This window comes from Protopterus annectens, chromosome 2.part2 (assembly GCF_019279795.1).
Source record: "Protopterus annectens isolate FY-2018-M chromosome 2.part2, PAN1.0, whole genome shotgun sequence".
Classification (NCBI taxonomy): domain Eukaryota; kingdom Metazoa; phylum Chordata; order Ceratodontiformes; family Protopteridae; genus Protopterus; species Protopterus annectens.
In genome coordinates this window covers 136,136,410-136,208,498 of record NC_056730.1, presented here as the reverse complement: position 1 = coordinate 136,208,498, position 72,089 = coordinate 136,136,410, and positions in this window count along the sequence as shown.

Below are 72,089 nucleotides of genomic sequence, written 5' to 3'. Positions count from 1 at the left end.
GTTCTCATTATATGTTGACTGACTCTCCAAACTACTCAACATTTGGCTGTCATTGTCTCACCCTTCCTGTATTCCTACCTAATATACATCTTACCTTTTCTTTAAATACTCATATTCAGATCAGACTAAGACGGCAAGTATGAAGGACAAAATGATGTGTCTTAGTTAGCTATACAGTGGCAGTATTTGTTTACTTGTAGGTCATACAACTTTTGTACTATTAATGCAGATATGAAAATATAAATAATATTCATAAAGGCTTTACTAAACACCTGCATCTCTGGATGCCATAACATTAATGCTTTAATGGTAGTTTTTAACTAGAAAGCCACTGCTTGCATATGCTTCGCCAATATGATGCCATCACATTCCATTTCTGCATATTTAATGTAAATATGGAAGTATGTCATATTTTCATAATTTCTGGCAAGCACTTTTTAATACGTTCAGCCTTGTACATTCCATGCTGACTATTTCACTACACATGTCTAGGAAATAATGTCAGTTTGTTGATGGTCCCTTGTTTCTCACAAACATACCATTGTTCATGAGTTACTAAGTTCCATGTTAGAAATGAGTTAATGCTAATACTGCACACATTGATCAAACATGACTGTGTTTGTTTTTGTCTTGCCTAAGTGTGTATAGTGTCATTTTTCTTCTATCATCCTCCCTTCCCTCTGTCTTTCTGCAATGTACCCAGAAATGCCATTACTTGCCTTGCTGATTCATTTGCCTAATTTCATTTCAAGTGTAGCATTTGCTGCCCTTGTCACATTTGTTGCCTTTTTGCTAGCCTGTTTGTACTGTGTCTTGTTTACCTCTTCACTGCCTCCTCTCCACACCATGATAAGCATCATCTTTTGCTCCAATCACTACCTTTATACTCCTGTATAACACTGCCTCTACTCTTTTTGATTTTGTCTCTTCTTTTTTAAACTGTTGACCACAGCCCCGAGTACCGTATTCCTGAATTATTTCCATAGCTTGTTAGCTTGTTCCCACTTTGTTCCTAGTTTCCTATCTATTGCTTATCCACCCCCACAAACATAGAATAAATCAATCAGTCTTTTAAAGTCCTATGCCATTATCTTTATGCTTTCTTTTCCTTTTATCCTCTGGCTTAGTTGAACCTACACAGTGGCATGGTCACTGTTGGCTAGTGGCACCTTAACCTGGATGTCCATGACACGTCTTGTATTGATTAGGACCACATTTAGACTTCTTTCCTTTCCTGCACAGTTCCGAAAGGTTGGCTAAACTACTCATGCCATGAGACCTCAGTCAGCTGCTTCTCCCTCGCTATCCTGGATTTCAGAATCTCCTTGTCTGTTTTAGGAAAATTGACAGCTCCTCGAATGTTACCTGCTTTTTCCTACCACACTCCGTTATTCTCTCCTCCAGTCTCTCACTGTGTCTGGTCAGTGGTGCACTGTTTTGATCCTGCAGTTCCTCTCCCTTATTCTACAATAACTGTCACAGCACTTAATGTATCTTCTAAGCCTTGTTTATACTCTTGCCCCTTTCATGATTTGGTGCTCTTCCTCTCTGAGCTCACATACAGTGACCTGCTTTATATAAATTACTAATCAACCTCATGTCTTCCCTCTGTGTCATACCTCAGCTATCTGTATCCGGGTATCCCCATGTCATACTCCTTCTAGTCATGGGCTCATGCTTCCGTAATACTAGCAATGGTCATCCACCCCCTCTTGCATCATTGCCTCCAGCTCCACAGCTTTCTTTGCAGACTCGATCCATTGTAGAGTAAGACTAACCATCAATACGATGGACTCACTATATTTCTTCCTCTTCTCTTTTTTATCTCTTTTTATATTCTGTCAGCTGCTTACACACCTACCCCCTCTTTTGGCTCACTCCTCATCCCATCTTAACTAACGGTACGGCCATTGAGATGTACCTTTGTAACCCAGATTGAGTACAGCTGTCTCTTCTTGGTTAAAATGGAGACCGCATCTTACACAGGGATGGTCTCTCTGCCAGATCTACCACTCCACATTCACTTACCCATCATAAGCCTTTCTGTCTTGTCTGCTGTCACAGCAGGGTATTTTAGCTCATAATCCTCTCTCTCCTTTGTCTGCTGTCTGCTGACTGCTGGTATAGATAGCACTTCTGAAAATGTTACTTCCATTCCCATATGTTCCATCTAACTCTTCTCTTAGCATGAAAAGACAAACTGGTAACAGGCACAAATAAAACCAATAAACCACACAGTGCTGTGGAGCAGCAAAATAATCCACCAAAAGATGTAATAAGAGTGGCCTTTATTCAAAGCAACCAGAGTTAAAAGCTTTGGTCACTTAGACTTCTTCAGAACTAACAGACACTTAATTCCATTGCCATTTATACAATAATGAAACCAATTAATATAATCAATATATAAATTAATTAAATAGTTCCCACATCCATAAAGCTAAACCTAACTGGGCCACTTAAAAACATGAATAAACAATTATACGATAAGTATATACATTTTACCAAATAAAAACTATATGTCATACTGATTCAAAATTTAATAAATTTGTAAAAACACCTAAAAAACAAGAACTAGAAACCACCTGTAAATTCATGATAAACAAAATAAATAAAACAGAAAGTTCTATAAGTCAAAAAAGACCTTTATACTTCCAAGTGTTTTAATTTCAAAATAGAACTGATAGAACAATAATCATTAAGCTCTGGTGGGTCCTGGGCATTTAAAATAAGCTGCCACTTCAACTCACATTTTACGTAGATGTTCCTCAATAAAAAAATCCCTTATCATCCTTAATAATCTGTTCCATAACTGTGAATTTAAAACTGTGTGTTGGGTATGCTGCAACTTGCCTGGCTAAAGCATTAGTAAAGTTATCCTTCTTGATATCCCCTATGTGCTCATATCTGCTTTCCTTGAGCTTCCTGATGGTTTTTCCAACATAAAATGCTGGACATAATTGGCAACAGGCCACATAAACCACCCACTTAGATTCACAATTTAAATGCCCTAATACTTTAAATATTCATTTGTTTATTACAATACTCTCTATAGTTATTAAATAGGAGCATTGTGAACGTCTACCACATTTAAATACACTCTTTGGTCTGACACTATCCCTCTTATGATGTTCTAACAGCTGCTTTATTGCCTTATCCTTCCTAAATACACCACTCGGTTTCTGCCCGGCCTTTCCAAAAACATCCTTGTTAACTGAAAAAAATCACCAAGTTTTTTACTTATATATTCATGATATCGTAACTATCCAGTGTAAAGGTGGTCACAAACAACTTACTATCTTTAAAGCTCTTACGACCAAAATACCCTGAGGAAATCAGGTCCCTACTTCTCACACTTTCTTCATTTCTTTTACCCAGGAGGGGTTGAAGCACCCTTACCTTTCTTTTTGTCATGACCTCCTCCTTTATTTCAATCAAGAATTCCATAGGGTAACCCCTATTTCTGAACATTTCAATAACCTTATCACATTTTATCTTGAATACTTTTCCAAAGAAATCATTCTCGCCAATCCTACCAGTTGGCCCTTAACGACAGCTCTTTTTTGACTATTAGGGTGCCAACTGCTATAATGAAGATATGTATTGGAGAAGATGGGCTTCCTATGAATATTGGAGAAAAAATCTCCTCTGTTCGCTATCCTTTCTTAATTCTACATCCAAAAATACCATAACCTCTTTATCTAGCTTCCAAGAAAATCTTAAAAATTCCATAGTGCACTGTATATAATTGAAAAACTCAATAAAATGTTCTTTAGAATCTATCCATAAAACAAATATGTCATGCAAAAAGCATGTATAATATGCCCAGGACTGTTCAAATCCACTATTGAACACAAATTCATATTCCCACCAGGCCATTACTAAATTGGCAAAGGCAAGCTGCACCCATAGCAACCCCCGTCTTCTGCTTGAAAAGTTGAGGCCATTACTAAATTGGCAAAGGCAAGCTGCACCCATAGCAACCCCTGTCTTCTGCTTGAAAAGTTGTTCTTCAAAAGTCAAAGTCAAAAAATTATTAGATAATACTATCTCCATTAAACTCGTAGCTAAATTTACTCTATCTGGGCTTAAATCCCCAATCCTAAACAACATCTGTTCAAACCAGTCTAACCCTATATTATGGGGTATGACTGAGTACAAGTTATTAACATCCAAGTTAACCATCAAGGTATCAGTAGCAAATTCCAATTAATTTATCCTAGAAAGGAAATGCCAAGAATCCTTACATATTTGTGGAACCTTGTCCACTGACCGTTTAACCATAACATCCTCAAATTTGGCTATATAATATGTTTTAGCCCTATTGGAGTCTACTGTTGGCCTAAGGGGTGGGCCGGCTGTAGGTCTTCTCTTGACATCCTCATTTTCTTTTCCTTTCTTCCTGTTTCACTCAGATCTTCTTTACCAGCTCTTCTTCTTCTTCTTCTTCATCTTCTGCTTCCCTGCACATGTGCTCAAATCACTGCTATCTGCTCTCCTTGGCCATCTCTGCAATTGGGGCTGCTTTGGTTTCTGCTTTGACATTTTTATTTCTAGGTTTGTTCCACAAGGTCCATCCCACTACCAGTTTCAGGCACTTCATCCCCATCACCTCAATTTTTCTCAACTACTCTGCCTTCGTTGATCTGGTTTCCTTGTCATCCAGAAACACTGGGCACACACACATTCTTCTGTCATCCACTGTCTCTGACACTTCATGCAGTGTCTTGCAGCATTTTTGATTTTAACTTTGACTTCCTCATTCAGACTTCTCTTGTCTTCAGCCACATCACCCAGATCCAGAGACTGTTAACCTGTTCCACTATTTCCCTTCTGTTTCAGTTTTCAGCTTCTTCTGTTTTCCCCCATTTTCTGCCATGACCACTGCCTTCTCTGCACTCATGTTCATCCCACGTTTCTTCTGTTTTTATCCATCATTTGCTACAATTTATGCACAGAGTTTGCTTGTAGTGACTCATTATCTGCATGAAGCATCTTTGTTGACCCGCCCCCTCTGAGCTGTTTGTTAATGTAGTCCATCAGCTGCATGAACTGGAGTAGGCTAAGGACTTTGCCCTGATGTACACCAACTCACAGTTGGAACCCCTCTTTAAGTCTAAACATTATTCATACTTGTGTCACTGGGTCCTTGTACATAGCCTCCAATAATTTTACCAGTTTCTTAGGGACTTCAAACCAGTGCAGAACTGCCAAAGTCAGCTTTCTTGGGACCTTGGGATATGCTTCCTCTAATTCCTAGAATATCCAGTTGGACCCTTTCCTCAATTCTAACTGCTTCTCCATTATCTGTCTCACTGTAAACACTGGATCAGTTATGCTGTATCCTGATATAAATACAGACTGTTCATCTCCCATATATGTTATGCATATTCATTTATCAATCACTCTCTCCATCACTTTCATGCAGTATAACAGGAGTTTCTTGTCTATGTTGAGCTTTTCTCTTCATGCTTCATTCTTGTATTCCTAATTTTTTTCCTTTATTTTTTCCTACACAAGTAATTTGCTAAGCCTTTTCTACTTTCTTTGTAAGACAGTAATAAGAACTAGGTAAGAGATTAAGATTTTAAAAGTAAACAGGAAAGGGGGTGAATGCTGTAGGTGTTGCAGTGCACACCTACTGGGTGAGAAGATTTGAAAGGGAGGATAACTGAAATTTAATCAGTCTAATGGGATGGTGTTCCCAATATGATTATGAAGTATTCAGTAATATGAGTGGATGACATGAGACTGGCAGAAATTTCTAAAGTCAGATTTACAAAAAGGACAGGTATATCAAGGACTGCTATTTTTAAGAACACACTAGGTCTAGTTGGATTGGGTAGGGTAGAAATAATCAAAAATAGCCACAAGGCTAGATGTAGGTAAAGAAAATCAAAAATAGTCACAGAACACTGTTAAAGTAAATCAATATTGCAGTGTTAAAGTAAATCAACACTGGTATAAAACAAAAAGACAAGAAAACAATGTAAGTATGCAAATTATCAATAAAACAAAATATTCCGAGAGTAGTTTTAAGATTTAATGTTGACCTGTTCATCCTTCCTTACATTAAATACATGATGAATTCAGCTTGGTCTTAATGGATGAAAGCAATAATAAGGTTTTCTTTAATTACATCAGAAAATTGAAAAGTAAAATGCCTCAATGTAAAATGTTACAACAGACAATTAAGTGATCACACAGACATAGAATACTAAACTTCACAATAAGTCAAGAACTGCTTTAGAGACAAGGAAATCCACAAGTTATATACAACCTCAATGGAAAACTACTTTACACATTAAATTAAAACAAAAGTTCCATGGACTAGATAACCAACTTGATGGCTTCCTAATCAAAATCAATGACAGTCTAACAGAATTTCTATTGATCATGTTAAGCAGAATGTTATTATGTGGACATATCCTGGCAGTACTAATTCAGAAGGGGGGGCAGTCATGTCAGCCCTAATTAAATTTTGACATCAAACTGACCTGTATTCTATGTAAAATCAGGGAGAGAGGCTCAGGGAAGAGGCAGGATGGAATTTATCCCAAATGACAAAGGGGGCATAACTCCATTAGACATACAACTGTGTAGGTTCATTAAGGGGAAGTCTTGCTTCCTGTATCTTGTAGCATTCTTTCAAGTGTTAACAGCAGCACTTGATGAAAAGGTAACAGTGCACACTGTATATCCTGACGTTTCTAAAGTATTAAGCACAACTTTACACAAGGTATAATTGACAAAGTAAAAGCATTACATGTCAATCTACACATACTTTAATGGGTAGAACACCGGTTGAGCAACAGGACACAGCAAGGTAGAGAGATAGTGTGTGTGTGTGTGTGTGTGTGTGTGGGTACCAATCTATCCTGATAGGAGACATCAGTGGTGTCATACAGAGATCTGTACTGGGGCCACTTATTTTTGGATTATTCTTTTTAGCTATGCACATTGGAAATGGGCTGTGGATGACCAAATTCACATATGTGTACAAAGGAGGTAACATAATCACATAACAAAAATGTGCCACAGTTCTTCAAGATGGTGTATTTATCTAACCATTAATGTCAGTAAACATTTATTTATTTAACATTTATTTACCAGGAAAGTCTGACTTGGAATGAAGCCAATTTTCAGCAGAGGCCTGGGGAGAAACGCTCCAGATGCATGTCTTTGTAACATGGGAGGAAACTGGAGAAAACCCACATGAATGCAGGGAGGACATGCAGACTCCACACAGAAGGCACTCCAGCTGAGAACTGAACTGGAGATCATCTTGCTGTGAGGTGACAATGCTACTGACATAGTATCATGAGATTTGTCAATAAGGACAGTAATGATGATTTCAGTATACATGGTCACATTTTAAAAGATATTATTAAAGATCTATGGACAATGCTTAACAACAATTTAAACTTTGATAAATGTGTACCTACCGAAATCAGAAAAGTATATCCTGTAGTCCGTCTACTCTAGTCATTCTATGGAGATCAATGTACCACTTTATACCTTATAAATCTGACCTGCTATTGAATATGATACAGTACTTTATAATCTTCTGAACAGCCATCTTAAATAAATATAAAAAAATACAATTATTTCTTACTAGAAGAAACACAGGTCTGCAAACTGAACTATTCAGAAAAGCCTCAGAAACTGTTATATTCTGTTTCTTTTAAATTGCTAAGAGTTACCTTGTCTATGAGGTAATGTGCCATTTTTCATCGAAAATCTATACATGGAACACACTGGTAGGAGAACTGTTAGAAAAATATGTATTTGAGCATATATAAAGTGCTAGTTAAAAAGCAAATAGTATATAATGCATTTTATTCTATTATTAATATGGCAATAAGAATGATTTTACATGTAACTGCTTGAAGCTTTGGAACTGCAGTGTATTTGAACTCTGACCCTGGCAGTAGCCAGCTCAGCAAGCTTATGTTTTTCACTAACGATTATCTGCTGGGTCAGGAAATAAAATGTATAAAGCATTGAAAATCTTCTTCTCCTTCCTCTGGGACAATTGGCCTTGTAAATGTTATCGAGATAAGACGCAGCTGTTGGGAGAATGTTGCAAGAAGAACAAAGAGGTGTATTACTAGACTGAACCAGCTATTGTATTCAAGCAGGCCTGAAACCTTGAAGGAGTAACATTTACAGAAAGACATTATAACTGACCAGGTGCTTTGCAAGGCTATATTATTCCCAAGGGAAAGCTTTTTTAAAAAAATATAACATCAGCAATCTTTATGAATAGAATACTGTTAGTAAAAGTGATGTAGATGCCCTATGACTAACCACGTCAGTAAGGTGGGCATAACCTGAATGTAAACACTATAAAATATTCTGTACTTCCTGCATCATGTCAGACAAAATTCTGTACTTGTATGTTTTTTGTCTCCTGGTGTACACTAGTAAACTTTTGCATCTGAGCCTCCTGTGTTGTAATCTTTGTTTTTATTTAACAGTTTGGTCCTTCTTGAATCGGAAACCCTCAGACAGCTACAGATCAGAGTGCACCGGTGGTCGAACACTGCGCAGGAGAAGCTACTGAAACGGTTCTTCTTGAAATATAAAAGACCTCCGACTGAATTGTCGTTTTGAGAGGCTGGCCACTTTCTGATCTGCGGTCGAAGAGCGGTCTCGAGCTGGTCGACTCAGGAGGCTCAGGTAGGAAGATATTTGCCTTTTTTCTGTTTTAGATCAGGGACTAGGTTGTAGTAAATACTATTGTCAGAAGATTTGTTATACAGATCAGGGACAAAAGGAAATTACTGTATATTTTGTCAGAGATCAGGGAAACAGAATAAGGTAGGCAGTCATTCTAGATAAACTGTATAAGGAACTGAAATACCATGTGGTGAAAAGGGTTACATAACATTTTCTTTTAATATGGGAAATCAGTGCACTAAAACATTGCAAGATCCGGCCCTAACTGAAGACGCAAAATATATGCAATTACAACGGGCTGATAATGTTAGGTATTATACAAAATGGGTTAATAAATACGGATTCGATGGTAAATTGGATAAAATTTCATTAGTTAAACTCTTAAAACAACTTAAATCTGATGCAGAAGGTCAGGCAAAAAAACAACAACGATTAGGCATTCCTCAGGCACACAGGTGGATTGAGGAAGTAAATCGAAGGGAACAAAAAACGAAAAATGCTAAGGCGTTATTTTTAGATAAAGAGGATAATAATATAGTAATAGCGACGGCTCCTCCTCCCCCGCCCCCTCCGATGCCTTTTTCAGGATATGAAGCAGGAGGACAAGCTGGTCCACCTCCACGTTATCCTGATGTCACAAAAACACTAAAACCATTTGTTAGAGATCCTATTGAAACTAGTGCCCGGACACGTAAAACACTTGGGGACACAGACTTGTATCAAATAGGGAAAAACACACTAGAGGAAAATGAGGAAGAAATCTGTCCACTAATCGAGGTACCAAATCCTCAGGCAGGACAGGAAGGGCAGGACTCAACTCTTCTAGTGTACAGACCATGGACACCGGAAGATATTCGGAAAGCTACAGAGGGAATCCCCCATCCAAAAGTCAATTACACAAAATTTTTACAAGATTTACAAGGTATGAGATTAAGTTACCACTTGAATGGGGAAGAAGTGGAAAAGGTAGTTAGACAAATTGTGGGTCCAGACTGGCACATGATTTGTGGCACCTGGAATCCTCGTGATGCAGAGCTTAAACCACTCCCACATAGTGACGCAGAACTAGACAACAGAGTAAAAGGTCTTACAGACCGAATTTCCAAAAAATGGAAACCTAGAGCAGATTGGACTTGCATTAACCAATGCATACAACAAGAGAATGAAGCTGTAGATGGGTATTATGGTAGATTACTGGAATGTTTCAATAACCATAGTGGTATGGGTATTCCTGAAAATCAGACACATGATACCTTGTATGAACAGCAACTGAAAAATGCATTTTTGAAAGGTTGCATTGCACCTATCAATAGCTTCATTACGAAGCATATGATAGATCATCGAACAAGTAGGCTACAAGCCTTACTTGAATTTGCTAGATATGCTGAAAGACACTTTAATAGTAAAAAGAAAAAGGAGACACAGGTCTTCACTGCTGAAGACGGAGCTGAGGTCTTTGTAGTACAGTCAGGTAAAAAGGGAAAGAAAAATGCCCAGGGAAATAGACAATCTGACAAACGGTCAGAAGATTTTGAAGAGAGAAAAAAGAAAGGTGAGTGCTTTAAGTGCGGAAAGAAAGGACATTTAGCGAGGGATTGCAGGCTAAATAAAAAGGTGACTACAGAAAGCAAGGATGATGACGACTGACTATATGATAGTGATGAAAGTCAGAAATCATCAGGGAAAAGCTAACAAACAAAGAACAAATGTAAATATAGTAGAAGGAACAGAGGAAGTGCAAGTAGATATGGAGGATGAAGAAAGTGAAATTCTAGATGTGGCATTACTGAGCTTGGAGCTCTACCTGGCAGACACGAAACCGGAAGTCACACTTCTGGTGGAGGGGAGGGAAGTAAAATTCCTGTGTGACTCAGGAGCGTCACGGACATTAATACACCCCTCCAAGTTACCAGAAGACTCCGAATCACCTGATTATATATTAGTAAAGGCGGCAAATGGACAGCTATACAGGGAGCCACTCTCCCATGATATAGCAATAACTGACCCTGTTTCAGGTATGACTCAGAAAAGTAAAATCGTAGTTTCTGCAAAATGTCCAGTAAATCTACTGGGAAGAGATCTTATGCAGATATTTGGCATAGCGGTAGTTCCCACCATGCAGGGTATGGAGGCACAAAGGCAAATGGATACTTTCGTGGTGCGACCGGAGGGTGAGACTTTTTACTGGTACAGCCAGGACTTAGTTACGACTGGTCCAGGGGCAGTAACCGAGGAACTGATGAACATAGCCATCAGTAAGGCCCCCTCCCTTGACACTGACCGACAGCATTTGTTACACTGTACTCTATACTACTGTAGCATACTAGGACCTGATAAAGAATATGAGCAAGAGTTATTTAAAAATCCTGCAAACAGATTAGTATTACGAACCTTGTATTGGGATACTGAGGGAAACAGTGTGGTAAGCTGTTCATTACCTCAGGAATTCATAGCACTGTACAAATCTAATCGACTACCGCATGTCAGCTTAACGAAAAACAAGAATGTGAAATGGGCAGATTTAGGAGAAAAAGTAACAAGGTGGGAAAAACAAACTGATTCAGAATTATCAGAGCAGGGAATACAAAAACAGAAATTGAATTGGCTAACACAGACACATCCAGCTGTACACTTACAAACCATTGAGGACAGCTGATTAGCATTCTTATTAGAAGAAGAAGAAGAAAAAGCCTTGTGCGATATACCAAAGACTCTTTGGTCAGCAGGCAAGTCAGATGTAGGACTTATTCGAACAGCAGGACCAGTTACTATTACACCAAAATCAGCATTTAGACCACAAAAAAGACAATACCCCTTGAGGAAAGATGCAGAACAAGGAATCAAGCCTATAATAGCAGCATTACTCAAGGAAGGAGTACTGGTAGAATCCCTCGATTCACCATGTAATACCCCTCTGTTTCCTGTTAAAAAAGCAAACGGGGAATGGCGGATGGTACAGGATTTACAAGCTGTAAACAATGCAATAATACCTAGAGCACCTACGGTGCCAGACCCACACACCTTGTTGAATGATTTGAAGCCGCAACAAAAATATTTCACTGTAGTAGATATAAGCAATGCTTTCTTTTCAATACCTATACATCCTGATAGCCAGTATTGGTTTGCATTTACATTTCAGGGTAAAAGGTATACCTATACTCGGCTACCACAGGGATATTGTGAGAGTCCAACAATATTTGCACAAGAAATGGCTAGCAACCTGGCAGGGTTTACCCCACCAGGAGGTAGTCAGATTCTGCTTTATGTGGATGACATTTTGCTAGCAGCCCCCACCCAGCATCAATGCAGGGAGGATACGATAGCATTACTGAAATTTTTAGCAGCACAGGGACATAAAGTAAACAAAAGTAAGTTACAACTTTGGAAAAAACAAGTTAGATACCTAGGATATGTAATATCCAATGAAGGTAGAATATTAGACGAAGACAGAAAAACAGCAATTTTACAAGCACCCAAACCAGCAACCAAGAAGGAAATGATGTCCTTCTTGGGAACAACTAACTTTTGTCGAAGCTGGATACCAAACTATGCTTTAGAGTCTGCTCCACTGGCTGATTTAATATATAAAACACCAATGGCAGCACAACATTTGTTACAATGGACACCCGAAGCAGAAACAGCTTTCTGCAGACTAAAACAATTGATAGCTTCTTCATTAGTTTTAGGACTTCCGAATTACCACAAATGATTCTTTCAGACCATAGATTGTAAACAGGGATATATGACGTCAGTTCTGACGCAACAGCATGGGGATAAGCAACGCCCCATAGCTTACTATTCATCACAGTTAGGCCCAGTGGCATGGTCATTGCCTCACTGTGTACAAGCAGTGGTTGCAGCTGCAATGGCAGTACAGGCATCGGCCTCAGTGGTGTTATTCCACCCTCTCACACTGAGTGTGCCTCATGCAGTCGCGATAATTTTACTGCAAGAAAAAATAGCATATCTTTCTCCTGCTAGACATCTTTCATGCATGACCATACTGCTGAGCCAACCTCATATGGTAATTGAACGTTGTACAACATTGAACCCGTCAACGTTACTTCCAACCCCTGCGGATGGCACACCGCACAGTTGCCTGCAGGAAATTGAGCAAACAACTTTGCCCAGACAAGATCTCACTGATATGCCCTTGGATGATGCCGAGGTGATATTTTATGTGGATGGCTCGTGCAGAAGGGGTCCTACAGGAAAAAATCTAGTGGGGTATGCAGTAGTTACAGATACAGAAATTTTAGAAGCCCAACCCTTACCGCATAACTTATCTGCTCAAGCAGCAGAATTGATAGCCTTAACACGGGCTTGCACTCTAGCGAAAGATAAATGTGTGAACATATATACTGACAGTCAGTATGCTTTCTCTACAGTGCATGTTTTTGCGCAACAATGGAAAAATAGGGGAATGATAACATCTAATGGCAAACCGATTAATTATGCGCAACTTATTTTGAACTTATTAGATTCCATTCAGTTACCTACTAAAGTAGCTATTTGTAAATGTTTAGCTCATACAAAACAACAGGACAGAATTTCAAAAGGGAATGCAAAAGCTGATGCAGCTGCAAAGCAAGCAGCCTCAGATTCAAAAACTTTACTTTTAACCGAGGAATTACAACCCTCTGAGATTTTAGATCTAGAAATGTTAAAAACAATGCAGACACTAACTACAAAAGCAGAGAAACAAAAATGGGAGAAACAAGGTGCAATCCTCGAAAATGGACTGTATGTCTCCAAAGAGAAAAAAACAATATTGCCGTCTAATTTATTTAGATATGCAGCTTTGTTGAGCCATGGGCAGTGCCATGTCTCAACAGGGGGGATGGTACAGTTAGTAAATCGAATATTCCAAACATACGGATTCATAAATTATACAAAAAAATTTTGTGCAGCATGTCATATCTGTAACAAACATCATGCACAAGGGGCATTTAAACCCAAGCAAGGAAGTTTTCCTACACCACCATATCCGTTCCATACTATTTGTATGGATTTTATAGAATTGAGTAAATGTGAAGGGAAAAAATACTGTTTAGTAATTATAGATATATTTTCCAAATGGGTAGAAGCTTTTCCAACTAAAAGTCCGGATGCAGCAACCGTGGCAAAAGCCCTAGTAAAAGAAATAATTCCTAGATTTGGCATACCGGAAAGGATTTATAGTGACAATGGGACACATTTTGTTAATCAGACAATTCACCAGCTTGGGAGATTCTTTGGAATCTCCTTAAAGAATCATTGTGCTTACCACCCCACAGTCTACAGGACTGGTGGAAAGGTACAATGGAATACTAAAAAACAAATTGAGGAAGCTAGTGAGTGAGACACAGAAAAACTGGATTTGCTGTCTGCCCTTGGCACTGCTGAACATGAGAACAGTTCCAAATGTAAAGGGTTTGACTCCCTTTGAAATGATATTTGGAAGGGCATACTACGTGCCACAGTGGAAAGCTCTCATGCCTGCAGAACTAGAGGCTGACAGCTCATTAGCAAACTACATGAGAAAACTGTTAACAAATAAGACTGTTTTGCAGTTGAACTCTTTTTCAGATAAAAAACAGACCAGACCGTTGGAAGCAGTGCTGATTCCGGGGTCCTGGGTGTGGTTGAAGGTTATGAAGAGGAAGAATTGGGTGAGTCCAAAGTGGGAAGGACCGTACCAGGTACTGTTGGCGATGCCTACTGCAGTCAAAGTTGCTGAGAGGACGTCCTGGGTCCATCTGACGCACTGTAAACCGGTAAAGAATTTTCAACTTGATAAACATTTTGTGACTGATACACAACAAAGGCAGGATGGCCAAGAGCAAAACGAGTAAAAATACAGATCAACCCCAAAGATGTTGTTTAATCATCTTGTTGACTATGCATTTATTGACTATGATTGTGATGACCTTCCTTTTGTTGTGGTTTTTCCTACATGTAACCACACAAGTGAAAGTGGAGAGACGTGATGAACTGTCTATAGACTGGCATCCGAACTTTAACACATACCTAGCTATGAAGTGTGTATATGTAGAGACTATGAACATTTCAAATTGCTGGGTTTGTACTGCTATACCAACAGCATATGGAGGACTGTTAATGTCCGCTGTCCCCTTGGGGATAAATGAGACTTGGGAGAATTTACTTTTTGCTGCAGGATCAGTAAGATCACAAGACAAAATTGCATTGTATTTGCCTATTACACAGAAGGGAATTGTATGTTTTTATAAGAATGATACACTTCAAGTGGGTTGGAGTAACTGTAATATAACCATATCTTATAAATGCTACATTAAAGTTAAAGATAGAGGCACTGTTTGTAATACGAATTATGATTCATATTTGAGTTTAATGAAAACAACATTAAGTGATGTGCAGAGAAATCCTGTTATACATAAACAACTGTCTATTATAGACAAGAAAATGTTTCATTCAGAATTAACCCGCATCAGTACTAAAGTAGAAAACTGTTATTTTGTTTGTGGGAAAAAGGCATACAAATGGCTACCTGAGAATTGGTCAGGCAGTTGTTTTTTGGGTTATCTGGTTCCGGCCATAAGACATACTGCAGAATTACCTCTAGGTAAGATACGAAACGTGAGAGATGTAGCCCGGAAACCTGAAAGTCCAATCGGAAAACCTGTAAATCCAGTGGGACAAATTGAAGCTGGTTGGAAAGACCATCATTCCGTAAAGAATAAAGAAAAATTGACTCATATGGACTTGAGTGACAGTGTAATATCCTGGGCTGGAATACTCCCAGCATATGGAGCAGTCAAATCGATCTGGGAGTTGAGAAAGCTGTCGAAACTTCTCGAAGTAATGAGTAACGCAACTTTTTCTGCTCTTGAACTAGTGACTGATGAACTGAATGCAATGAGAACTGTTGTTCTACAAAATCGAATGGCTCTTGACTTCACCCTAGCGGCGAAAGGTGGTATGTGCGCGCTTATCAAAGAAGAATGCTGTGCGTTTATACCAGACAATCGACATGAAATTAATGACCACCTAGAGATAATACAGCAGGTATCAGCCATGACTGAACCAGGCCCAAACCCACTGATGAACTTTTCCCAGAATCTGTTTGGTGGGTGGGGTTATATCCTAATGAACATCTTGATTGCTATTTGTGTGGGTCTGCTCCTATTAGGAGCATGTGTCTGTTGTGGGATTCCCTGCATGAAAAGATTAATCAAAGATTTTATTGATATATCTGTAACTGAAACTTTGTACCAAGACATTGAGTTAGAAAAATTAATTTCAGATGAAATTCTTTCCGAAGTATAAAACTAAATGACTTACCTAGTTGAAAGTCCTTAAAGGAGAAGGCTAGGGGATGAAATAACATTGTTTATATTTCAGAATAGAATAAAAAGTATTAAAAGGGAGGAAAATGTTAGAAAAATATATATTTGAGCATATATAAAGTGCTAGTTAAAAAGCAAATAGTGTATAATGCATTTTATTCTATTATTAATATGGCAATAAGAATGATTTTACATGTAACTGCTTGAAGCTTTGGAACTGCAGTGTATTTGAACTCTGACCCTGGCAGTAGCCAGCTCAGCAAGCTTATGTTTTTCACTAACGATTATCTGCTGGGTCAGGAAATAAAATGTATAAAGCATTGAAAATCTTCTTCTCCTTCCTCTGGGACAATTGGCCTTGTAAATGTTATCAAGATAAGACGCAGCTGTTGGGAGAATGTTGCAAGAAGAACAAAGAGGTGTATTACTAGACTGAATCAGCTATTGTATTCAAGCAGGCCTGAAACCTTGAAGGAGTAACATTTACAGAAAGACATTATAACTCACCAGGTGCTTTGCAAAGCTATATTATTCCCAAGGGAAAGCTTTTTTTAAAAAATATAACATCAGCAATCTTTATGAATAGAATACTGTTAGTAAAAGTGATGTAGATGCCCTATGACTAACCACGTCAGTAAGGTGGGCATAACCTGAATGTAAACACTATAAAATATTCTGTACTTCCTGCATCATGTCAGACAAAATTCTGTACTTGTACGTTTTTTGCCTCCTGATGTACACTAGTAAACTTTTGCATCTGAGCCTCCTGTGTTGTAATCTTTGTTTTTATTTAACAAGAACTGATATCATTTCAGATACTCTAATACAAAACAATAAAAAATAACAATAGAAAAGTGTGACAAATATATTAAGCAGTGCATTCTAATGTTATGGAATAATCTTTGTTGCATGACCAGGAAAAAGTCAGTTATTAAGCTCCTTCAAAAATAACCTCAATGTGTATATGGGTACACTGATACGTGATGCACGAGTTTATGGTCGACATCTGTTTGGTCAACTGCATTTGGTTGACCAAACAGATGGTCAACAGGTGTATGAGAGTACGCAATTCTTGGAGTTGAGGAATACAACCTTTTCTCGATTTTGTGCAAGTGTGGGTGTTTGTGTGTGTGTGTTTGTGTGTGTGTGTGTGTGTGTGTGTGTGTGTGTGTGTGTGTGTGTGTGTGTGTGTGTGTGTGTGAGTGTGGTGTGTCTGGAGAAAATATAAACATGGAGATACTGCATTCAAACAGTAAGTTGTAAGCTTGACAATCAAACCAGTGAACTACACCTCACAGTTCTCTTTAAGGAAAAAAGTGGCTATTAAATAATTCTTGATGAGAAAAATAAGGGACATAGCAAATAGGCCTAACTGTATCACAGGAAAAGTATGAAATTATCATAATTCAAGTGGAAATCAACTATTTGATGTGGCCAACACTAAATGAAATGGAAAAGCTAGGACAGGACTTTCCAATAACCTGTCTGACAAAGAAAAGAAGCATCTATTAAATGAGTTGCTACCTTCTCTTTCAATGACAATAGGGTTTAGCACTAATATCCCGATTTTCAGCTCATGGTTAAGAATCTGGTGTCATATGAACAGGACTTAGTGCCTTTCAGCTTGACATCTAATGCATGACTTACACTTCTGCTTTTCTAGTGTGTGGATTTCTTCAATCATCTCTGTGATTACAGGCATTTAATAGGAAACTTTCTAAACCCAAATATATATATATATATATATATATATATATATATATATATATATGTGTGTGTGTGTGTGTGTGTGTGTGTGTGTGAGTGTGTGTGTGTGTGTGTGTGTGTGTGTGTGTGTGTGTGTGTGTGTGTGTGTGTGTATAAGACGCATTCCTTAAAAACATGGCAAAAATGATCCAACAAAAACTGAGATGAAGATAAATTTGATAAGTGCAAGACTTTTAAACAAAACCATGAGTAGACTTGAAGCTTTTTTGTAAACATTTTTGTCCCTTTTGACCTTATAGTTCTGTCCTAGCTGCAAGTGCCCTACATCCACATCAGGGTCTACCAGCTATCCTCCAACCATCCCCCAGCTATTCCTGTATTTGTTGAGGCCAGTCGTGTGTCCTAAGGGCACCCTAGTGGCTCGGCCATCTCTGCTTACATCTGAAGTTTTTTTTTATGTGATCTACCCACTTTTCCTTTTCTCTGCCCTGCATGCTGATTGACTATGTCTGAGGGCAACTTCCCTCTTTGGACCACGCCTCCTGTTAGGGAACATCATCGTATACCCTCCTTCCCAGGATGGGCACTCCTATCTCTCTTAGCCACGCTGTCAGTTACCAGGCACTAATCAAATCTAGGTCAGCTGAGGTGTATTTAGGGCTTCATCCCTCTACACCTCAGAAGCAGATAGTCTTGAAGCTTTTCTTTGCACTAAGAATGTAGACATCAGTACTATAACTGAAGTGTGAATTGCATTTTAAAAATACTGTCTGAATACCAAATGTAACTTGCAGCTCAGGTTATAAAACTAGACTGGCATCTAGCATAGGACAACAGCTTTTTTTAGTTATGCCGTAATACTAAAGAAAACAACACATTGAATATTGCAGATTTTTAATCAATAATGTAGTAATATCTGGGGCTTGATTCCAAAAGAGTTGCTCTCAGTGTAAATGGCATACTTTGCTGTAAGGCCTATCTATAAACAGGCTTACATTAGGGGGCCAGATTCCAAAAGACCTGCTTTAAGCCTGCTCTTGGTGTAAGTCATCACTTACACTGACAGGAAATCTTTTGGAAACAGGGCCCTGGTTCTTCACTTTAACTGTAGAGACCCTGACAGGCAAATATTGAACCAACTTAAAAAAACAACAAACTTGGGTTAGATGTATACACCTCTTTCTACTACAGGCAGCAGCTTGTGTGTTATATATCAAATTATATTCAATGCAACATTATTTATGTATTTTACTTGTATTTGTTCAAATGCATTTAAATGCTTAAGCCTAGGCATTTTTTGTTGAAGAAAGGTAAAGTATATTGACTATTAAAACGTATCATCTGTGTTAGTCAATTAGTTGTGCCAGCTATAAAAACTCACCAGTTAAAATTTTAGCATTCTGAAGGCAGGAAAAAAGTGCTCCTGCTACAATCACAGTAGATTCTCTTTAAACATGGTCTTTTGGGAAACTCTTAAAGGAGGATTCCAACTTAGATAGTGAAATCATGAAAGGCAGCTGATTTCAAAGGAAAAGAACAAGGCAGTCAGTCCTACCTGATGTCTTATGTTGAACGTTTGGAAGAGCTAAAATCTCCTTCAAATGAATAACACTAAGACCACATAGGGCATGAAAAATGAGAATTAGAATGCTAAAACACTTCTGGCCACAGATCCCATGGCATAGGCACAATATGACACATCTGAAATTTACCAGTCACCAACCTCATCATGGAGTTCTGATGCTACTGTAGGTGGATGAGGTCACATTCCAACAACCCCAGATTCACACCACCTACAGGAGGTGAGTTAGGACAAAAACAGCCTATGAGTCACTGTCCCAAACTCCAAAAATGGAATATAGCATCTGACTTGTATTCCATTCTTGAGATAAAAATAAAATGTCTTGACAAGGGTTACCATCTGGTTTTTCAGTATCAGCTGATTATCAACAACGATGCCCAGATTTTGAATGTGTGCTACAGATTCCATTTGCTTCCTCTATATGTAATCAACAGGGAGTAGAGAAAGATGAAATGGATGAATAGTGATATGCACCAGCATTGCTTCACAGTTTTAGTTGGACTAAGCTTCAAACAATTATAGTCATCCAATAAAAGATTGAGCCTAGCACATTTTCAGGAGAAAAGGACAGATGCAATTGAATGCCATCTGCATATGACTGATAAAACGTGCCCCTCTTTGCAATAACCACCTTATGTGGCAACATGTTTAGAGTGAACAACAAGGGAACTAAACTTAAGATAAGAACACCAGCTCCATGTAACACTGGAACCTTACATATGTACTTATGATTGTGTTTCTGCTTAATATATGAAAAAAAAATCTTCAAAAACCCTTATGTTTTGTTTTGCCCTAACCGCCATGCTTGTTGTATACATTCAAATGCTACTTCCCTCTCAGGGACCATCACTGACAAATGCCCTGTCACCGAGGATGGACAAACACATACATCCATGCCACTCTGTCAATCACTCAAGCTACTAATTGAACCCAGGTCAGCTGGACTGTAGTCAGGGCATTATCCTTCTACTCCAACAGACTACAGAAACTAGCTCTGTTTTGTGTATTCTAGACTTTATATATGGAGAACTTCTTCCTGGCATATAAACCCGCAATGACCTGACCATATCTAAAGACTTGCTCTATCAGTATTCAAAAATGACTTTGATATGTATATGGACAACTGAAAATTCCAACGTCAGAAAATGTCAGTCAAGTTTCTGAAAGATCAGCAGGTGGCAGTCTTGACACCATGCCAATGAACGTATGTGGTCACCACCTCTTACAGACATTTATTGGCACACCATGAATACATAGCTGTCCGTAGTGCTTCCTTCCTTTATTGTTGTTGTGTCCCAAGAATGGGACAGTCCTGTGGTTAAACACTATGTAATGCGCAATCAAAGAGCATTTTATGGGGGCGGAGCCTAGATAGCCAACTGAGAGCAGTGAATTTTGAGAGCTCCATAAGCTAGTATAATAATATAGGAAAATGTTATTATGTTCAAGTTTAAAACATCAGAAATCTATAGATAAGCTACTAAACTACATAAATGTCACTTTTTGTGGAGATATACAAAAAATTTTCCTGTTAAGTAACTTGAAGATATATTGAGTCACTGAATATGAACAACTCAAGGAATTCTCATTCAGAGGCTGCTTTGAAAAAAGAACTGCATTTGATGACATTTACCTTACAGGAACTATCTCTGAAGATGGATGGCTTTAAAATGACTTAGAAAACCTCAAATTAAATTCTCAAAAACAGACTGATACTCTTAAGGAACTATTACAGTAACACCATACAAAAATAAATATAGAAACTTCTTTAAATGACATTGAAGGGAGACTCAAAGAGGACGAATTCCAATAAGAATTTCTGCTTAAACAGAATACATGGCTGCTTAACACAATAGATGACTTAGAAAACAGGGAAAGGAGAAATAACATAAGGATCTTTGGTCTGCCTGAAAAAACTGAAGGTGAAGACATTATTTCATTCTTAACAACCTGGATTCCTGAAATTTTAGACTTGAAAGAGAGACTTTCATTTGGAATTGAATGGGTGCATAGAGCACCAAGGAAACCTGCTATTAACTCAACAAATACTCCACCTAGATCCATAGTTGTAAAATTTCTTTCATTTTTGGACAAGGAATTAATATTAAAATCTGCTTGGAGAAAATCACCCTTAAAATACAATCAAAACCTGATAAGGTTTGACAATGATTATTCTTCCAGAATACTAGAACAAAGGAAAAAAAGTCTGGCCAACAATAAAACTGTTGATACAAAACAACATTAAAGCACAGCCGGCCTTTCCAGCCAAGATAAAAAATACTTTTTGCCAATGAGATGAAAACCTTTAATGACTTAGAAGAAGCTACTATATTCATCAAAACCAACAACACAGTGTCTATCCCAAAAGAAATGGAATGGATGGCCCCTATTCTTAAAAGAATAAAAGAAACAAATCCTTTGACTGATGCTAGAAAGACGAAACAAAAAACTGATTCCAAGACAGCTGTCCCAAAAATATAACTCTTAAAACTACATCTCTCAAAGTATCAACTGATATGGTACATCACTTGTCATCTGTTTTAATTTAAAAAAGGAGGGTTTCTTAAACAACTGAGAAACAGTAATGATTTATTCAGAATGTTCAGAGTTCAATAATTCTTCACAAAGGTAGGTCAAGATGCGTTGCTATTTACATTATATATAAGCCAAACAAAGCAACATATAATACAAACATAGACGTTTCTATTCCCCTACTTGAATTCAGTGAATGCTTGTCTTGTTCATTTTTCATTGTTTTTATTTATAATAATTTAAGCAATTAATTAACTAATTCAACAAGGTACCATTCATTAGAATTCAGACTCAAATGTAACAAATTAACATCGTATATAATAGCAGTAACAGTAGAGTGTTTTGAAAAAAAAAAATGCTGTCATGGAGACTAATGCCTTCTTCAGTTAAAGTATGATTTAGAAATGTCATGTATATCCTGGTTGAATAATAGTAGCAAGCTCTTAGTACAAATGTCACAATTATTCTGTCTAAATATCATTAATACCAATTATGGCAGGTATCATAGCTTCAAGTGCTGTTTGATCAATCCTGATATGGTGTGCATGGATACAGCCATGTCAGGCAGCTAGTACAAATGTGATTATTATTCTGTCTGAACATAGTTAATATCAGTTATGGCAGGTGTCATAGCTTCGAGTGCTGTTTGATTCAGCCTGACATGGTGTGTGTGAATGCAGCTGGGTCTGGCAGCTGTTGTATGTTACCATTTTCGTCTCCAGGAAGCTGTGGGTTGCGGCTTGTGATTGAGGTTTACTGATGCTTGTGTATTAGGAAGAGACGTTTGGTGTTTTAGCCTGGACCCAGGGGAAGGGGATGGATAAAACTGTGATTTGGGATATTTTGGAAGAGAAAAGATTGTTTATACATCTGCTGAGTGAGAGGTGGGAAGGCTGGAATAATGTGTTATCTTTTGTTGTGGTGGCTTGTTGGGAATTTTTTTTTTATCTGTCTGCTCTCTGTTCTTTTCCTGGCTGCTGCCTCGCTGAACGGGAGGGAATTAGGTGTGAAGTTGCAGAGAAGTGAAGCTTTGCTTCAGGTGCATCGTGAGCCTCTGGTATGCAGTATACAGATACACTAACAGAAACAGACACTCCCAGGATGCTATGGTAATGGAGACAGAGTGATGATAATACGTAACGGCTCTGAGGCAATTAAGTTTTTGGTTTAATATATATATATATATATATATATATATATATATATATATATATAAAATAAAAGGGCTGTTTTAAATCACATGTACACATATTGATGGTCTCCCAACACTTTGTTTAGCTCATTAAGTTGATTCTTGATAAAAAAATAAATAAATAATAAGCACAATTTTAGATTTAAACACATTAAGGACTTACATAAGAGTGGAAGTCTGAGTTATTGTGAAAGACTAAGAGCACTTGGCCTTGTGCAGTACCCTTTGCAGTAGTCTGGGAGGTTAGCTTGCTCAGACATGTTGGGCATATGGGGATACTGATTCTAGAGGTGTTTAGGGTTGCCTGGAAGTGCTAGAGAGTCATCAGATTTCCTTCATGGAAATATCTGTGGGAATGGAAGGTGTATTGAGTGGTTCACTGGCAGAGTTGCCCCTGGATGGAACAGGCTGGTAAAATGGAACAGGGCAAATCTTGGTTTAGATATTTTAAGAACAGCCTGGAAACACACCACATGTACTAGTGAATGGTATTCTGGCAAAACTGGATGGGCATTGTTGCCCATGCTTGAAGTACTGATATTTGTGTATGTAAGGATGGAAATATACTTACAACAAATAAGAAACTAGAAGGGTCTCATAATTTAAAGTCTATGGACTGTATAAACATGGTTGGAAGGAGCTAATAATAAAAATAAGCATTACTGCTTGTGGTCTCTCAAATAACCAGGGGCAGCTTGTGCTATAGGACTGCAAGACTGCAGCCCTCCCACCTAGAAACAAAAGGAAAAAAAAACATGAAACATAAAATTAAAAAAACAAAAAAATATATTTTTACGAGTCCCAGAACTTCCCCGCATGCGCAGACACACTCAGACTGCCCCGCAGATCCCCAGGAATCTGTGCGAACTCAGACTGCCTGAGTCAGCAGTCCAGATAAAGGGAAGGCATTTTCTGCCCCACAGATGTCCAGGAATCTGTGCGGTAGATGACCGCACAGAACAGAGGAGCTCCAGACTGCTTCGTCCCCAGACAGGACCAATCAGACGAGAGGTGAGTTTATGCTCTCGCAGGGAAGCGTTGGATTCGAGCACAGGTTTGGAGTTTAAGTATTGGGACGTGTGGATTCTGGGTACATTTACAGTGTGGATTCTGGGTACATTTACAGTGTGGATTCTGGGTACATTTACAGTGTGGATTCTGGGTACAGTGTGTGTGTGTGTGTGTGTGTGTGTGTGTGTGTGTGTGTGTGTGTGTGTGTGTGTGTGTGTGTGTGTGTGTATAATGCCCCAGTTAACACATAGTGGTGGGTACAGATATTCAGGCTTGAGCCCTGTACCTTAGATGCAGGTGGCAAGGACCTGAATTTCCTACCCACCACTATTTATAAAAAAACTACAGATTTTTGCCTCATATTTGTTCTGTTCCTCATAAAATCTGCAGTTTCTGTATCTTCATTTTTCCTTGCAAAGGTCTGTAGTGCAGTGTTGCACTGGTAGCATTGTTGCCTGAAAGCTACAGGTTCTCTGGTTTGATTCTAGGCAGGGGTGCCTTCTGTGTGGAGTCTGCATGTCCTCCCATCTCTTACAAAGATGTGTTTCTCCCTGCTCTGCTGAAAATTGGCTTTGTTTTGTTCCAAGTCAGACTAGCTTCCTGGTTAATAAATGTTTAAAAATAACAGGCATTTGAATTTCAAACTTCATATTCTTCAGAAAGTACATGGTAACACAAAACCTTTTATTCTAGCAATTCTCTAAGTTTATAATATGGATATTTGAAATTTGCCCATATTTTGGGACTGTATTCCCCCATTATTGGCCTCATCCAGGTATTTTGTGCTAAGGTTGAGAGCTATGGTGAGAACTGAATTCACTGAATGTTTGGGGGCTGTATTACCCCCATTACTGGCTTTGTCCACATGTTTTTTGCTAAGAGGTTGAGAGCTATGGTGAGAACTGAATTCACTGAATATATTTGGTAGCTGTATTCCCACATTATTGGCTTTTTTCAGGTGTTTTTTGCTAAGAGGTTGACAGCTATGGTGAGAACTGAATTCACTAAATGGTAGCCATTTATGTTTCAGTCTTCCTCTGTTTCACAAAACAGCTGATTTGGCTTAGTGGTATGTTTCTCTGACTGTTTTGTACAGGGTCCCCTGGGTTCAAGACATGGCAGTGAAATGTATGGTGGTAACACAGCATTTTATTCTAGCAACTTTCCAACATTATACAAGCAATGTTTAAAATGTGTCCCTGGTTTTTGGGCTTTTGTCCCCCCCAAAAAATGTTGGCTTTTTCCAGATTTCTTGTGCTGCAAAGTTCAGAGATACAGCTGAGTGTCGAGTAGATTTTTCAAGGAACTGAGAGCTGCAGGGGAACAAAAGTTTAGTGCTGCTTATGCCAAATCTGCTTGCATTGTTAATAGCACAGCAGGTAGTGTACTTGCGTACTCCCACAGTAGGTAGATGCATTGCTGATACTGTACTGTGTTGTAAAGAGGGTGGATGCTACAGTCCTTTTTGGCAAAGATACCTAGTAACTATGGACCTGTTATCAGTTTGCCATCCATTCCCTATTGCGGTATTCATTTTTTTTAATGCATGCAACATAGGCAATTTATTCTTCAAGGGCAACATGCACTTTATTTGTAGATGAAACAATGACATATACAGTTGTTTGCTAGCAGCAACCTCTTTATTAGTTACATATTTCTTTAATGTGGATTTTACTACTTCAGAGATTGTGCATATTTACTGATACTGGTGGACTGTAGAGGTTGAGTAGACGTTTTATGATGGAAATGTTCTGAACTGGGCAGTTTTGTCATTGGTGCATGCAGTTTGTTTAATTGTTTACTGGAAAAATGTTCAAAACAACAAATTTAAAATGCCCTCTAACAACTGTACTGTATTGTACAAGGAATATAATGTAATACAATCAGGAAGGTGTATCAAAGAGCATGTGTATGTTTCGTGTTCAAGGGGCCTATGATTTTGAAAATAGCCCAAAGTTAATCTTAATCTGCCACTGGCAAAATGTATTTTCTTTGAATGTGGGTTTCAATGCTGTTTCAATGCATGTGAGTTTCAAGGGCAGAGAAGTTTAAATGCTAAGTCTATTTTCATTGTGAGACTGCATTGCTTTATTTAATAGATATCTATTAGGGTTTGTGCTGTAAAATGCAAAATAAAACTTTCAAATGAAATCTAAATAATCGCAGAAGTAAAGCAGTATGCACATTACAGTGTTTATGGTAAATGGGGCAAAATAACCAAGGAATGGGACATTGGAATGGCTGCAGGGGGAGGCTCCATTCGACCATGATTTTGTGAGAGGGGGAAGGGTAGCTGTGAGGGGGGGAAGGGTAGCAAACTCAGACAGCCCCGGTTGAACTATACCTCTCAGTTGTCCATATTTTTGCAGAATGAATAGATATTTGCTTCTTATTTTTGTTTTGTTCCTCATAAAATTTGTGGTTTTCTAGCAAATCATTTAGGAATGAAGTCACTAAATGACAGACATTGAGTTTCAGATGTCATAACCTTCAGAAAAATGCATGCTAAAGCAAGACCTGTTATTCTATCAACTGTCTTAAGTTTATACAAGAGCAATTTTTAGTAGTGTTTGTATGTTCCCCCAATATGTTTGGCCTTGTCCAGATTTCCTGTATTAAGAGGTTGAGAGGTACATGCAAATCGCTTTGTAGAATTAGGAATATCCAAACCTCTCAATTGTCCCCAATTTTGGCTCAAAATGTTGCTCTCCCCTAATAATCCCTCCTCAAAATGGCAATTTTGGAAGAAAACATGGAGGGTTTACAATTATATATAACTGTGATGATCAGAGTTATAGATTACTTTTATTTCAGAAATGCATGTAGATGCTCTTATTTTGTTAGCTGCTCAAGTTAACAGTGTTAATATTAAAAAGGTGCCCCTTCTTTGACAGTTTACCAGCTGTATTGTGTGGCAACTTTATATTTTTGCATCACATTTTTGGTCTGTGTTTCATAAAATTGTGGTTTTCTGGCAAATTAGTGGCAAGTCATTAAAGATTGAAGTTAGAAAATTATGGCAGACATTTGAGTTTCAGATTTCATACCCTTCAGAAAATTCGTACTAATGCAAGACCTACTATTGTTCTATTATCTAAGTTTACAAGAGCAATATTTAAAAAAATTGTATTTATTTTTGGGCCTGTGCCCCACTTCTAGTTCTATGTATGGCTTTGTCCAGATTTTTTGCTCTGAAGTTGAGAGGTATGAGTGTCAGAGCCATCACTGTCAGCCAGAGACATTTCATATTGTGACATACTTGTTGCACCCCACTCCCCATTGTAGTGGCTCTGGATGTGTCCAAGGAAGGCAAGGAGCAGTTATGCAGTGTAAGTGTGCAGAGTATTCCCCCATCCAAGGTAGACCACGAGTACAACCGTGGCTTTTCATCTGTCCTTGATTTTGCAGAATGTTCTGGTTTTCTGTCATATTTTTATACTGTTGATTTGTGCTTCTTATTATTCAGGAAATGCATGCTGTCACAGTGCCCTGTTGCTCTGTTTAAGTAGCAATGATTTAATGACCATCAGGTATGCTTGTTGGAGATTGTAAGATGCAAGTAAGCTTTAATAAGCATACTGTTAAAGAATTACCAGCATTGAAAGCCTTTTCATTGCTGCCATGCAGAGAATATTTACATAACTAGATCTATACAATAGAAGGAGGAAGCTACTACATGATAGACCAAAATCCCAAAAAGGGAAGGCATCTCTGATCAGTATTAGCAAAAAACTACGGGCACTCATAAAATCGTCTAAAGCCAGCTTCGAGAGAAAAATTGCACAGGACACTAAGGATAATCACAAGGCTTTCTTTAGTTATGCTAGGAACCTGGGTGGGAATTCCCAGATATGCTCAGAATTAGTCCAATATGACAACAAATACACCGAACCCACAGACATTGCCAACATCCTAGCTGACATGTTCAGCGCAAACTCCCCCCCCCCTTCTCCACCAAAAGGGCAAATATCTATCCCAGCAGAGTGCTGCCCCCCTGACATCTCAGATGCTCAGGTAAGAGCCGCCCTCTCCAAAGCAAAAAACACAGCATCAATGGGACCAGCCGGTGTCCCGGGCTGCATCCTACATGAACTCCAAGAAGAACTAAACCCAAACATAAAATTACTGTTCAAACTCAACCTTACTACAGGATATGTACCCAAAGAGTGACGTACAGCAACAGTGGTCCCTCTCCACAAAGGTGGTGTCTCAACGGATCCTGGAAACTATCGCCCCATAAGTCTGACTAGCTTGGTCTGCAAAGCTATGGAAAGGATCATCACGGACCTCATAAATAAAGATATTGGGGACCTACATACACTGGATCCTACCCAGTTCGGCTTTGTTAAGGGCAGATCCTGCCTCTTAAACCTGGTTGATTTCTTTGAAACAGTCACCAAGGTCATTGACGAGGGGAAGGTGGTCCACACAGCCTACCTGGACCTTGCAAAAGCCTTCGATACAATACCCCACTTGGGCATTATAGATAAGCTCACCAGCTTAAATATAAACCCCTATGTCACTAGATGGGTTGCAAACTGGCTCAAGGACAGAACCCACATGGTTAGAATTGCTGGAGCCATGTCAGACTCCAAACCAGTTACAAGTGGCGTCCCACAAGGCTCAGTCCTGGGACCTCTCTTGTTCGGTATATATTTCTCGGAGGTACAGGCTAACACAGAAGGACTGTGGCTGACCAAGTTTGCAGATGACTGCAAACTGGGTGCCATAACTGACTCTCCAGCCGACACAAGCATCCTACAAAAGGGCCTCATAGAAATAGACAACTGGTGCCAGAGCCATGGCCTCAAACTAAACACCAAAAAGTGTATAGTCATCCCCTTTGGCAAAAACAAAGTGCCCACAAATTACCACATAGGTGGTAATCCATTAAGTACAGAAGAAGTAATTGGGGACCTGGGGACCCAAGTTGATAGCAATCTCTCATTTGACAACCACGTGGCCAAAGTGGTTAGAAAAACATTTTATATAGCCCACTTAATCATGAAGGGATTCACATCTAGATCAGGGGAGGTCATTGTGCCGCTTTACTCATCCCTCATCAGGCCCATAATTGAGTACAATGCCCCTTTTGGGATGTACCTTACCAGACATCTGCAGCAACTGGAAAGACCCCAAAAGTACCTCACCAAGAGGATCAAATGGCTCAAACAGATGCCATATGCTGTCCCTTTAAAGAAACTCCAGCTCTACTCAGTGGCATACCGCCTGCTCAGAGGCGATCTGTGCCTGACGTATAAAGCCATGTCCAACCCAGAATTAATGGACATGCTGCACCTCAGAAAATCCAAATCCCATCGAGCTACGCGCTCAAGAGACTTGAACCTCAGCACTGAAATAAATAGGACATGCTGGAGGGACAGATTCATAACCCAGAGGCTCCCTTCACTCTGCAATAAAATCCCAGTCCAGGTTAGGCAGAGTCCCTCATTGACTCTCTTCAAGAGGAATCTTGATGAGTGGATGGGAGATAGTAGGTTTACCTCGGGTATCACTTCTGTGTCACTGTTAGACAGAGGCACAGTATACTAACCTCGAAAAAGGGCATAGCAAAATTAATTTAAAATGGGTGGCGAAAGCCAAACCCACTCTGGCTAGGCTTATAAATGCCCTAGGGCAGATAGCCTAATATGAACCTATGAACCTATGAACCTATGTATAAGCCTTGGGTATTGAAATGAATATGACAGTATTTGTAATAAAGGACAGTATTACAATATTTTCATAAGCTCATTACATTTGTTGAAGATTTGCAGTCATCTTTTGTTGGAGACTTGCAGTCATCTTTGTAGGCTTTATCCGTAAACTAAACAGAATGCCAATCTATCACGTGTGGTCCATAACTTGTGCAGGAATCCTTTAAGCAATTCATCTTGAGCTTGTTTCTTGCTTGGTGTTCATTTTTTACTTTGATCATGTCTTCCCCATGAAACAAGTAGATAGTTGTGTCAGGCAGCAGGTCTTTTTTGAATAAGAAACATTTTTACAAGTGGGGGTATCACAGAGATTGCTACTTTCAGCATGTTATTAGATAATTTTATAAAGCTGAATATAAATTATAATTAGAACTGCAGTGCAAGGAGTAATGGTTTGAGTTGAGTGCTGCTTGTTGTTTTTATACTTGATTTTGACTGGCATTCCAGTAATGTATTTAAAAAGTAATTTATTTTTTCATTCATCGCAACCTGTGTTCCCATCTGGATATTAAGTAAGTTGTCATGTAGCCAATGCATTTAAATATTTTTTTCTTCTACACTTTATTTTGTCTTGATTGGACTCTCGTAATGACTGTTTGGCACCCAGGGCAGCGTATTTAATTAAAATTCTAGTTGTTGTGGTTTTGAGCATAGCTCCACCCCTTCCTAGTTGGCCACACCCCTTCCCATTGGCCACACCCATTCAGCTGTCTCCTGCAGCCCTCCTTTAATTTGAAGTCACCAGCCATCACTGCAAATAACTAAGCAACAGCCAAAACAAAACAAACACACACACACACACACACACACACACACACACACACACACACACACACACACACACACACACACACACACACACACATACACACACACTAGTTATGTAATGTATGATTTTAGTAAATCTAGACATAAAATATATAATTGTCATATAAGATGAAGCAGTCTACTGAATTTAGATATTAAAGACAGAATTTAATAACGGGTTTGTGTATAATAACACTATTGTCTTAACTTGTTATAAATTACATACACTACATTGAACATCAGGGGGAAGCATGATGATTTTCTTATATAAGTAAATATGCATAACAAGTTATGTAATTGCTTTAACTTGAATTGTAGTTTTTGTAACCCATCTTGACCATATATAATATTTAAGCTGTTACCAATGTAACTAATGTTTTATACATGACATCAAACTGATGAAGTTGTTCATGAGAAACAATAGAAGCCTGAACTTGAAATGCCACAGAATGTAACAATCATATTCTGAACAAATAGTATTAAAATGACAATAAACACTCAGTTTAATAACATGGGCTTGTGTATAATAACACTAATGTTTTAACTTGCCATAAATGACTTACACTATATTGAACATTAAGGGGAAGCATGATGATTTTCTCATATAAGTAAATGTGCATAACAAGTCATATAATTGCTTTATATTGAATTGTGGTTTTGTAACCCATCTTGACCATACATAATACTTAAGCTGTTACCAAGGTAGCTAATGTTTTATATATGACATCAAACTGACGAAGTTGTTCAAGGGAAACAATAGAAGCCTGAACTAGGAATGTCACAGAATGTAACAACCACATTCTGAACAAATAGTATTAAATTGACAATAATCACTTAGTTTAACCTTTGCTGATTATACAAAATAGAATGTTGCCATTTAAATCTAAAAACTTTCAGTATATGCCATTAAATGGCAATTTATGAATATGGAAAAGGAATTTGTAATCATTAATGACATTAAGTAGGATGACGTTGGTGATCAAGAAGAGGAGGAGGAGTGTGAGGGCAGTAGCAAGGATCAAATGGTGGAATTGAAAAAGGGTAATTGTGAGGTGGAGTTTATGGATGAGTTAAGACAGGCACTGGGTGGCAGTGAAGAGTTACCAAATAGCTGGGTAAGTACAGCAGACCCAGTAAGGGAGACTGCTAGAAAGGTGCTTGGTATCACATCTGGACAGAGGAAGGACAACAAGGAGACATGGTGGTGGAATGAGGAAGTACAGGAGAGTATACAGACAATGAGGTTGGCAAAGAAGAAGTGGGATTGTCAGAGAGATGAAGAAAGTAGATAGGAGTATAAGGAGATGAGGTGCATGGCAAAGAGAGAGGTGGCAAAGGCTAAGGATAAGGCATATGAAGAGTTGTATGAAAGGTTGGACACTAAGGAGGGAGAAAAAAACCTGTACCGATTGGCTAGACAGAGGGACCAAGCTAGGAAAGATGTGCAGCAGGTAAAGGTGATAAAGGATAATGAGGGAAACATACTCACAAGCGAAGAGATTGTGTTGAGGAGATGGAAATTGTACTTTGAGGGGTTGATGAGTGAAGAGAATGAGAGGGAAAGAAGGTTGGCTGATGTAGGGATAGTGAATCATAAAGTACAATGGATTAGCAAGGAAGAATTAAGGATAGCTATGAAGAGAATGAAGAATGAAAAGGCTGTTGGGCCAGATGACATACCTGTGGAAGCATGGAGGTGTTTAGGTGAAATGGCAGTGGAGTTTTTAACCAGATTGTTTAATGAAATCTCGGAAAGTGAGAGGATGCCTGAGGAATGGAGAAACAGTGTTTTGGTACCGATTTTTAAGAATAAGGGTGATGTGCAGAGCTGTAGTAAGTACAGAGGGATTAAACTGATCAGTCACAGCATGAAGTTATGGGAAAGAGTAGTGGAAGCTAGGTTAAGAAGGGAGGTGATGATTAGTGATCAGCAGTATGGTTTCATGCTGGGAAAGAGCACTACAGATGCAATGTTTGCTCTGAGAGTGTTGATGGAGAAGTACAGAGAATGTCAGAAGGAGTTGCATTGTGTTTTTGTAAACTTAGAGAAAGCATATGACAGGGTGCCTAGAGAGGAGTTGTGGTATTGTATGGGGAAGTCAGAAGTGTTAGAGAAATATGTAAGAGTGGTACAGGATATGTATGAGGGTAGCGTGACAGCGGTGAGGTCTGCGGTGGGAGTGACGGATGCGTTTAAGGTGGAATTGGGGTTACATCAAGGATCAGCTCTGAGCCCTTTCTTATTTGCAATGGTGATGGACAGGTTGACAGACGAGATCAGACAGGAGTCCCTGTGGACTATGATGTTTGCAGATGACATTGTGATCTGTAGTGAGAGTAGGGAACAGGTGGAGGAGACCATGGAGAGATGGAGATATGCTCTAGAGAGAAGAGGAATGAAGGTCAGTAGGACTAAGACAGAACATATGTGTGTGAATGAGAGGGGAGGCTAGAGGAATGGTGAGGATGCAAGGAGTAGAGGTGGTGAAGGTGGATGAGTTTAAATACTTGGGGTCAATAGTTCAGAGTAACGGTGAGTGTGGAAGAGAGGTGAAGAAGAGAGTACAGGCAGGATGGAGTGGGTGGAGAAGAGTGTCAGGAGTTATTTGTGACAGACGAGTACCTGTAAGAGTGAAAGGGAAGGTTTACAAGAGGGTAGTGAGACCAGCTATGTTATATGGGTTGGAGACAGTGGCATTGACAAAAAGGCAGGAGTTTGAGCTGGATGTGGCAGATTTAAAGATGTTAAGATTTGCGCTGGGTGTGACAAGGGTAGACAGGATTAGGAATAAGTACATTAGAGGGTCAGCTTAGGTTGGAAGGTTTGGAGATAAAGCCAGAGAGGCAAGATTACATTGGTTTGGTCATGTGCTGAGGAGGGATGCTGAGTATATTGGGAAAAAGATGCTAAGAATGAAGCTACCAGGTAACAGGAAAAGAGGAAGGCCTAAGATAAGGTTTATGGATGTGGTGAGAGAGGACATGCAGGTGGCTGGTGTGACAGAGCAAGATGCAGAGGACAGGAAGAAATGGAAACAGGTGATCCACTGTGGCGACCCCTAATGGGAACAGCCAAAAGAAGATGATGATGAATCACAATAAGTGAATGTGTTGCTTTTAATCTATAATTTCACTCATTTTATAATAAGAAATGACAGATATGAAAATCCTTATGTGTAGGAAATGGGGACAAGAGTGATGCACTGATAATTAAAATGTACTAACTTTCATCAATGTTCACATAAAACAAACCTGATGCTTTAAGTAAGTTAGCAACAAACAAAATGATTACTTAAATGCTGGCAAATAATGAAATACAACTTCTGATATATCCAGTAAAATACATTGTATTATAAACATTAGATATAAATATTATTGCCATCTATTTATATTAAGTAATAAGTTTTGAAAAACTTCATCAATAAGGGTGAATATGTTAAATAACTGTGTGCTATAATCTTTTACTGAGGTTTTATATATGATACATCCTACTTTACTATGATTGAATTGCTTGTCATCTGTCTTTCATGTAAATATTAATTGCTTATACAATAAGTAAACATTTATATTGCATTAGAATTATGTCTTATCTACAGTAATACTATATCTGTTAAAAATATAAATATTGCTTATTCCTATTACAAATATTCTTCATATGATAATTCAATTTATGGAGCTCAGATTGGATTGCCAAGGTATGAGTGATAATCTGATGGACTTAGGTTTATCCATCAAATTAGGAATGATTTTCATTCCATGGCTAGTGTGGATATTAGTTTTGTTAACATTTATTAATTTAAATTTGTTATTTCTTAAAAACATTTTTAGTATGCCTGATCAAAACATTAATTTATTGGTAAACACTCAATGTATAAAACTGATAATTTCCTTTAAAAACTCAAACATATACTTTATAGTTATCAGAAGAAAATGTCTAATAGTCACAATAAAACAAAAAATACATAGTCTAAATAACCTAAGATGGATTTAACTTTATTATCTTTAAATACCAATGGCTTAAACAATCCTAGCAAGAGATCAAATCTACTGAAATATTTAAAACTCAACAAAGCGCAAATTGTCTTCCTTCAAGAAACTCATTTCAAAACAAATGACGATTACAAATGGAATCCTAAGGAATATATGATATTGATGCAATCCACTTATAAGACAAAGACAAAAGGGGTAACAATTTTATGAAAAACAAATGTGATTAACCCAGAAATCATTTATGAGTATGAAGATAAAGAAGGCCTTATGGCATTAGTAATAGTTAAATATAATAATAGAATATGGACCCTAGCCAATCTATATTAGTTCCCAGGTATTGGAACAAGAACTGTTAAAAAACACTTGGATTTAATTTCCAGTAATTATAAAGGCAACTTAATATTAGGAGGAGATTTTAACTGTATATTTGATATTTCTGAAACTACAAACAAAAGACCACTGTGTACATCTGCTGTATCAAAAGCTTTAAACAAGTGAGTAGAATCATTTCATCTTGTCGATACTTTCATATTTAAAGAAGATGAATCTTTGTTGTTTTCCCATCAAGATCACAGATTTGATACCCAAACTAGAATAGATGAAATATTTTCTGCCCATGACTCACACTTTAAAATCATTCATCTCTCAATCACTCCCTGCCCCTTTTCAGACCACAATTCATTGATACTAAACTTCAAAATGGGTACAAACCATTAATCTTTAATTCCAGAATTCCAGCATATATAACCAAAATTAAATAGTCCAAACCCTGGTTAATATCTGAATTACAGTTCTTTTTAGATATTAATTACACCACAGAGATAAATAAAATAATGGTATGAGACCCATTAAAAGCTTACATATATGATAAAACCCTAACTTGGTATAAAAAAAAATCAGAGAATGGGATTCTGAATTATTAGATCTACAATCCAAAGTTTTGTCAGTAAAAGCTGAAAAAAAATCAAAATCATTTGGAGATGAGAAAGAAAGTAGAAGTATTAAACAATAACTGCAATGAAATTCTAACACATAAAACTAGTTTAGCTTTAGAAAACTAAAAATTAATACCTTGGCCACTTCTCCCAAATATCTACATAATGTATCCACAAGAATCAAAATACAATCAAACGCTAATAAATTACAAGTATGTTCCATGAAAAGAAAGGGAAAATGTCTTGGATATAGGTGACATTCTTGATGTGCATAGAAATCACTATATGGAACATTTCCAAGAAGAAAATATACATATCAATCAATTAAATCTAGATGAAAAATGTACTAATATTAAAAAAATACCAGAAAAATTAAAACTAGATCTGCAAGCACCCATATCCTACAACAAAGTACAGATACAATAAAAGAGGGTAAAAAATAATAAAGCTCCAGGTATAGATGGCATAATTATGGAAATATATAAACTTTTCCCTTCAAAGATATTATCCCTCTTCCATAAAACTCTATTAGAAATTCAGTCACAGGTATTAATACCACCATCTTGGAGATATTCCTTAATCACACCAGTCCTAAAGGAAAACAAATCCCAAACCTCTGTACCTCATATAGACCAATATAATTATTAAATAATGACTATAAGATATTTATGACAATATTAACTAACCAAATGAAAATACCACTATCCAAAACAATAAATAATGATCAAACTGGATTTATATATCATAGACACACACGACAATATTAAAAGGATAATTTCTCTTATAGATTATGTTAATAAAGAAAATAAACACTCATAATTGGCTTAGATATAGAGAAAGCCTTTGATTCCCCAAATTGGGAATATTTATTCAAAATTCTAATGCTATTTGAATTTCCTGCATACTTTGTTCATCTCCTAAAGAATATATATATATATATATATATATATATATATATATATATATATATATATGTGTGTGTGTGTGTGTGTGTGTGTGTGTGTGTGTGTATATATATATATATATATATATATATATATATATATATATATATATATATATATATATATATATATATATATACAAATAATTTAACATATGTCAAGTTAGGTCCTTTTACCTCTGAATCTATGTTGTTTCTTTCGGCTTTTCCCGGTTAGGGGTCGCCACAGCTGAACTCCGGTCCACTAATGATTGGTAGTTGATTTTTACATGCCGAGTTACCAGCCCTGATGCACAACCTTCAACGAAAGTACACCCATTCACGCATGTCTCCACGCAGAAGACGCTCTAGCTGAGAATCGAACCGAACAGCGTCTTACTGTGAGGCGACAACGCTACCACAGCACCACCACCACGGGTCAAAGCATTAAACAAAGATGTCCCATGTCACCAATTCTATTTGCTCTGGCTATTGAAATATTGGCAGATTCAATTCGTAACAATATAAAAATCAAAGGAATAGATGTTTATGAACAATACAATTCTAAAGTAATGCTATTTGCTGATGACATATTACTAACATTATCTAATACAAAAGAGACATTAGAATAATTAGATATACTGATTGACAAATTTCACATGACTTCAGGCCTCCATTTCAATAAATCAAAATCAATTTTTTTATTTTTAAATAAAAAAAAAAAGAACTGGAAACTAAGGGGGATCACATCATAGGAAAAATACCTAAGTTAAAATATATAGGAATTGAGTTATGCAAGGATAATAGTGAATTAGTCTCAAACAACTGCAATAATATCATCAATACAATTAAAATCTCTGGAAAAATGAAATAAAATAAAATTAACATTTGAAGATAGACTACAGTTAATAAAAATGGTTTTACTACACAAGACTCTATATATAGCTTTGGCAATACAAATGTTACCAGAAAGGAATATACTCAAAGAAATAAACTCATTCCTAATACAATTTTTATGGTTTCCCAAAAGAAACAGAATAGCTTTAATACATCATATCAGACCATGGAAACAGGGAGGATTAAACTTTCCTGATATAGAAACATATATAAAAGCATCAATATCTAAAACAATCTCACATTGGATATGCCCAAATTACTCTGCAAATTGGAAAGAATTACTAACTGTAATATCAATAAATGAATTTGATTTACAAAAAAATTTCAAATAACAGATACAAACAATTTGCCATGGCACATATGTATTAGTATGCAATATAACATAACTAAACCCACTAAAACTTGTATGATTAATTATTACATTGACTCATTTAGGAAAAGTATTAATGCAAATACAGATTTAAAAATCTGGTTTGATCTTTTAACACCATTTATAGTCACAAAGAACTTTCCACATAAAATATATAGAGAAATGACTAATTCCCGGGAACAGAAAGATTTGTTTGTTGGCTCCAATGTATCAAAGAACTAAATGTTTTAGATATGCAAGTAATAAAAACAACATGCAAAATTCCACAACAGGACTGGCTAACTTTCCAGAGTATTCTGTCATATTCACAAGATTTAAGTAGAATAATTAACAATTCTTCATTTAAAGACATACCTAAATTTACGAAATACATATATGAAAACATATGTAATGAGTTTGACAAGGGAAACAGTATTTCAAAAATTTTCAAAATATTGATAAACTATAAAACAACACCCAAAACCTCATATTGGAAATATATAACAAAAGGACACTTAATACAGTTAACTGAAGATATTAAAACAAATATCTTATTATCGATAAAATAGACATCCTTTACACAATAATGGAACGTTTTTAATTGGAAATGCTTGCACAGAGGATTCATAACCCCAGACAGAATCAGTGAAATTAGCTCTTACATAAAAGGAATATAAAAGTAAAGCACCTAAACCCAGGAACTGTGACACGAACAGTTTAATACAAGTAACGCTAAAAATTCACAACACATTTTCGTCCTTGACTTCATCAGATAAAAACACTCTGGTGAACTCACCTTAAATACATTAACTAATTCCTAATAGCCAATCACAAAACTAATCAAATAAATTAATTAAAAAGCAATTAAAACACATACACATATTGTGCTTACTAATACCGCAATGAAGTTCATACCTTATAATAAATAACAAGTAAATAGCTGTATGAATGTATAATATATGTAAAAATATATAAAAATAAAACATATATATATATGTGTATATATATATATATATATATATATATATATATATATATATATATAATAAATAAACCATTTCTAAAATCTTAACATTTTGTTCTAAAAGTATAATATAAACATCTATCTGAAATGGTAAAACAATACTATAATTTGGCAGACCTCAGCTTTAAAACTGGCTTAAGTGAAATCATGTCATTAAGACCTGGTGTTCTGTTGGCTTCTAATACAATTTGCCAAAATAATTCTCTGTATTCCACCAATGTTTCCCAATTCCCCCCTCTAGGGTCGACTGGCACACTTTCTAACACAAAAAAATCTAAATGTAGCTAATTTACATACACTGGTGTGCTTGTATAATGCATTATTTTCTTTTTTAGTCCTAATGTCATATAAATGCTCATAAATTCTTTGCTTTAACATTCTTTCACTCTTCCCTATATAAAATGAATCACATTTTGTACAGGTAGCTAAATATATTATACCCTTAGTGTTACAATTAACATATGTTCCTAAAGTTAATATGTTGGAGATGTGAGCAAGTACACAATGCAGACTGGAACCACATTTTCTTTGATTGGGTTAAAATTAAGCCATTTTGGAATGATATTAATAACTTTCTAGAAGCTTTATTTAATTAATCATTTTATTTAACTAAAGCTCTTGTATTATTAAATGTGAACAAAGGTCCGCATTTGAATAGGTCAAACATGTATCTAGTATGGACTATATTTGCAATTTCAAGGAAGTGTATAACAAGAAGATGGAATACAAACACAATACCAGCTTTGGAAGACTTCTACAGCCTACCGAAGACCACAGCATTATTGGAAATTAAAATTAAAGAACTAAGAATTTATCCAAAACCATTTATCAACAACCCTTGGGAAAAGTCTTATCATTGACTGACACTATACAATAATTGATCAGACACTGATAACAGATTGGACATACTTAAAAAGTAACTGTATACATTAAGATTTGTTATAGTGTCAGGTTAATGTAAATAGTGTACAGTTATTTAAGATGCTATGTATAAATACTATGTAATTAATTCAAATGTATTTGAAAAATAAAAAAAAATTGAGAAAAGAGCAGTTCACTTCCTGCAACATGTAATGTAGGTTAGCTATGTAATGAGCAGACATGTATCATGCTTGCTCAACCTGTACTTCCCACAATACACCTTACATTTCTTCTAGACCACACTGTAGTAGTTGTGAGGCACAGCTTAACTGCCATGCTGGATATATGTTTCTTTACCATGGAAATATTCCACCCACAAAATCAGTGCCTAAATACCAGTGTATGGGGCATTTAGGGCAGGTCTATATACAATACCAGTAAATAGACTATTGCCAAGTTGTGTTGTTGTTTGTACTGAAGCAGCTGCAATACATTTGGCCAGAACAATATAGATCATGTGCTTTAAGATTTCTACAGCCACATACATCCCCCAATAAATCCTTTAGAACTCATGTGGTATATACCCGAGTGTCAACATAAGTATTTTATCTCAAACATAGCACATTTCTGTTTTGTTAAAAGTGTCCTGAGATCCAGAATATTTAAAATGTACCATGCAATTCATATTAATGAAAACAGTTAACTCTTTGACTTTGAATGCCTTAAATGGAAATAGAATGTGATAGACCACTGCTACTTAGCTTTATGCAGTTTTGGAATATTATGCTCTTGCCTTGCACAGATTTCTTTACATTTTCAATGCAGTACTTAGCTATTCTATTATTTTTTTTGACTGTGGTAGTGTGCTTACCTAAAAAAGATCAATATCAGTGACTACACAGGCTCGTAAGAGGAAAAATGTTTACTAAAAGTAAAAACAGAAGAGTTCACATATGTAAATATACATTATATAACTTACTAAATACTAAAAGCAAGGTTGCAAAGGTGAGGAAGAAAATAAAAATAATTATCTGAGGCAAAACCATCTATTCAGTTAAATACTTTTGCATTTCCATTTTTACTTAAGACTTCTATTACGTACGTAGAAAATAAAAGTTACTCTTTAAATAATAAAACTTTCATAGTCATATAATCCATCTCCATTACAAAATAATTCCACTAAAATCCATTTTTTATTGGAAAAAAATACATATTGCTGTGCCTAATAATCTTCAGTACTTGTTTGTGTGGTTGTGAGGGAGGGGGCATTGCCACACCTCAGTCCAGCATCTTGATGTGGGTGGTTATAGTCTGTGTAATACCACTATTTCCAATAATCAGCTATAATTTCACATTATAAGGGAGTAAAAAAATAGCACTGAAGGTGATCTTAATTACAGAATGAACATGCTGTTTACAATAAAACAGCCTCGTGACCCTTTGAAGGAAAAGATTTAATCTACCTTAGATTAACAGACTATTTATTCAGTGAATTGTCCTATGTAATTTTATTAACTACATTTTTTTAAAGGACCTACAGGTTTATCAAACTTTTAGTACAGTCACCAAAGTCAACACTGGTTCTACGCTTAATGTGATGTCTTCCCAAAGTTTTGATGTTTGCAAACTAATAATACATAAAATCATCCCTGTATTATTATTTTGTATGTGAAACAGCTGTTGCTTTTAAATACATCCCATCCCATAGAGCTTCTGCAGTGTAAAGTAAGCATTAGTTAAAAGGCCAGTGTTCAACATCATCATTAAATGGACAGCTAAAGAATTAATCTTCCAAATGATGTTAAATTGAATGATACCCAAGAAACTTTTAAGAAAGCCCTGAATGAACACCTCTAAAAAGATGCCAAATGCTCCTACTTCTGAGATACTGGCTAATGGTACCCTTTTTATTGTAACAGTTCTCCATGAAAATATTTATGATGAAAATGTTATGATGCTGCCATACTTTTATATAGTGCAAAACATGCCTCACTCAAGACTGTGATTTATTGTATTAGCAAATTGAAACTTTGGTTTTTAATATGCACTGTACTATATAGGCACATATCTGTATTATTGTAAGTGTGTATTGTCTAAAGCATTATATGCCCAGGTCGTGACTGTAAAGGACCAGATGACCAGTTCACTCATGTGGTAGACAAACTGCAAAATAAAGAAAAAAATAAACAATGAAGAAAATATTTAAACTGTTCTAATACTTTCTGTAAGCTAATAAGTTATTAAAGAAGGAACAGAATGGTTTTATAAAGGAAATTCTGGTCAAATTAATTTAATTGCTTTTATGACTGAATATATGAAATATGAGAATAAAAGGTTAAATATTAATAAAATATAAATAGGGCTGGATTCCAAAAACTATTTATGGACAGCAGCTGCTTTCCTGTTTGCATTTTCTATACTGAACAGATAAGAATGTGTTTAACAGATGTGTGTCCATTGTTGTCTGCCATACACACATACACTACTATGAGTCTGTATGCCTAACTGTTTCACTTGTGGCCTGAGCTGATGATCCCTGTTGGGATAGATTTGTATATGTTCAAATTGATATATGTTATAATTATGTTCCTATGTCTGATGCTCAGTGTGCGTATCTACTAGGTAATTGCCATTAAATGCAATCTGTGCTGCTGCTGTGGTGAGACAACACATGTACATCAATGTTTAAGGTGTGTACTTTTGTACGTGTGGCTTGTCATGACTCAAAGTTGTGTGCCAGATGGTGCCATGTTGCCTGGAAATGGACTTGTGATTGCACCCTCCATTGCCCATGCCTGTATCTTCTGCCCCCTGTGTCCTCCTGCTCCTCCTCCTCTGACAGATGCAGGATGCCATCTTCAGACATCTGGGGTCCTTGGGGAAGGTCACCTATGCTTGTAGCTGGAAGACCGTCATGTGCTGTTGTTAGCATAGTATGTAGCATGGTATACACAGTTATCATTTGTGCTGCCTTCTCAGATGTGTATTGTAGTGCACCCTATATGTGTCCAGACATCTGAATCTAGCTTTCAGTACACCAGACACACACTCAATGGTATTTCATGCTGCTCCATGCACTGTATTTTAGGCCTCCTCTGCATGGTTTGATGATTCTCTGTACAGGATCATTAGCCACAGCTGAAGTGGATAACCACCGGCATCTGTAGTGGGGGGTAAACACAAATGTTGTCATCATGAATATTGTTGAGAGGGATGTCCTTACCTTACATCCTAGCTGTGTTCCTGTACTTACTCAGTAGTAGTCCCTTAGGTATATTACCTTGCTGGAAGGTAGCCCTCAGACCACTTTCCCTCCATATGGCAGCATCCTGGACACTTCCAGGGTGTGTTGCCATGATGTTTGTTATGCTGATATCTACTGCAAACAGTAACTGCCAGCTCAGGAATGACCACCCTTTTCTGTTGACATAGCTGTCTGCTTCTGGATAAACTGGGGGTTTTGATTAAGATGTAGGTGCCATCTATCACAGTAAGTGCATGTGAGAAGTTTGCAAGGTTATATAGCTGGTGCATAGCAATTGTCCTCTCCCTGGGGGTAGATAGAAAATATATATACTCATCCAAGTTGTTGGAATGTTCCAGATGCCAGTACACTCAAGATGAGATACACTTTTGTTCCAACAGACTGTGGTTGCTTCACGATGTTTGGAGCACACATTTTGGACACAGCCTGCACCAGCTGTCTGAGTAGGAGATACCTGTCAATGATTTGTTGATCTGACAGTTGGCTTAGTTGCAGCCTTGCTCTCAGCCTAGCTGTCTGCCTTCTAGGATGCACAGCCACATCCTCCTCCATAGCCTATAGTATCTCAGCCTGTTGCAGTGCATTTACTGCAGGTAGGTTTTTTGTTTTGTGTTTTTTTTTGTTTGTTTGTTTGTTTGTTTTGGGTTTTTTTTGTTGATATTACAGATTCCTTCATATTCTTGTAATAGCTTCCATTCCTTGGGTTGCGGTATGGCATATGCTGAGGACTTCAGAAACAGAGCTGGTGTTGCAGTTTGTTGCATTTAAGCTGATGTGTTCTGGAATCTGATGGGCATGCACAGGATCTGTAATTATCCTACTCTGAATAGTTAAGTACTCGGACTGCTTACAGCTTGTCTTCTGAAATTGCAACCACAGCTGTATGCTAAAGTCTTTCTTCAGCAGGACTGTTATCATTGCAAAGTTTGGTAAACTAATGTACTAAATGGAGTCACATATGGTTAGTAAAAATGTCAGATTCCCATAGCATCAGACCTATGGATAACCACAGACAGATGACATTGTCAGTGATTTGCGATGTTATCATCATCACCACTGAGTGAGACTGAAACTACCAAACAGAGTTGATCACCTGTCACTGTTACTCTAATGCAGTTTTGGGTGACCACACTGACAGCTCACACCGCAGACCCTTCTGCAGCTACCACATATAGAAACACTTGGCCCAGGTTGGTCCACAGAGGAGAATGATGGGGTGATGCCAGCATGTAGCGATACACTGTGGGAAGGAGCATGAGTGTGACTTGATTGCCTGGTTGTGACTGCTGGGCCCACATTAGATCGGCCAGAAGCAAAATTGTGTGCAGGTAGCAGCACCAACACCGAGGGCCGGTGAGCAAGCCTTGGTATCCTGAGAGGGGGGTCCTACTTCTCCCATGTGGCAATTGGCTAAACACAGGCAGGGCACAGAAATCCCTGCTTGTACTATAGTACTTTCATAGCTAGGGATTCTACAGACCATGCCACAGATAACATACTTTCATGCCAATGACACAGAGACTTCACCGTGTCTGCGCTCCTGTCTTCATGCAGCACACCAAGTTGGTGCACTACATGATATGTGGCATGAGCAAGTGCATGCACATCAAATCCAAGATGGCACTGGGAATGTTCATTTGCCTGTAGATGTAGGTGGACATCCTCTGACACATGCCCCTGCACACTAGCTACATGCCTAAGTCGACTGTGATGGGCAATATCAATTTGTTGTAGGCATGCCTCTCAACCTCTTAGCACAAGAAATCAGGGGCAAAACCTAAAGTAATGAGTAACAAAGGCCCAAAAATAGGGACAGATTTTAAATATTGCTCTTAGAAAGTTAGAAAGTTGCTAGAATAACAGGACTTGTATTAGCATGTATTTTCTGAAGCATATGAGACCTGAAACTCAAATGCATGTTATTATTTAGTCATTTCAATCCTCAGTGATTTACTAGAAAATTAGAACATTTTGAGGAAGAGACCAAAAATATGAGGCAAAAATCTGGAGATTCTGTGAAAATCTTGACAGCTAAGAGGTATGGTTGTGAGAAACTGTCAGCAGTGGGGTCAGAGTGGGCTGTTGTCCACAGGCCTCATCCTGTCCAGCATCTGATATCTATCCCCTCATCATCAGTATGGCTGGACAAGTTTTCCTCCACATCTGAGGCTACAGCCACAACCACAGGACTGTCACCATCTGGGCTGGACTGCATTACCTTGTCAGTGTCCTGTGTACCAGGGGCCATGGTAGCATACTGAGACATATCAGATCTCGCGTTGGGAATCACTGGATGAGCTAATGAAAGATAAAGGCAGTTGATGTGCTAAGAGAAGAGACAGATGAAGTAGGTCAGGAGAATGTGCTTACATCACATGCTGTATATCATGGGTCCCTATTATATTAGTGAATGCACAGAACTGCGAAGGCTGTTTAGTTGAACGTCATTACGTGAAATGGCAAAATACCAAAAGTATGGAACAGCAATTTTTTTCCTAGGGAAAAAATCACTGGGCCATTTCCGGGACTTTGCCATTTCCTCCACTGTGGTGCGATCTCGGAGTTGGTACATTTAAGTAGGGGGGAGGGCAAAGCCCCCCACGTTATTTTGTGTTTGGATTTTTTTTTTACGGATCAGCGATTTTTTTCCCTGGGGAAAAAAAATCGCTGATCTGTGTGTTCGACATTTTGGGTTTTCGAGGATTATGAGTCGATTATATAGCATTCGCAATTTAGTGCGTTCGCTTATATAATATAGACCCGTATATCATTAATGACATATGATACATGTATCATACTGCAATGATCCAGCTAATAATGACTTACTATGAGGTCTTATCTGTGTATAGGCCACGGAATCTATATAACAGGGAGTTGACAATTATGTTACATATCCAACATACATGACATATGTGAGGAATACAAGCATTCTACACATATAACAAGTCTTCTTGGGAAGATGGCGCTGGAGTAGAGGGATGAAATGAAACTGTTGTAGGGAAACAAAGTCATAAACATAGCATTGTTAATCACATCCATGCCAACATGGACCATTCTAACAATGTTAAAACATTCATTAGGTATTACATACACATAGTAGTTGTCTGTGCATGAGATGCTGATGTAGGCTGCCCTATGAATGGGTAGATGGACATAGTGTTAATGGAGAACTACAACAAGAGTAACAACAATGACAGGTATGAATGAGAGGTAATAGCATACTAGTGACACCCTCCTGATGTGGTAAGTTTGTGCATCATAATGGGTGTTCTGCAGTGGTAAAGTAAAGACAAAGGCAACACAGTCATGTATGCAGGCAGCAGAATAGTCACATGATGACATATAAAACACAGTAACAAGGTCTGCTGATACTCACAAAATGCATGGTGTACCTGTTGGCCAGATGTCCCTGTGTAGAAAAACAGTGACATTAATTTGATGCAGCACAGGTCTGCCATACTGCAACCTATGAACATGTTGTGGTAACATATTTGGTCTGTTTGTAGGTGCAACTGCATGGCTTGTGCCCCCAGAGGATGTATCTGTTGCTTACAATGTTAGGGAAATATCAATATGACAGGAAACAGCACTGGCATGACATGAGGGTGAGGCAATGACAGGCATTGTTTACAGTAATGGTGTATGGAGGCACTCACCTACTGTTTCCTGCTGTTGTGCAGAAGTAGATGGACCTGTGAAAATGAAGGCAGACACCATTACGCATGTTGGCTGCACTGTTATGTCTTCACTGCAGTTGTATGTCAACATGTCATTACACTTACATTGATCATCATCACCCTATGTGGACTCATGTGCACGAAGCAATTCAGCTGCTGTAACACAAACATGACAATACATAAATATGCATGCAATAGCAATATGTACTGATTGACTCTATATGCATTAGTGTTATGCAAAGTAACACATACATGTGCAGCCTGGAAAACCTGATTCTATCCCACCCCTGGGTATGCAGTACTCACCACTCATCATATGCAGGGATGCAGAAACTGTGCCATCTCTCAGGAGGTGTCAATGGTGGGCAAACCTAGATCTCTCATACCATGTTGGCTGCATGGAGGCTCATGGCAGAACAGTGTCAGTGACAGGCCTCACAGGATCTATTGTGACCTCACACAGCATTAATCATGTTAGTGAGGTTGATCCAATCTTCATTTCCCCATACTGTATTTCTTGTCTCTCCAAGGAGTCTTCATCCATGTTGTCACAGACCATCCATTATAATGTTGTTCTGCTATGGGAAGTAATTGCTGCCTCCTAGGTCTGTTTGCCATCTGAAAGACAGTTATATGCAAATGTTTAGATTCATGTGGAGGCCCATATATGGAGATGATTATGTGGACAGCTTATGCTACGGCAAACACTATGCAGTCCTGTGCAATGCAAAAATCTATGACATTCTCACTGTGGCATATAGTAATGTGACATATAAACCCAGAAAACAATGCCTGAATACATAACAATTGTAACAGCAGCATAACATAATATCTCTAGAGGCTGTCTCTGGGATTTGAACCCCTTATAGTGGATATTTAAGTAATGGAGATCCAAACACAACAGAATCATTCCACAGGAGGCACACGGTAAGCAAGCGTTCCACATTGACATAGTGCTGCAATGCAACTGCAGCCTAAACAGACAACCAGTGTAAAACAGTCTGTCACATAACATGTTACACATGACTACCTTATATCAATGCAGTCATTACTGGGCAGTGCATGCCATCCACATTAGCAGAGAGCATCTGTAAATTATCAATTGAATAACCTACAGAAAGCATATAAAGCCTCAGGATCCATAAGCAGGTTACAGATAGCATGGATTATTTTTGTTTTGACTGAGTAGTTCTAATACTTGTTTTAAGAATCCTTAATGAATATATATGCATAACAGCAAAAGGAATACATACTAGATAGCAACATATGGATGTCAGAATCCATAGTTTTCCTTACATACACCACAGAGTGTATGGAGTCACCTGCAATACATGGGGAAAATCCATAAATCCATCTTTATGTGCTGTTCAGTTGTACTATTTATATCTATCTGTGCAACTGGATATGGGCAAGTACTGCATGTTATTGATGCAGATGTAAACACCTGTATGCATACAAGTAAATTCTACACCACTCCGACAAGTCACATTTTTCATAATGCACACATTTCCATAAATGCATTAATCTAAAGAGATACACATTTGATAAGGAGTAATGTTAACTCAGGTCTATAATGAGCTAATAAAGTCTTTCAGCTTTTCCCGGTTTGGAGTTGCCACAGCGGAACTCCGATCCGCTAATGATTAGCAGTGGATTTTTACAGTGCCGAGTTGCCAGCCCAACGTCCAACCTTCAAGGAAGGTACACCCATTCACGCATGCACCTACCTGCATGTCTTTAAGCATCACTCGACCATGGGGAGGACAGCCAGACTCCACACAGAAGGCGCTCCAGCCGAGAATTAAACAGGATAACTTACTGTGAGGTGACAATGCAACCGCTGCACCACTGTATCATATTTTTATTTTACTAGGAAAGTCCGACTGGACAAAGTCCTTTTTCAGTGGGGACCAGGGGAGAAAAGCTCCCTTAAAAAGGGAATGCTAACAGGTGCCAAATTACCTTTCCAGCTACCCATGACACAGGTATAACTGAAAGAAAGAGCCGCTATGTGCATATATCTTTTAAGTAATGTTTACTCCATACATAATTAATGACGTTTATTAAAATTTAAGGTTTTAGAATCTCATTTGTGCACGTCCCCATAAGTTCTTGAAATTTAGTGCATTAGCTTATTGTAACTGGAAGGTGCTCCATTGAGTTACCCAATAGATATTGTTAAATGGGACCATGTGTAGCAGGTACTCATTATTATTTTTTTTACCAGGAAAGTCCAACTTGGAACAAAGTCAATTTTCATAGGAGGTCTGGGAAGACAGACTCCAGATGTATGTCTTTGTAACATGGGAAGGAACCCACACAAACACAGGGGGGACATGCAGACTCCACACAGAAGGTACCCCAACCAAGAATCAAACTGGCGAATCTCTTGTTGTGAGGTAACAATGCAACCGCTGCACCACATTTTTATCGTGCTGGGAAAGTCCGACTGGACAAAGTCCTTTTCCAGTGGGGGCCAGGGGAGAAAAGTTCCACATTTACAATAGAGACTATGTACATAGATACAGAGTCAAACATAAAAGTGTTTACATATAAATATATATATATATATATATATATATATATATATATATATATATATATATATATATATATATATATATATATATATATATATATATTTATGTATGCATAAAGATTCAGAGTCAAATGTGTGTGTGTGTGTGTGTGTGTGTGTGTGTGTGTGTAAAACAAGAAACTTTAAACATTTATACAGTTGCAATTACTTTGAAGACTTGCTGTACTTAAACTTAATTACAAGCAGAGAAGTATTTTTCCAGTATTGGGCCTGGGAGAGGATTCATTTGCAAAATAAGTGTGTTTACATAGATGGAATGTCATAAAAAAGTGTTTACACTACAATTTTTTTATCATTCATAAGACTTCAGTACCTAGTGTATCCAGTGTACTTAGTATATTTAGGTTTAATATCCAGCAAAGTTGTCATATTTTCCTATAATTTGTCTCTAGGTTTAGATAAGAACCAATACTAACAGGGAGTAAAATGCACAGTTACATTCTATTAGTTCATATTTGCAAACTTTGACCAAGCAATTACACTTGCTGCATGTTTTTGCCTACTAGAAGTGATATTAGAATAAGAACAGACAAGAGTTAAGGGCCACTGGATCCTTAGTCCATGTCAAACTTGAGTGGGATAAATACTGTGTATCTTGGAAAGTACTGTGGTATGCATGAGATATAGTGGGAAACAAGATAGGCAAGGTAAGATGATGGAGTGGGGTGTAAGACGAAAAATCAGAGAAGCCTATCCAGGGTTATTGCAGGAACATAATCTTGTGTTACATAATTGAGATTTGAGTATTTTTTAAAGTGTGAAGAGTTAGCAATATTTGCTGGCAATGAGTTCCATATTTTGGCTATACAATTTGACTAAAAGGAATCTCCAGCAATGTTGTTGACTTTGGTTATGTTTAGTAAGGATTTATTAGTACAGTGTAGGACACAATTACTAGAGTAGGGATGCAGTAGGTTTTGAAGCACAGTGGCTTTATCTTCCAATGATCTGATAACATGATACAAGCACCACTTTTTAAATATTGATTTTGATGCATTTATAGATCAGACCATTGCTACCGGCCAACTGAGTGGGACCTCAGTGAGAAATTTTTTGAATTATGTTTTTCTTCATTGGACTATTAACATTATCAACATTATCAAGATGGATACTTCTAGGAGGCTTCAACATGTCCTGGCATCTAAGCCATACCACAGAACTTCTCGATGATTGTCATTTGGAACTGGATTGCAAGGGAGCATTGATGACATATGGGGATCTACTAGACTGGAATGCAGGTTTGCCACCACTATGATGACTATCATCAGAGGGACACAGAGGAGCTTTGTTGGAGGGTATCCAAAGTGCGTCAACAGCCGGTGGATGCCTACAGAAAATGTCGCAATCATACATATACATGAGAATTCCTTTGGAATTTAGAGATATAGCTGTGTCCCAAATATGTCAGATACATGCCTTTTAAAACTATTAGGCAGCTCTTCTGATGATTAGCTCAACTGGATAATTAAGAAGACATGCTGACTGTTCTCTATATAAATATGGGTTCCATTCCTGTAGGGTTTATTTATTCAATAATATTTATAATGCACATAATATTATACATTGTAGATGTACAGCTGTTTTCCAACATATAATGACATTATTTCACACATTCACTGTAGTCATGTATCACTGACACTATAGTCCCTGGGCCGCTGATGTCTTATCCATAATAATAACTTATCCATAACACTTCAACAGTATCGCCGAGTCTACCTGTTTATGTGTGAATATTAACTCATGAATAACTTTGTTAGTCTGTTCCTCTTAACAAAGTAAATATTATAGTCCCATTTGTTTAACACAAAGAGGAATGCCTGTCCAACTAGTTATACATATCTTATTAGTTGTAATATGTTTTGATAGCTGCTGTTTGTGTGGATCATAATGGCTTATATCATTTATGTATCTGATATTACTATATTTATCGGTTATCCACAGGAATATGGATACACGGGTTCCTATCACATCATCGAACTGTGTAATCACCGACACTCACCTCTTCGACACCAATCCATCGACGTCCATATCATCGACAATTCCGGTAGGCGATCTTCCCCCTCACAGGACTCATGGTAGCGCTTTCAAGGTAAATTGTACGGAATCACGTAAACCCTGATCGGTGTAACACAGGAAGAAGCGCTACCATGGGTCCTGTGAGGGGGAAGATCGCTTACCGGAATTGTCGATGATATGGACGTCGATGGATTGGTGTCGAAGAGGTGAGTGTCGGTGATTACACAGTTCGATGATGTGATAGGAACCCGGATGCACACATGTAGTAATAATTTGTGCAGGATGAATGCATGCTGGCTGTTAGGTCAGCTTGCTGTTAGATCAGCATATAAAGAAAGAGGCTAGCATTCACATATCTTGGTGTGGTCTGGGTTCAACTCCACATAAGGAAAACCTTTTATTGTTGCATCTTTCACACATTGTCAAAAATGCTGCTCTAAATTCTTGCTTATTATTTTAATGGTTATTTTAAGCATGCTTATGAATAACTTGATTCTTGACTGGATATCTATGAATACCTCCATAATCCATAATGTTCTGTCAACAGCCCCTCTTTAACTTTTGGGTTATATTTAAAGCTTGAAACAGACTGGTATATTTCTGAGAAATTTTTTTTTTGGAATAAGCTGACATTTGGAAAGTGAATTTCATGTATACTTGTGTCATTATTTATTAAATTCACTTCAACAGCCTTCTCTTCCTTATATTTGAAGAGAGTCAGATGGTCAGACATACACTTGGAATGCAGAACAGGGAAATACACTATTATTATGTATGCATTTGATTTATGATGTGCACTTTGCCAGTGAATATCTGTACAAGCAGTCCTCCAACATAAAATACACTGTGTCCCTGATGTACAGCACATTATAGTTGTCTGTTAATGGCAGCTATGTGATACATGACAGCGTTTCACTCTTTCTTTGAGGAATGACCAATTTCATATGCTGTTTTCATTTGTGACCACTGTGTTGACATGCATTTTCCTAAATGCACAGAATGTTGTTCTTCCATTTCACTGCATTCTAATCATGCACTTTCAAGCAAGATGGATAACCTAGGCAGGTAGGTGTCAGAGTTATTTATTTATTTATTTAACATTTGTTGACCTGGAAAGTCTGACTAGGACAGAGCTTATTTTCAGCAGAGGCCCGGGAAGAAATGCTCAAGCTACATGTCTTTGAAATGTGGGAGGAAACTGGAGTACCTGGAGGAAACCCACTTGAACACTGTGTGGACATGCAGACTCTGCACAGAAGGCACCCAAATGGAGAATCAAACCAGATAACCTCTTGCTGGAAGTTGACAATGTTAACTGCTGCACCACTGAGCCACCCAGCTAGAGTGTGGACCTAGCTTAGATTTGCAGGTTTGAATCTCAGGTCCTCCAGTCTGTGATAAATTCTGTTCCAAGATGTAAAGGACTGCATGCATAACATTACAAAATGTATATGGTGGTTCCATGAGATTCTTCAAGAGAAACATTTTTAGAACCTGATCTGAGCAAAGGATATCACTGTTATTTGAGGACTACATCATTCATAGTAGCTCTTTTCTTTTTGCAGGTGATGAGGACAGGACTCATAACCGCTTCCTGTGCATCGAGTGGATGTGCAGACTGCAGGAGCAGCAGAGGGAGAGAAGTATGTTGATTACTTTGTCTGTTTTGGTAAATAAGATATAGCTCATCCTTGTTTCAGGCTTGTCTTTTTGATATTACCATGAATATACCTTATAAAGCAGGCTTACCCATCATTTATCAGTAAGGTAAGTACAATACTTACACTGTACCTGCATTTACAAGTATGATTTAACTAAAAATATGTTTACATAGCATTTCTCAGCAAGCCATGTTTTCTGAAGATAGTTTTTGAAATGTAGACCACAACCTAAATGACAGTTATGTTAACTGTCACATGCAAGTTAATAGTGATTTGCCAGCTGTTTCTCATTCATGTGTTGGCACACTTGTATGTGTGAATGTGGTTGTCAGTGGCCAATCTATTGTCCATAGACTGCCTGTTCATATACTGAGTGGGTGTCTGCTGTTTCAGTGTCTGTAATGTCAATGGCAGACTGTGTGGCATGCCCTTCAGTTCAACATTGGTATTGCATATGCCTACAAGACATTTGATGGTTTTGTTAAAACATACTTCTATCTAGTGTTTGGGGATACTTGTACACATAGGCATTTTTTGCACCATTTCATAATCAGCAAGTATCATCAGGATGTTTGCATTTTGCAGATAAGTTATTGCTAATAAATGTGTGTAGGTCAGGCATACATTTGCAGACAAACAATAATGTTCATACAACATATGCAAGATTCACATGTGTCACAGGCCATCACCATGTTTATGATTGAACATTATTACTATTTAGTTGTATTGTATTCTTTAAATTGATGTGGGGTCATCCAGTGACCATGCTGCCTGGCTCAGTTGTTTGTCATATGCCTTTTATATTTTCAGCGGTATTGTCATCACACTTTGTCTTCATTAAAACAATATTAATTGGTGGTTGTTCATACAACTCATTATATGCACAGGCACACAGAATACATTTGACATTCACATGGTTTAACTGCTCAGTAAACACATGCAAGGGAAAAATAATGGATATACTGATATCCTGTCTGGCACTTAGCTGGACAGTTTTACTGGGGCATACATAGGTGTTAAATAGTGCAGGTCTCAAAACTACTGTTATGTTGTAATTTTCCCAGAATTGTTTTCAAATTAGAGTTAGTTGAATGTTGCATGAGGCAGTGTCAGGACATGTTGTGTGCTTGCTTTGTGTATGCTTGTCATGCTTAATGCTGGCCAGTAAACAACTGTTCAGGTCACATCACAATTCCCACTGGTAAGCTGTGTGAAGCATGACATAGCATGGGTTTGAGTATGCTGCTCACACCCCTGGCATGTTCCATTATTGAAAATGTCCATAAGTATAGATAATGGGACACAGGGAAAGTGTTGTGTGCCATGAGTCGCCATCCACTTGCAGCAAATCTGTTTCTTACAATTGTGCTAATTAATTATGTTTGCTCTATTTCATCTGGAATTGTGTTTTACATGAGATCTTCAATGTATGCTAATATACATTCATTCTCATATTCTGATATGCAGAACTCACATGTGGACAGAATGTTACTTAATATCTCTTCGATTACAGATGTGCACAACAGTTTCAGTTTACTGTCAGCTATGTTTTTCACAGGAATGTGAAGCCTGTTAGACATTTGTTTTTCATTGATATGGTTTTGATTAGTGACATACATTGCATATGGTGGCACAGTAGACTATGGTCATAATGTATTGTAATGTTTCATGAGGACTGTTTTCTGCCTGTTCATTGTTTAACAATGGGTATACTATGTAGACAGGTAGAATTAGGTATGCATGTGTAATGTCTGTCCTGTGTTATGATTCAGCTTGACAGAACATGTGACTCGTGGATGATCACCCATTAGACATTTGTGATGAGTGCATGCCAAGCCACTGCTGGAGTCTTCCAATGAAGATGACCATGAGGAAGATGAGGGTGACAACAAAGAAACTGGACCTGTACATGCCATCATCCCTGCTCCACCCCAGAGGAGAAGATGCCAGGAACAACAGTGAGACAATGATCGCTAGCAGATCCAGGAGGCAGTGAGATATGTGTTGGGTACACAGATGAGGACATGCTGGGAATTTTTTTTCAGGACATTGCAAATGTCTATGCATGACTCATTCAGGGAGATAGCACAGCAGATCATTCATGATTTTCATCCTTATGTCCATAAGTACTGTCTGTCTGATCCAGTTGTGTAATGCTGCCACCATAGTGTTTACCATATCACTGACTGGACTGTATATGTACTCTTGTGCAGGAATATTATTTTGCTGCATTGCTTATGTGTTACAGGTTGAGATATGCAATGCAGATATTGTGTGACATTTAACATTATGTTTCAGTGTGTGCTTGACATACATTAACACATTAGTTTTTCCTTTGTGAACATGTATTGTTATTACATGTCATTGCTGTATCTATTAGTGCTGACATTACTTTCATGTAAGTTTTTGCTAGACCAGTGAAGGTCATACATATATGCCTACACCTGTGTGTTGCCTTTAGCATGACATATGTGTGTGACATATACATTCCATTACATCAGTTTGGGTTGTATACACCTGCTTGTGTAGGTAACAGCCAGTTTGCTACTTTACTCCAATACTTCTGTTTGGCATTGTGCTTGATTGTTTGCCTTTCACATGCATGGTTGGAGGTTCTGTCCTGTGCTGGTATTATCTGGCATTTCAAGATCTGCATTTGCTCATGTGTGATGTTGCTTGGCTTACACTTGCACTGCTGACAGGCTGCTTGGATATTGGTTTATTTATCCAGTCTGTACAGTGCTCCCAGTTTATTATCCTACAACTCACATATGCCATTGATCTTACATACCCAGTTATGACTGCCGCACAGTTTGGAACATGTCATAATGTGATAATGCATAGGTTATATGTATTACTGCATTTCACCATGGCGATTATTCATCCCACTCTGTTTGACAACATTCCATTGCCCGAGTTGTGTAGTGTGTTATCTGTGTAACTTAGTTATCCTTACTATTTTTTCCAACCTTTGTCTGTCATGTGTTATGATATTTGCTCTTTGGGTATACCTACTGTGATGGCCTTCTCCACCTCTTTCCCAATCTTTAGCTTTTCTGCTATTCTTAAAAAAATAAAATAAAAAATGGGGCCTATTCCCACCAAACCTCACAAAAAAAAAATTGTCCATGCCCCTCTGACTGTCCCTCAGATTTTCCTATTCCAAAATACCTTTTGTGTATCCCTCTTCCTTCCCATACCCAAATCTGCTTTTCTATCTCTCTCTTTCCTTGGGTGTGTGAATTACTTGTGTTCTCCACACATGTCCTGCATCCATTGTTAGCTAATGTTAGATGTGGCAATGTGGCCATAATTGTCTTTCACCTTTATTAATTTTTTTTTAGAAAATTAATAGATTTCATTGGAATCCATTAGTGAATGCTAGCATATTTTAATAATAACGGGCTTCTGGAGATATTCCATAGTTGTCTACAACCTTACTGAAGAGGTTCTGCTATAGATAAGAATTTATGAATGTTGAACTGCCTGTTTTGTGAGCTTTTTTCCATAACGTTGTTAATGTACATCACACTTTCATAGTGATTTTTCATGACTTACAGAGTACCTGTGATTGATATATATTGTGCTATTACTACTGAGATACTCCATTGTGCCCTGAGATATTGTGGGTTCACTGTTGCATATTTACATAGTTATCTTCAACTGTTGCTTTGGTATTGGAGTAAAGCACTGGCTTCTGTGAACTTTATGATATATAGCCTTTGGATTTTGTGTCACATAGCACATTTAATAATACTGGGATAGGAGACTCATTGGTTACTGAAAACAAGAAGTTAACTGTATTTTCAACAAAAAAATCACTCTTGAGAGCGAAAGAGAATTAGGGGACATGTCGTCTCCAGTCCTCACTTAATATCCTAAGTACATTTTGTTTGCTCACATACCTCTCAAATGTCCAGATTTTCACAGAATGTTTAGATTTTTGCATCATAATTTTAGTCTGTTCCTCACAGAATTTGTTGTTTTCTGGCAAATCAGTGAGGACTGAAGTCAATAAATAATGATAGACATTTCAGTTTCCGAATTCATATCCTTCAGAAAATGAATGCTAACACAAAATCTGTTATTCTAGTAACCTAAGTCTATAAGAATAATATTTTAAATCTGTACCTATTTTTTAGTCTTTGCCCCCTATTATTATTGGTTTATCCATATATCTTGTGTTAAGAGGTTGAGAGGTATGACAGAGTGAACCCTGATCAAAGAATGACCTCCATACTTTCACATATTAAAAAGCATGACTTACCAGTTTTTGCCTCCTGGCATCTCTACCCTCGTCAAATTAATGTGTCCAGCATGTTGACGCTGAAAGAAACATGATACTTTCTTCAGAAATTTGTGTCCCTTGCTCTTTCAGTATTTCACCTGTCTCATTTGAACATTTCTTGTTAAAGAAAATCCATATATAAACACATCCGTTGCTTGTTTGTGTCTTTTGGCTCTTCCCGGTTAGGGGTCGCAAAAGAACTCCGGTCCGCTAATGATTAGCAGTTGATTTTTACATACTGGCTTGCCAGGCCTGACGCACAACCTTCAACGAAGGTACGCCCATTCATGCATGTCTCCACACAGGAGACGCTCTAGCTGAGAATCGAACCGGACAGCATCTTACCGCAGCACCACCACCGCAGGTATATAAACACATCCTTAGCTGAATTTTATTATTTCACTCTCACTGGGGTCTTGAAGTTGTGTACTTCCATTTACATCTGTGTACTCTCCCTCTCTTGCAGTCATAAACCTTTTGAGCCCTTTGTACAATGAAGGTCAAGAAACTTGATAATCACTCAGAGGAACTTCACTAATTAGCTGAGCTTTGAAATCTAAGAAATATAATGCTCTGGCTGGCTTAGGGAAGGAAGGTAAGAAGAAGGCAACATCTAAAGCACATAATTTACCTTTGTAAAATGCTAGGATATCACTGCTATTTTAGTTTATTTATTTTACATTTCTGCAAGTAAATTTCATAGACCATGTAACACATCTGTAAGAGACAACTGTGCAAGAGTCATGTAAACCAGTCACCAACATATTTACTGAAGATTCTCACTTTTAACAGCATTTCTCGCTTCTTCCATTTTACAGGAATGAAATTGTAGTGTAAATTGTAGTGTGACAGGAAAGGCAAGGAAGAATTCATTTCAGTACCTTCACAGTGTAGTACAAGCAAAAAGTAGCTTTCCAAGAAAACAAGATCACATCAGAATGTTTGTCTCCAGGAAGGCCTAAAGGGTTAGTAAACAAAATGTTAAATCCATATTAAGTGTTTTTGTACTACTGGCAGGTTGGCAGTGTGCATAATTCAAGATAAGATAAAAACATTAAATGTTTTTTTTAGTTACTGCTTGTTGTAGTCTTTTAAGATGCACAATTCCAAATTGAGAGACTGACATAATTTGTGATGACCATGCTATCAATGTACTTGTGCAAAGTTTGCCTGCATATGGGGCTCATTGCCTTGCAGCCTTGCTAGAGTAGTACTGAGGGGTAAGATGTCTAAGCAATGCTGTGTTATGTATCAAAAAATCACGTCTTGGCCCTATTTTGTTTATTAGCTTTACACCAGACATACCTAAGAGAGCACAATATATATAAATACAGCAGCATTTTATTCAACACTGTGTGTAGGAAAACCAAGACAGTTATATTTTAATAAATTATTAAAGATTTTGAGAGATGGATTGATAGGTGGAAGCTAGCACTGAATATAGGCAGATTTAAAATTATGCATTTCATTTTAAATAATCCAGTAATAAATTAACATTAAATGAAGTGTATTTGGAAATGATTGAAGAAGACAAAATATGTAGGGATGTGGATTAAACCCAAATATAATAACTTAGGGTGTTCTAAGGCAGCTGCAAAAACCAATATGATATTAAGTTGTGTTCTGATGACGTCTGCATTCATGTATGAAACTGTTATATTGCCATTTTGTAAGTCTGTTTTTGTACCACATATAGAATATATTGTATAACTTTAGAAGTCATAGAGAGACAAAGACAGACAGACAGAAAGAAACAAAGATAGAAAGAGTAAGAGGAAACAAATTGGTTTGGTTACAAATATATATGGCAGATAAGAAGAACATAACATGTAAAACTTGAAAAAGGTTCCCATAAAAGAATCGGGTTTATATTATAAAGACAAACGTTTACTTACCCAAATACCTAAACTTCGACCCTTGTTCATCGAACCGCATATACACCGAACACCCTAAACCGCGAAATTCAAAAAGTCGAACTGTCATACTTGTCCTACCCCAGCGCCCGCTACATATTACCTACACAAATAAACTAAATAAACCACATACATACACTAACGAAAACCCTACTTCTAACCCTAAACTAAACCCTACTTCTAACCCTACAATAAATCTTACATATAACACCATGTTTGCACTTAACATAACCCACACCCTAACCCTAAGGTCCGTAACTATCGCACACTTACCTTAAAAAGTTAAACCCAAACACACTAAATAATTCACACACATACACTTAACAAAACCCTACACTAAATCTTACATACATTGCCATCCATGCACTTACCTTAACCCACACCCTAACCTTAAGGTCTGTAACTATCGCACATTTACCTTACGGAGCTATACCGCAGAAGGCCAACCATGACGATTTGACGTTTCTGTGCTTCTGGATGACCGATGTTTCCGCAGTTCGATGAAGATGGGTCGACGTTTAGGTGTTCGGGTAAGTAAACATTCGTCTTTTTAATATAGACCCAAAAGAATCTCCATAAAAGAGAAGATCTACCTTCTCACTGTCATTTTTCAACACATCTTTCATCTTTATTTATCAGCATCTTCTACCTCCATTTTCTTCTTATTCTTTCTACTTTTATAAAAGAGTTGTCTTTTATAGCAAATAAAAGAGTAATGTGTCCTTTGTTATTATTTTTATTTTATTTAATAAGAAGAGAAGCAAATAACTTATTTTAATATGAATTAGGGTATATTGAGGTTGTTTATAAGTAGAATATAATAAACCCCCTGAATTCAGTTATCTTGTTTACTGACCACACCAAAGTCGTTTAAATATATTACCAAGACATATATTAACTAAAAAGTTGCACATCTTAAAAGAAAACAACTGTATGCAATGATTAACAAGATGTCTTTGTCTTGCTGATATACTAGTCCTACATGGTTTTCTGTAAGATGATATCACAAGTTTAAATCTTTGTGTACTTACGTCCTAAACACCTTGATAATTTAAATATACTACTCCAATACTCTTTTGTGTCAAACCTTTTTCTTCTTCTTCTTCTTCTTCTGCAGCTACACTTAAACCTTCCCCCTGACACTCAGCCAACATTCATTCATTTATCCTTTTTGATTTCTCCCACCCTACCATAAACTCCTTCTCTTATCCACCATTCTGATTCATTTTCACTATACATTTTCCCTACTTGTCTCTTTGGTCCTCCTCCCCAACACATATATCTCAGTACAATTTCACAACTTATTAGTTTGTCCCACGTCTGTCTCTATCACTGATGCTTAAAAACATCCTATACTAATAACCCCGTCCTTTCTCTACTAGCTCCATTTTTTGTAAAGTTTGTGTCTACCTCATTTAAAATTAATATAATAATAATGATTACAGCTTTATCTTATGTAATACAATGTATGGGTACTATTTAATTGCATTTATTGTTTTGCAGTTTTTTCTCTTGCAAATTTTATCACTCTGTTAATTGTCATTATACTGTACATTTCTAACTGCAACTTTTTCTATAACATCAGACTTTTTTTTGCAGTGCTTATAACTTATGAAGCTTTTCTCCATGGACCTCTGCTGAAAAAGGGTTTTATCCCAGTAGGACTTTCTCAGTCAACAAAGATAATAAAGAACAGAATAATAAATAAATAAATAAATAAATACATAGTGCTATACATTTTTTGAATTTTTTTATCCTATAGTTGTTTAATAAGAAAGCTCATTTTGCTCTAAGAATCTAGATTTAAAATATGTATTTTTGTTTCCAATGAAAACATATATACAACTGTTTATATACACTTCCCAAAACAATACTATGAAATAATCAGTTTTAGTTTCAAATTAATATCTACAATGATATCAAGAGTAAAGTCAGTCCACCAATGCATTTAAGAAAAGTTAAAGCAACCTGTCTAGTTCATAAATGTTGTAAATTAAAATCAATAAATTGAAGCAAGGTTGGTTCTCAATATTATTCAATACTATTACTGAAATATTTTTAGAATTATAAAAAATGGGATTGGTAAAATGTCAGTGCATTGTGCAGTGCAAAGAATTGCAGGTAGCAGAAATGTACAGGATATGAAGCAATGCAAATGCACAGATTGTTGCAAATATGCAGTGCTGGAAATAATGTGCTAAACAGTGCATGCAAACGAATGCTTAATGAGACAAAAATGAGGAGCCTCGTGCAAGTGAGTCACATGCAATACTCAAATGAAGGAGCCCAAATGGCAGACCGATTAAGAGACATTTAAAAAGGTGGCACTCCACAGCCACATTTACATATTTTTGAGTGACAAAATTTGTAGTGTAAATGATGAGAGATACACTATGAACAACAACAGCAGCAGTACAGCAGCATGTGCTAACAATCACTGTTGGTCAGTGCTCAAAGTACAGCGCACTACAGACATCTGCACCAACGGTGAAGGTACAGGTAGTGCCAGAACTACCACCGGATAGATCAACAGATACTGGATCACTCCTGAGTAAAATGAGCCTAGACAAATTGTATTTCCCACAAGAGGAATCAAGGGGAATGCATGGTAAGCCTCTCCTGTGTGCACAAAGATGTGCAGTATTAACCATCTTTGCTACAGGGGCATTACAGCAACTATGGGGGTGGGGGCATTAATGATATTGCAGATATCAGCTTCATGAATCCAAAATCAGTTTCTCAACCTTTTGGTGCATCAGATGGAGGAAGATATCTGGTTCCCAAGAACACCAGAAGATAGAACCAACACAATGGGGACTTTCTATCAGATAGCACATTTACTGAGGTCCTGGGTACCATCCATTGCACTCCTGTTGCTATCTATGTCTTACATGATCTGGAAAGCTGTAAATAAATAAAAAGGAAGCTCTTCCATTGTCAGAATTGCCAAGTGGTCTGTAATGCCTAGAGCATTATTTATAATGTATTTGTGGACTGCACAGCTAATGTACATGAATCACACATATGTCAAGCGTTCAAACTACCCAGCAGTTCCCACAATGTCATCTTATTTGTAGATGCTCACACTTGTCAGACAAGACAAGCTTATACACACAGGTATCATGACTGCTGGGAGCAGACCAGATGTAATATTCAGTGTGCTGTATGTTGCAAGTGCAAAAAATATCCTGTAATACAATCCATCCTGAAACCCAAGAGTACTGGATATAGCCTGCATCTATACAGTAAGATGTTTATTGTGTATACCATGCCCCACAACATGGTGTTATGTAAGCAAATGGAACATGACAACACTATGGCAAGAGCTGGCAATGGGTACTGGCAGCAAGAAGGGCAGTGTGGAGAGTCATGGTAAGATCACGCAGCAACAGTGTCAAAGCTGAGGCAGATGTGGGTGCAATACACTGCAACACTGGCTTCTGGTTAACAACTATGTGTCATAACACAGACAACATATAACCCATAACAAAATGATGTCTGCAGTATGGTACCCGCCCCATGCATGAAACTGCAAGGACTGCCCACACTGGCATCAGATATCCCCACACTCACAGAGGTTAGGGAGTTGAGCAGAGCACAGTCATAATGATTTGCAGAGTTGGGTGGACATAGTGAGAGTTGACTGCAATACTATAATGTATTGTAGAGTCATAGGAAGTGAGCACAGTAGCTGTGTACCCTGGCAGGTTGTGGAAAGTCATGGTGCACATCTTCCATTGTGGGGGGTTGGACTGCTAAGGAATCACTACTGCCATTGCCTACTGTGTTGGATATCAGTGTCAGGGCTGGATCTGTTATTTGGCAGCGAAGGTGTAGAGCAAAGGATGTTGTCCATGATCTGGATGATGCCCACAAGCAGAGATGGCAGGCCATGTCCCCACAGGCAGCACTGATGCCATATGACCAGTTGTCTCTGTGCAGTCTGATATAGGATAGCCTGTGCCAAACCACCTTGTATCCAGACCCTGTCACTGCCAAGGCCTACATGACCATTGGAGGTATTGCCAGATGGCTGTTGCAATGGTTCACATGGAAAACAATGATTGCTACTGCTGTCCTCAGTGGTACTGTTGCCTTCCTATCCATATACTCCATGCAAGTATGCATTTGGTGCATGTTCTCCCATAAGCCAGACAGCACACTTACTGTATAGAGTAGCTGTCTGTTTCTGGATCACTGACCTGACTGAATGCACACCTGCTGGTTAGTTTCAAGTATTGTTTTACATCTCAGGGACAGTGCTGGAGTCATGACAGTGCAACATCCCATGAATCTCTCCCTTGTGGTGTGTATGCCTATTTCAGAGCAAGTGCATATCAGATACTGCAGGGTCTGAGGACATAGGTGGATTCCATGGGGGACTATCAGGTGTGGGATATTTTTCAAGCCAATGAGACTGTGTATGCAGACAACAACTCTACAGAGACTTCTGTATGGGTGAATGTGTTTGCCCTCTCCCCATCTAGTGTCACTGTGTCACTGGAACATGCCACTTGTAAGTTGCCATCAGCAGCAGCGACAGGTGTCCTGTTGTAATCATCCCTATGTTGTTCTGTTGTGCTGGAGCATCCTCCAGGTGAATCTGTGAAAACATGAAAATACAAGCCACCTCAGTTAGCCCACACACATCGGACTGTCTGTTCCCCTGTGATACATACTACTGCACATGGAAAATGTGATGTACTCAATGTTGGAAGATGTTGTTGTACAGGAACCTGCACTTGCAGACAAGAGGTGTCTGGAAAGACAATTATAAAGGTAGGCCTTGATCAATACATCTTTTCAGCCATGCAATGGTTCTGTGTGCTACATTATCCTATAATGGGCATTAGTAACCTGGTGCTTCCACCTGGTGCCAGATCTGCTTCCACTGCCAAGCCACCTCAAGTAAGAGCAGACAATCCACCTGCCCAATGAATGACACACATGATTTTCTCAATGTCTTTAACTTCCTTTTTGTTGGTGGTCCCCTGCACAATGTCCTGAGCCATTAGCTTTGCCCAGAATATCACACTGTTAACCCTCTGTTGCACCTGTTGTAAAGGCCTATTATAGCAATCCACAGCATTCATGTCCTGCACCTGTGCCTGCCATATCTGATCCCACTTTTGCTTGCCTCCTTCCCCTTTGCCAAGAGGATACAATCCATGTTCACAGACAGCTTGTAGTAGCAATTCCTTCCTGATTATTTATTTTTTTTTCTAGGAATTGCTTCTCTTGGGCAGTCATAACAGTAGCTGTGCACCTAATAGTAAAATGTGTCATTCAATTAGTATATATGCTACATTCTGGCATACTCGTAATTATGACCATGGTGTCTTCCCCATACAGATCTGATTAACAACTGCAGTAACTGTTATGCACTGCCTCAATGCTCTCCATATGGTAATGTATCCATTCCTTTACATGCAGCCCTGAAACACCACCCTTTATCCCATAAACCATATTGGCGTCAAGCAGGAATGGAAATCAAACCAGAAGTAGATAAAAAAACAGGCAGCAACTGAATGTGCCAAAAAAAAACAAAACAAAAGAAAGAATATAAGGTGTAGGATCAGATGAGAAGGCAAGAAATGTAGAAAATGCATAAATATAGATGCAATTATAGAAAACTTCTGGAAGAACCTCATGTTGATCTGGATTGAATGCAGGAATGGTTAAGGAGAGGTGAATTTAAACCAAGGATGAAAGGTTAATATTGGTGTCCGAAGATAGTGGACTATATATACGTTGGTTTGCAAAGTCCATTGAACATGTGGGAGAAACAGACAAATGTAGGTTCTGTAAAACAGAATTGGAAATGGTCACACACCTCATTGTTGGCTGTGACATACTAATGGCAGAAGGACTGTATACTGAAAGGCATAATAATGTGGCCAATACTGTTGCAGTGGGGACTGTGCAAACATTATGGTATTGAATTGCCTGAAAAACACTGGAAACATTAGCCACAAAGCATCATAGAAAATGATTATGCAAATGAAGTCAGATAGCACCGATATCTTTGAATCACTTCCTGTGTGCAATGTGCTATCCATACATAGCTACATGAGCTGTGCACATACCATTTAGAATGAGACATGGGAGCTCTATGTGCATACAGCATGAGTATGCACATAGTGCCATGGTGCTGCATTACATTGCATGTCATGTGATTCATAAATATGCAGTCCAGTTGTGGAAGAGAAGGACTGGCTGAACTCTCCTCAGTCTCCATGAGCTAATGCATCTACTGCTGGGTAAGCAGTGCCTGCCAGGTCTGCCTCTCAAGAAGGAGAGATGACCTCTCTGTTGTATCTAATCTGGTGGCATTATTTGTGCCATCCATGCTTTCCTGTGAGGAGGAGGTATAATGTCTCCTTTCTTGAGGGTGGATTGCAGGAGTCTCTAATGGTATCCCATCATGAGGTACAGAGACTAGCCACTTTTGAGGTGTGCTGGCAGCTGGATGCCTGTCTTGATATCATACGATTGCCTCTGGAGTGACATTGTGAATTGTGTGACTGGCAGGTACCAGCCACAGAGCCTTTATAGGAGCAATTAGCCCATGCTACTGTTACCTCAGGTGAGTATTTCCTGAGTTTGTTGTCCTCTGAGGTAGCCAGGCAGCCAGTCATGCTCAGTGCCTAACTTATTCTCTTCCCACTGTGTTCTCTCCCTTATGTTTCATTCCCCATTCATTGTTCATTGTCTAACCCTCACCATTACCAATTGTCCACTTTCTCTATGTATGCGACCATCCTGTGTACTCCACAACTTTTGTGTACATATCACTGTTGTCTGTGTCTGTGTTCCATGTTCGTCTGTCTGGTCCTGCTACCTGTCCTACTCCCTCTGTTTCATCCACAGCCATCTCTCAGTGGGTCTACTTCTGCTCTTCGAAAACACATTTAGTAGTATATATAAGTAGTGGGGGTGTGATAAGCTTGCCCCTCTGCAAAAATGTTTTTCTATTATTTTTTTGTTTGTTTGTTTTTGTGCTTTGGTAAACTGATGTTCGTAAAAGTACATTTTTGTTTAAGTGCACTTTTGTTAAAGTGGGTTCGGCTTTGTGTTCTTTGATAAAGTGTGTTTTCGAAGAACAGAAGTAGAGACCTCTCCGTACCTTCTCCATCTACATTTCACTTTTATAAATTAAAAAAATGGTCTTTCCTCTCTCTCCTACAAAAATCACTTCCCCCATCATTCATGACGTGATACTCTTCTGCATTTACCCCTTCTTGCTGTTCTCCCCTTTCCTACTTCCCTATTTACCTTACTGCCTTCTCATTTATATGATGAACAGGGTTGTCAGTTTGCTGTGCACTGGCATGTTGATCCATCTTTTGGTTGCTGTGCTGAGTAGTACTGCCATTCTTATGGCTGGTTGTAGATGTGTGCTTTGTTGCATGTAATGCGGCACACTGCCTTGCATATGCTACATATTATCACCCTGACATCTTTCACATCACCCATGTGAGCTGTTATAGCATTGCTACTGCTGCTGTATGTTAACATAGTGCTGCTTTTCATGTTATAATCACAGCTCTGATTTATTATCCAGTACTCTGCACTGAAGTCGGGCACTATCCCTTGCCTGTTATGTCTGCAATTAGCTCTTTAATACTTCATGCAGTGAATTCCTTGAGCATTAGTACTACACCTTTATGCAGCACTTGCCTACCAGTCTTAGCCAAACTCTGAATTAGAAAATAAAGAAATTGAAATCATAATTTTTCTTAAAAATTTCCATATTTGGAAAATATTTGGCATCTGTTCTTGCTCAGCACCAAGATAGACTTTATCCCTAAATGTGAACAAGTACCTGTTTATATTTTTCACCTCCTTACTCTCCCTTCTTCACTCACTTCCTTACTTTTATCAATTCCTCTTCCCTGGCTTTCTCTCTAAATATACCATAAGCCTGCTTTTCTCTCACTTCATATTGCAATTCCTGTTTGCATTATACTGACTTACCTTTAATTTCTCTACAAACTGGCTAAAGTTTTTTTTAAATATTAAGTCACCATATCACTTGTATCGATTCTTAACCAATGTTTTAATATTATGTCTAATTTTGGATAATTATTTAAACTGTAAATGTTTTTGTACTATTTTTGAAGATTGTAAAATTATTGTTCTTAATATATTTTGTAATACTTTAGAGCTTTTCTCCAAGGGCCTCCACTGAAAATGGGCTCCTATCCATTTGGACTTTCCCGGTAATCAAATGTCAATAAATAAATAAATAATGCCTAGCTTGAACTAACAGGATATATTAGGTGGGAACTCAGTTTGAACAAGTAATGCAGGAAGTTGTGCAGAGACTAACAGAAAAAGATTATTCAGATAAGATTCTCATATGTTAAGCTCAAATGTCTTCATAAACAGCAAACTGGGCCAGAGTAGGCCCTCTTTCAGCATATCTTTTTAGTCACCAGACTTCTTTATCTGCTAGCAGCTATGCTGGTTCATATCGACATTCCCACCAAACCTCTAAACCAGCAGACATTGAAAACAGGAACAAAAGCCCTTGGAAAAATTAAAACACCAAGGTTAAAATAAATAAATAAATAAATCTGGGCATCTAATTAGCATAAAATTTGAATACAGAATAGCATATGACTCTTCCTATTTCCAGTAAGAATGTGGAATAGTATTACAAAAAAAAGTTTAAAAAACACAGGTTGTGACAAAAATGATGGAAACATAAGCAAAGTGTTGCTCATCCAGTCAGGATAAAACAGACAAGCATTCATGGGTTCTGTTCAAGCAGCTTTATTTTGTACAAACACATCAGGATTGAGGCTTAATAGATAAACTTATAAACAAACTAGCTATCACACTCGTACATGCTCACTCTCTTTGGCTGCACTCTCAAAATGATAGAATGTGCTTGCTATTTATATGCACTTGCTGTCCTTGAAACGCTTCTTAAAGGTACAACACACACGCATTATTGTACAGCCTCCCTCTTTCAGAAATGAGTCATGCATTATTGATGACATTAATTGACATGCAATTGATACAAATAATTCTTTGACATGCAGTTATACAGAACTAAATGCATATAGACATTCATGTCCAGGTTGCTGTGTATTTCACACTAGGTCTGGAAATACGACCAAATTGTGTGACATAAAAATTAGAATTAGGTCTAACAAACGGGACTGTCTCTGCTGAATGTTCAACCAGACCTCCCAACCGTCCCGAATTACTCGGTTTTTACCGAGTTTTGGGGTCCAAATGAAGGGGTGCCACGATTCCTGAGTGGCGCCCCTTCATTTCCGATTTCTTTGCTTTTGTTTTTTAATTTTTTTAATTTTCGCGCTGTCGGAGCTGACGTCATCACATGCGCGATGACGTCAGCTCCATCAGCACTACCAGCCAGTCGGAACTGAGCTCAAGGAGCTCACGTCATCATTTCCAGCTGGCTGCGAGTAGGCGGGAAGTGCTTTGCTATTTGAAAGGAACTGTACTTGCTGCCGAGAGTGCTGGCTTTGCTGCCGTTTTGGACAGAAATGAGCAAGGGACTTTGCTCCTGTTTATTTGCTGGCTTTCGTTTCGTTGCTTTAGGGACTTGTTGCACTGTTGTGCTGACTTTGCTGAGGCTCGAGAGGGACTTTGTTGCCATGAGAATTCGAGCCATTACTTAAATTTAAATTAACGTTGTTGCAGAATGGTCCACATATACAGGCAGTGTATCTTCTCCAGCTGCCAGTTCCCACAGGTAAGGAGCTTAAAATTCTGTTATGCCAGGTCTTTTCTTTGTGTTACTTTATCTGCAAGAGAAAGCAGTACTCTGCAGGCAGCACTGTTTACTTGCCGTGTTTTAACCTGTTAAGCGCTCAAACGGCAGTTTAGTGCAGTTAACATACTGTGTGGGTTTACTTTACCTTATTTCCCAAGGCAGTCTTCTCATTTAAATGCTCAAATGGCAGTTACTGTGTGTGTAAGAACTTGAAGGCAAGTACTCTTATTTAACAGAATTTAGAAAGCAGTCTGCTTCTTTTCAAAAGTAGATCCAACTTCTCTCGTTTAGGTGGTCAAACGGCAGTGGCATTTATTGTGTGTGTGTGTGTGTAAGAGCTTGAACTTAAGGCAGCCGTAGTACTCTAATTTAACTAGTGAGAAATCATTGAGAAAGCATTCTTGTTCTTTTCAAAGGCAGTTCTCTCTTTTAAGTGGTCAAACCGCACAGTTACTGAGTGTGTAAGAAGAACTTGGAAGCAGTGCTCTACTTTGTGCGAAAGCAGTCTGACTCTGGTTCTTTTCGAAGGCAGTTCTCTGATTTAAGTGCTGAAATGGTGGTCATTGTGTGCGTCTAAAAGTAAACGAAAAAACGTAGCTGGATGCTGCTGGTTAAATAAAACAATTTATTCCATAAAACAAGTACAACACGTAATGAGCGCTTTCGGGTTGATCCCCTTCATCAGATAAAAGCATTACATCACATTGCTGTTTTTAAAACACATCCTGCCCAATCATCAATTAATAAAAAACCCGCCTTTTGCTGAGTGCTGGTTTGAGCGGAACTACATCATTTAATCCTGGATCCCTGTGTGCTGTCAATTCCAGGATCCATTTAGTCTCAGCCAATTCAGTGTTCAATTTGATATCACCCCCCCCTATGGGTCAAGTGCAAATTTACAATCACTCTGAAAGTAAAGCTATGCAAAGGATATTTTTTCAGATGTCTATACAATGCATTACTTTCATTTTCATTTCTAATGTTAGACAAATGTTGAAGTATCCTTTCTTTCAACATCTGATTGGTCTTCCCGACATAATAGCTCGAACATGAGCTACACTCAGCTATATAAACTACATCAGTAGTATTACAAGTTGCTTTCCCCTTAAAAACATATACCTTATTATTATTGGGGTGGCAAAATTCCACCCCTTTTTTAATAAAGGCACATGCCTTACAGCGACCACAAGGGACTGTCCCTGCTCTCCCCATAACACTTTTCCGGACTGAATACCTCTCTTCTCTACATAGAACATCTTTTAAATTTTTGTTCCTTTTGTATACAAAACGCGGTTGAGTGCCCACCATGTCTCTAAGAGACTCGTCACTAGTTATGATATTCCAGTTTTTACGTATAACGTTACTGACCCCTCTAATATCACTCCCATAAGTCAATGTTAACTTTCGGGTACATGATCTAACATCCTTTACCACATGGTTGTTGCAGGATGTATTTAGCCATGGTTTATATTTATCGGACCTATATGGTTTGTTCTTCTTTATAACCTCCTTAACCATTTTCTCATTATAACCTCTGTCAATGAAACATTGACCCAAATGTACCAACTCCCCCTCAAACTGTTGGTCATCCTTACTCAGCCTGGAGATCCGTCCTAACTGTCCCTGAACAACATTAGGGAAAGTGTGTCTCGGATGCATGCTGTCAAAGGACAGCATCGTATTCCTCCAACACTCCTTCCTAAATAGCTGGGACGAAAAACTTCCATTTTGCTGGTCCGATAAATATAAACCATGGCTAAATACATCCTGCAACAACCATGTGGTAAAGGATGAAGAGAGGTATTCAGTCCGGAAAAGTGTTATGGGGAGAGCAGGGACAGTCCCTTGTGGTCGCTGTAAGGCATGTGCCTTTATTAAAAAAGGGGTGGAATTTTGCCACCCCAATAATAATAAGGTATATGTTTTTAAGGGGAAAGCAACTTGTAATACTACTGATGTAGTTTATATAGCTGAGTGTAGCTCATGTTCGAGCTATTATGTCGGGAAGACCAATCAGATGTTGAAAGAAAGGATACTTCAACATTTGTCTAACATTAGAAATGAAAATGAAAGTAATGCATTGTATAGACATCTGAAAAATATCCTTTGCATAGCTTTACTTTCAGAGTGATTGTGAATTTGCACTTGACCCATAGGGGTGATATCAAATTGAACACTGAATTGGCTGAGACTAAATGGATCCTGGAATTGACAGCACACAGGGATCCAGGATTAAATGATGTAGTTCCGCTCAAACCAGCACTCAGCAAAAGGCGGTTTTTTTATTAATTGATGATTGGGCAGGATGTGTTTTAAAAACAGCAATGTGATGTAATGCTTTTATCTGATGAAGGGATCAACCAGCTCATTACGTGTTGTACTTGTTTTATGGAATAAATTGTTTTATTTAACCAGCAGCATCCAGCTACGTTTTTTCGTTTACTTTTGGACTTTTGTTACGAACAGCTGGATTTGGCAGAGCAACGACCCTTTTGTTATTGATTGTGTGTGTCTACTTTGCCTTCTTTCTGAAGGCAGTTCTGTCATTTAAGTGCTCAAACGGAAGTCCATACATGTCAAGCAGAGTGCCTCTTTGGACCTCTTCAAAAGGAACCTTGACGACTGGATGGGAGAAAGGAAATTCACCCCAGGGATCACGTCAGTCGCCCTGCTAGACAGGGGTCCAGGAAAGTAAATAATGTGGGAAGAAATAGCCAGGGAATTGATATGGCTAGGCTTGTATAGGCCCTAGGGCTGATAGCCTAGTACCAACCTATGAACCTATGAACCTATGAACCAAAAGCAGTCTGGTTTTCATTTAAGTGCTCAAACGGCAGGTGAATTAAGTGAGAAAGCAGTCTGGTTTTACTTGCCACATTTAATCTCCTGACACTGACAGCAGTAGTTACTTTAAGAGGTGTGTGTGTTTCTTTCACTCTCACAATCTCACTGTTAAATTCAGCTTGATGGCAACAGACACAACAAAATGTACAGAAATATAAATTCATGTAACTATGGCTTTGTTTTTGATTTTTAATGGGGGTAAGATAGATATTTTGCATGAATATAATTATACAGTTGTCACATGTGAATCAATGATCTGATATAATTCACACACAAAATATGCTCTTCTTAGCTTTCTTTAGTAATTCAGTCTTGAACTTTTACCATGCAACATTCTCTGCACCTTTTTATGAGAGGGCATCTGTCTTTTTAATTCAAATTGTTTAATGCCTATCAAGGAATGTATGAATTTAAGATTTAGCTTGCTCTTTCTCAAAGATGCTATTGTGCTCAACAGAGGCTTAAGTTCACACTTCTTACATACTGAGCATTCAAGTCTTTACGGAATTTAATTTCTGGCACTCTGGAAAGCATAAACATTAAATGGGTGCAGTCATGCTGAA